The 72,089-nt window shown below is 41.3% G+C and overlaps 5 protein-coding genes, 1 long non-coding RNA gene and 2 pseudogenes across 6 annotated transcripts in view; 7 read left to right on the plus strand and 1 right to left on the minus strand.

Moving 5' to 3' along the window:
• Nucleotides 1-2,448: 2,448 nt before the first annotated feature.
• LOC141775730 (NACHT, LRR and PYD domains-containing protein 12-like) lies at nucleotides 2,449-12,592 on the minus strand. Its single transcript, XM_074649378.1, has 10 exons — nucleotides 12,370-12,592; nucleotides 12,121-12,237; nucleotides 11,638-11,754; nucleotides 8,943-9,040; nucleotides 7,474-8,762; nucleotides 6,965-7,332; nucleotides 5,589-5,765; nucleotides 5,316-5,489; nucleotides 3,451-3,627; nucleotides 2,449-2,635 (listed from the first exon to the last, which is right to left on the minus strand). Exons 1-10 carry the CDS (start codon nucleotides 12,498-12,500, stop codon nucleotides 2,449-2,451), a joined length of 2,835 nt encoding a protein of 944 aa, XP_074505479.1. The 5' UTR covers nucleotides 12,501-12,592.
• Nucleotides 12,593-32,165: 19,573 nt separating this feature from the next.
• On the plus strand, nucleotides 32,166-33,099 carry LOC141778412 (olfactory receptor 4K15-like; annotated as a pseudogene).
• A 2,462-nt stretch (nucleotides 33,100-35,561) lies between these two features.
• LOC141778418 (olfactory receptor 52N5-like) lies at nucleotides 35,562-36,512 on the plus strand. Its single transcript, XM_074652671.1, has one exon. It carries the CDS (start codon nucleotides 35,562-35,564, stop codon nucleotides 36,510-36,512), a length of 951 nt encoding a protein of 316 aa, XP_074508772.1.
• A 5,392-nt stretch (nucleotides 36,513-41,904) lies between these two features.
• LOC141775681 (olfactory receptor 52N5-like) lies at nucleotides 41,905-42,834 on the plus strand. Its single transcript, XM_074649276.1, has one exon. It carries the CDS (start codon nucleotides 41,905-41,907, stop codon nucleotides 42,832-42,834), a length of 930 nt encoding a protein of 309 aa, XP_074505377.1.
• Nucleotides 42,835-53,822: 10,988 nt separating this feature from the next.
• LOC141775194 (olfactory receptor 52D1-like) lies at nucleotides 53,823-55,361 on the plus strand. The gene is made up of 2 exons (XM_074648319.1): nucleotides 53,823-54,140; nucleotides 54,276-55,361. The coding sequence occupies exon 2, from the start codon at nucleotides 54,294-54,296 to the stop codon at nucleotides 55,224-55,226; it is 933 nt and encodes a 310-aa protein (XP_074504420.1). The 5' UTR covers nucleotides 53,823-54,140; nucleotides 54,276-54,293; the 3' UTR covers nucleotides 55,227-55,361.
• A 2,356-nt stretch (nucleotides 55,362-57,717) lies between these two features.
• On the plus strand, nucleotides 57,718-59,456 carry LOC141777863 (olfactory receptor 52N5-like). Its single transcript, XM_074652403.1, has one exon. It carries the CDS (start codon nucleotides 57,782-57,784, stop codon nucleotides 58,712-58,714), a length of 933 nt encoding a protein of 310 aa, XP_074508504.1. The 5' UTR covers nucleotides 57,718-57,781; the 3' UTR covers nucleotides 58,715-59,456.
• Nucleotides 59,457-64,322: 4,866 nt separating this feature from the next.
• Nucleotides 64,323-65,255, plus strand: LOC141778422 (olfactory receptor 52N5-like; annotated as a pseudogene).
• Nucleotides 65,256-66,263: 1,008 nt separating this feature from the next.
• LOC141775200 (uncharacterized) overlaps nucleotides 66,264-72,089 on the plus strand; it is a 7,406-nt gene continuing 1,580 nt past the window's right edge. The window contains exon 1 of the long non-coding RNA XR_012595567.1: nucleotides 66,264-66,825. This is a non-coding gene — a long non-coding RNA (uncharacterized LOC141775200). The remainder of the gene's footprint in view (nucleotides 66,826-72,089) is intronic.

Raw genomic sequence — 72,089 nt, forward strand, 5'->3', positions numbered from 1 at the left:
TCTGATTGTTAGAAGCAAATATTTATCTTCTATAATATGAGAAATGACTGGAACTGGTTTTAATCATGGATGTATAAAGAGAACTAGATACAGCGTCGGAGGCTCCCGTTCATTCCTCTGAGAGTGTCTCAGTAGAGCGTGAAGCCAAAACGGCTCCACTGCTGAGTGATAAAGTACCCGGATCATCCGGTGATCTTCGTCATCCATCGGGCCCATAGAGCAGGAGCAGTAGCGTTTCCTTTAACTCCGCCTCCTCCTCCCAGCCCTCGCTCCAGCCTCGGTCTGGGTCTCATTCACATGAACGGAGGAAGGGAAAACACTTACAACTTTTAGGACATATTGATATAAATAAGGGCTATTAGAGTGTTCATACCGGGAAGTTTCACCTAAAAAAAAAATCATCCTCTGAGTTACAGACGTCTCTTTCCCAATGTAAGTCTATGGGAAAAAGTATTTTTGGGCCCAACGGCATCACGTGACAGACAAGAAAGTTGTAGTACCGCTGTTTGGCCACTACAAAAATGGGCATCAAAGCCTGGCCCTCTTCCTGGAGGGCTCAGTTTCAAAAGCGTAACTTTATTAACTTATTTAGAAAAATGTTGAAATAAACAGCAAAACTCCATCGTTCCACAGGGTGGAGCTGCGACACAAAGCAAAGCAGAAAGATCTATTCAAATGTGTTAATCTAGAGGTTAATGATGTCATAAACTGAACTATTCTGCAGAGGCATTTTGGATTCAGAATATATGAATGAATGAATAAAAAAAAAAAGACAAAATAAGATGCAGGTCCAGGTGGTGAACCTCTGTGGATCATCAGGACACGACTGATCCTCTCAACACATCCACTTTTCTGATCCCTCACTCTGACAGAGATCACCACGGCTTCAATCTGATGAGAGAAGAAGAGAACAGAAGTCATGAATCAGTGTTTACAGAGACTCCCTTCATCAGCTGTCTGTCACTGATGCAGCACACAGTTCATTTATAAAACTATCATTAGCAGAACCAACCTCCATATCTCTGCTCACTACTCAATATCTGCAACAGTAACTGCAATTTCTGTTCTAGTAAATTCATTAGTGTGGTCGTTCCTAAAGTCTGCACCTCCTCTGGTCGTCACTCATTCCAGTTTGCGGCTCCTTGTGAGTGGAACGAGTTACAAAAGACACTAAACTCCACACCCTCATCCCGTTACTCTCTTTTAATAGCTGTTTTGGCAGACCACATCATGGTTACTAAATGAAACCATGGTTCTATGAAATAAGAGCCAGTGATTTGAGGCTTCAGTCGGACTGTTCTCAGAGCTGTGACAAAGATGAACTGATCAATGAGAGAATAAAGACTTTCTGATCAGATTTGATGGTTAGACATTTGTTTGATGGATGAAGACCGCTGTCTCTATACATGTTGTGATGCTGTCAGTGGTAATCCAGCTTTATTTCCTGGCGACGTGAACACAACAACAACATCTTCTTCACATCAACTCTAACACATGATCACAACAAGCTTCTGTCTGATCTGATTGGCTGACTGTTCTCTCTCTCTCTGTGTCACCGTTCTCCTCTCACAGCTTAACTGAGGAAACGCATCACAACAATATTGCTGGAACCAGCATGGACCGAATCCGACCCTCTACTGACCTCAGAGTCGCCAGTCTACATTGTGGACTCTTCACAAGATCAGACATCAGCTTCACTGTCGAATCCTTCAGCTTGTTTCCGCTCAGATCCAGTTCTCTCAGATTGCAGGGGTTGGACTTCAGAGCTGAGGCCAGAGAAGCACAGCCGATCTCTGACAACCTGCAGAAACTCAATCTGAATAAAGAATAAATGATGAAGATAAAAATCACTTTATAATCCAATCAGATGTGTTCAGGTTTTAAATGTGTAGCTCAACATTACTATGTCCTAATCAATGAGCTTTTCCCTAAAATGAGAAGAGTGACTTTGTCATTGTGTTATTGTGGATCATCATAATGTCAGCCTTCTACAGATATCATCCAAATGTCACCACAACATTCATACACCTATACATGTCAACACACATCAATAACATGCTGATGATCTCTGTGTTCATCTATATGTGTGTGCTGAAGGATCAATATCAATGATCAGACATTATTTGTGGAATACGTTGACAACCAGAGAAATATTTCTAATTCATGAAGTAAACTTGATGAATTTAGAACCAATATTAGTTCAGAGGATCTTCTGTATCCAGATGTGACCATTTGCCAACAATGATAAACATTAATTTACTTTAACAACTAACAGTGGACATTTTCTACACTTTCTTTAAGAAACACAAGTCTTTTGTGACTGCAGACTAAATTTAGTTCAAGAAACATGAAAATATGAAGAAAAGGACATTAACATCTATGAAGTAATGGATGTAATCAGGTTCAATTGTTAATTAAACATATAAGATCTCTAATAGTAACAGAGAGTCAGTGAACTGACCCCAGAGTCTCCAGTCTACAGTGTGGACTCTCCAGAAAACCAGACAGGAGCTTCACTCCTGAATCCTGCAGCTTGTTGAAGCTCAGCTCCAGCTCTCTCAGATGGGAGGGGTTGGACTTTAGAGCTGAGTCCAGAGAAGCACAGCTGATCTCTGACAAACTGCAGCCCCACAAACTGAATAAAGAATAAATGATGTAAGTTTAGAAGACAACGTTCCTGCTGGAAATCATTAAATGTTTAATAATGTGTTCAGAGCTGAAGAAGGTTTAGAATGTAGAAGTTTAGAAAATGTAAACTCCAAACACCTGAAGCTAACAGGATGCAGGTTAAAAACTGTAAAATACAAACAGTGAAACAGAGCTCTCATTAATATTAATGAAAACGTGCTGCTACTCGAATAAAGACGTAGTGACTTCACCTCTTAAACTCTGACAGCTCCACCAGTGGATCCATCTCTACAAACTAATGTTGAGCAGCCAAACACAAATAAAAACCACAGAAACTGAATCAAGATTCAAGTCAAGATCTCAAAGTGTCTAAAGATGTCGAATATGTCAGGATAGATTTTGGGTAAATGTGAACAAAACTCATCTATAATATATATTTCAGGAATAGTGCAATCATAAAATCAAAGCATCTTCAGTTCAAACTCTTCATAAAATGTATAGAAAATACAAATACTGAATATATTTGTTATTGTCTGATAGCTGAAATAGAGATTATTTATTTATTCTTCATATTTATGTTTTTTTATAATTTATTTTAGCATTATGAAAGTCAAGTGTTGTGATATATGAAGGTTTTAAATGTGTAGCTCAACATTTCTCTACCACAGTCAATGGACTAAACCACTAAAGAAGAAAATGGACTTTAGCATTAAGATACTCAGTGTGGATCAGTATAATATCAGCCTTATGTCTGCAGTTTAGTGTCACCACAACCTTCACATCATATTAATCTTAGTACACAAGTAAATATTGGTGTCTGACCTCAGAGTCTCCAGTTTACAGTGTGGACTCTCCAGAAAACAACAAAGCAGCTTCACTCCTGAATCCTGCAGATCGTTGTTGTCACTCAGATCCAGCTCTGTCAGATGGGAGGGGTTGGACTTCAGAGCTGAGGCCAGAGAAGCACAGCTGATCTCTGATAACCTGCAGAAACTCAATCTGAATATAGAATAAATGATTTAACTTTAGAAGACACGTTCCTGCTTGAAATCATTAAATGTTTAATAATGTGTTCAGAGCGAAAGAAGGTTTAGAACGTAGAAGTTTAGAAAATGTAAACTCCAAACACCTGAAGCTAACAGGATGCAGGTAAAAAACTGTAAAATACAAACGGTGAAACAGAGCTCTCATTAATATTAATGACAACGTGCTGCTACTTGAATAAAGACGTAGTGACTTCACCTCTTAAACTCTGACAGCTCCATCAGTGGATCCATCTATACAAACTCATGTTGACCAGCCAAACAGAAATAAAAACCACAGAAACTGAATCAAGATTCAAGTCAAGATCTCAAAGTTTCTAAAGATGTCAAATATGTTAGGATGGATTTTGGGGAAATGTGAACAAAACTCATCTATAATATATATTTTAGGAATAGTGCAGTCATAAAATCAAAGCATCTTCAGTTTAAACTCTTCAGTCAGTATAAGCATCATATAACTTCATAATATTTATAGAAAAAGTAAATACTAAATATATTTGTTATTGTCTGATAGCTGAAATAGAGATTATTTATTTATTCTTCATACTTTTTTTTATATTTTATTTTAACATGGTGAAAGTCAGGTGTTGATTCAAATTCAGACAACTTTATTGATCCCAAGAAGGGTAATCCAATTCACAGTTTACCCCACAAACACACACAGACAACATCCAGACAAACATCCAAAATGTTATGTAAATCACAGATCAGTAAAACTGACAAACAGAGGTTGGTGAAGGACAGCAGATAAGTTAATACAAATAGAATAAATACAATAAATAGCAATAAAATAGATAAAGAGAAAACAAATAAATAATAAATAGACATTGTTACATTATTTATCATGTAAGGGAACTGTCAATAAAAATCTCACATGAAATGACTACTGTCTGAGTTTAATAACCTGATAGCAGAAGGAATAAAAGAATTGGAGTAAGGGTTAGTTCTCCTCAGAGGTGCCTGATAAGGGCGGCCTGAAGGCATCAATGAAAATTCAGGAGACAGAACATGAAGAGGTTGGCTAATAATATTCTTTGCCTCCTTTACCACCTGATTCTCCCAGAGGGAACACAAGTTGATTTGGACATCTTTGACATTTGTCCATTCACGAAAACCTGCTGTACCCTCAAAGTAAGAAAATTTAAAATCAGCATGAGAAGTTGTGATATATTAAGGTTTTAAATGTGTAGCTCAACATTTCTCTGCCACAGTCAATGGACTAAACCACTGAAGAAGAAAATAGCATTAAGATACTTCTTCTTCTTCTTCTTCTTCTTCTTCTTCTTCTTCTTCTTCAGTTTAAACTCTTCATAAAATGTATAGAAAAAACAAATACTGAATATATTTGTTATTGTCTGATAACTGAAATAGAGATTATTTATATATTCTTCATATTTATGTTTTTTTATAATTTATTTTAACATGATGAAAGTCAAGTGTTGTGATAAATGAAGGTTTTAAATGTGTAGCTCAACATTTCTCTGCCACAGTCAATGGACTAAACCACTGAAGAAGAAAATGGACTGTAGCATTAAGATACTCATTGTGGATCAGTATAATATCAGCCTTATGTCTGCAGTTTAGTGTCACCACAACCTTCACATCATATTAAGCTCAGTACACAAGTAAAAAATGGTGTCTGACCTCAGAGTCTCCAGTCTACAGTGTGGACTCTCCAGAAAACCACAAAGCAGCTTTACTCCTGAATCCTTCAGCTTGTTTTCACTCAGCTCCAGCTCTCTCAGATGGGAGGGGTTGGACTTCAGAGCTGAGACCAGAGAAGCACAGCTGATCTCTGACAACCTGCAGCGGCAAAATCTGAATAAAGAATAAATTATGTAGATAAAAAATAATTTATAATCAGCTGAAAACATTTAATTTATAAAAAACTTCATTAGCTCCAGTCAGTTAACTGACCTCAGAGTCTCCAGTCTACAGTTTGGACTCTCCAGTCCAGCAGAAAGCAGCTTTACTCCTGCCTCCTTTAGGTTGAAGTTGTCCCTCAGGTCCAGCTCTCTCAGATGGGAGGGGTTGGACTTCAGAGCTGAGGCCACAACTTCACAGTGAGTTTCTGAGAATCCACAGCGAGGAAATCTGTCATGATTATATGAAAGAGGACACTTTATCAAAACGATCCCATAATTGTCACTTGTGAACACAGTGACTGCTTAAGCATGAGTTACATAATCAATTTTAATAATAATAATCATTTATCTATACAACACTTTTCAAAAACATGTTTAAAACTTGCTTTAAAGATTGAATATATACAGAGCAGCTACAAAATAGATTACATACAGTGCAATTCAGAAATAGATTAAAAATAGTTTTAACAAATAGACAAAAAAAAACAGGAAAATAAAGAATCAAATCTAATTAAAGATGCAAGCAGCGATGAACGGACCCTCGCACCTTCGGGAACATCGTCACTAATGAAGACAATCTCCCTGCTGAGTTCAATGATGCCTCCCACAAGACTCTACGACAACCGGTTCATGAGTTATGAAATGGGGCGGGGCTAACGTGTAGGGGCGGGGCCATCAGTCTATATTGGCATGTACATGACCTCAGGCCTGGACCATCATCATGGCTGAGAAATTTCGGGTAGATCAGACTATGTACACTGGAGTTACAACAACATCCTGTTTCATTTTGAATTGCACAAATCGGTCTTTAGATAGGTCGTTAGATAAAATCTCAGGATTTTATTAACTTTTCATCATTAAGGTCAAATTTCAAGTCAACCTTATTAAATCTGTAGGAGGAGTTTATTAAAGTACACGGCCTATAAAACGCTAAAAATGGGCAAAAATCGCACATTGAATTCAAAATGGTTGACCTCCTGTTGAGTTTTGGGCATACCTTCAAGAGGCTTTTTTGTGCGTCTCCACATGTTACATCTGTCTGCCAAATGTCATACATGTAGGCAAAACCTGAACGGGGGGCTCAATTTTTCCGACTTTGTAGGGGGCGCTAGTGAGCCATTTTGCAACACCTGAGCCCAAGACCCTTAAAATAATAAATTTTTCACCGCGTCTGATAAGTGTGCCAAGTTTAACAACTTTTTGAGCATGTTAAGGCCCTCAAAAATACGATTAATTTGTGCTAATAATAATAATTCCTACAGTTTCAATAGGGTCCTCGTGGCCCGACGTTGTCGGTGCTGACATAATTTATGTAATAAAAATGTGGAACACTATTTGAAGGATAATGAGAATTTTATAGGGTGTTTATTTTAATAGCTAAACTACTAATCTACACTGATCTATAAAGTTAATCACATCTGGACTTACAGAGCTTTTCTGCAGTTCCTCACAGCTGGAATCAGTCTCCCTCGTCCCTGCTCTGATGTGTTGTACTTCTTCAGGTCCAACTCATCCAGAACCTCTTCTGACATCTGCAGCATGTAGGCCAGAGCTGAGCAGTGGATCACAGAGAGTTTCTTCTCTGATCTGTTCTCTGACTTCAGGAACTCTTGGATCTCCTGATGTACCGAGTGGTCATTCATCTCCGTCAGACAGTGGAAGATGTTGATGCTTCTGTCAGGAGAGGTTTTGGTATCATCCATGTTCATCTGCTTCAGGTTGTTGATGATTTTCTGGCTGATTTCTGGACCGTCGTCTGTCCGACCCAGCAGACCTCCTAAGAGTCTCTGGTTGGACTCCAGAGAGAGGCCATGAAGGAAGCGAACAAACAGGTCCAGGTGGCCATTTTTACTTTCAAGGGAATTCTCCATGGCTCTCTTCAGGAAGTCATCCAGGCTTGAATGAACATATTTTTTCCCCAGGAAGTACTTCAGTACCTTAGTGTTCCTGTTTGTGTAACAGTGGAACATGTAGACTGCAGCCAGAAACTCCTGAATGCTCAGGTGAACAAAGCAGTAGACTGTTTTCTGGAAGATCACACACTCTCTTTTGAAGATCTCTGTACAAACTCCTGAGTACACCGAGGCCTCTATGACATCAAGACCACACCGCTCCAGGTCTTCTTGGTAGAACATGATGTCTCCTTTCTCCAGATGTTCAAACGCCAGCCTCCCCAGCTTCAGAAGAACTTCCCCGTCAGCCTCCGTCAGCTCCTGTGGACTCGTCTCACGTCCCTCACCATACTTCTGCTTCTTCCTCTTTGTCTGAACCACCAGGAAGTGTGAGTACATGTCAGTCAGGGTCTTGGGCAACTCTCCTCTCTGGTCTGTAGTCAATATGTGGTCCAGAACTGTAGCAGTGATCCAGCAGAAGACTGGGATTAGACACATGATGTGGAGGCTCCTGGATGTCTTGATGTGTGAGATGATTCTGCTGGACAGCTCTTCATCACTGACTCTCCTCCTGAAGTACTCCTCCTTCTGGGCCTCAGTGAAGCCTCGTACTTCTGTTACCCTGTCAACACATGCAAGAGGGATCTGATTGGCTGCTGCAGGTCGGGAAGTTATCCAGACGAGAGCTGAGGGAAGCAGATTCCCCTGGATGAGGTTTGTCAACAGCACGTTGACTGATGACTTCTGGGTGACATCAGACACAACTTCATTGTTGTGGAAATCCAGTGAAAGTCTGCTTTCATCCAGGCCGTCAAAGATGAGCAGAACTTTACAGACAGCGAGCGTCTCTGCTGTGACCTTCTGTAATATTGGATGGAAAACATGGAGCAGCATGAGAAGACTGTACTGCTCATCTCTGATCAAGTTCAGCTCCCTGAACGAAAGCAGAACCACCAGACTGACATCTTGGTTTTCCAAGCCCTCTGCCCAGTCCAGAGTGAACTTCTGCACTGAGAAGGTTTTTCCAGCGCCAGCGACGCCGTTCGTCAGAACGACTCTGATGTGTCCCTGTTGGTCAGGTAAGGCTTTAAAGATGTCGTGGCACTTGATTGGAGCGTCATGAAGGGTCTTCTTCTTGGAAGCTGTCTCAAGCTGCCTCACCTCCTGTTGGGTATTAACCTCTTCACTCTGTCCCTCTGTGATGTAGAGCTCAGTGTAGATCCTGTTGAGGAGGGTTCCACTTCCTGTTTCATCACTTCCTTCAGTCACACATTCACATCTCCTCCTCAGACTGATCTTATGTTCATCTACAACCTCCTGCAGACCTCTATCTGCTGAAAGAGAGAGACAAGTTTAAGACAAAACAAAGAAACGTATTATTTCAAATGCCAATATGAAAATAATCAATATAAGAACATATAAAGAAGTAAAGGTTATAAAGTCATCATCCCTTCTTGAAGTCAAAACTAACGTCAACGTGATTCATATATTTATTTTAATAGCTACAGTCTTACTTTGTACAGTGCTGGTCTGACTGGCTGTCTGAGGTCCATGTCTGGTTCTGGATCTGGTCATCAGCTCCTCCACAGAAGCATGATTCATCTTCTTCTCTCTTTGGAGACATTACGTTATTACTAAAATCATTTGTTGATTGTTGTTGAAGAATATCAAGACTTGGCCGACACTGAAGCTCAGATGGTCACAGAGAAGAGTTAAAGTGTTGGTACTGAATTCAGCATTCAGTCTGTAATGAAAATATTCCTTTATTTGAACTCTCCTGCTTTCATAAAAAAGAATTAGCTGCTTTTCCTATCTGACTGTCTTATTAAAAAATTAGTGATGTAGGGACCTGCCATTTCTGGTGGCAGACACAGTGAACTGTCTCCCAGAATCCTGGAGGTATGCTACCATTGGCCGTGGACCAAGCTCACTCTCCATTGGCCACTCTAACATTTCACACCTAGGTGTGAAATTCACACAGAACAAAACCAGAGGAATGTCCTTTGTTCCTCCTCTTTCTTCTCATCTCCTCATCTCTCCTGACCTGAGAGAGGTGAGCTGCTGCGCTCTCTTTCTACTCATCTCCTCAACCCAAGCCGAACCGCTTGAGGTGAGCCGCCGCTCTCCAGAACCTGCAAAGCAGTTCTGCTTCTGATCTATGGTCTGTTAGGAAACAGACCTAGCAACACAAGGAACCAAAAACAGAAGACGCGAGCGCCTGCATTCTCACAGTTAGCACCAAGCTAACCAATCTGCACAGCAAAGACGACCTCTTTGACTTGGAACCACAACTTTAACACATGGAATTACAAACCCTGTTCTTCCATCGGTAACGTACTGGGCTTACCTTAGCATTAGCAATCGCACATGGCTGAGCAAGACAGTTAAACTTTGATTTCTAGAATGTACCTGTATTGACTGTGGTGATTTATCTGTATTTGATTTTTGGGTAACTGGCTTTGCCACATCTGATGTGTTTAGTGTATGCTTCACATAGACAAGGTCTTGCATGCAAACTAACCATCTTTTCTAACCCACTGCACTATCTGACACACATTAAGATCACATACAGAAACTGTGAATTAGTTAAACATAAACATACAGCTTCAGATAATCTTAACCCCCACATCACCCCCCCCCCCCCCCCTCTTTGTCCTTCTTGAGCACATGTGCTCAGAAGAACAAAGAGGTCATGCTGACGGCCATCTTTGATTCCGCCATCTTTGATTCAGCCATCTTTGTAGTTTTACAGTGCTCGCCATTTTGTCTAGGCCATACAGACATCCTGAGACAAGAAGCCATCTTGTCTAGAGTCACTCTCTCTCTCTCTCTCTCTCTCTCTCTCTCTCTCTCTCTCTCTCTCTCTCTCTCTCTCTCTCTCTCTCTCACACACACACACACACATGCTTACACACTTTGTTTGGTTTGTTTAGTTTAGTTATTTAGTTAGATTAATATTGTATTTTAAACCTTTATTATCTTGTAAATAAATGTTTGTGGAATATACATGCTGGTCTCTTTAATGTTGCACAAGAGTGAATAATGCCAACCTCAACTATGTCAAGAACTCCGATATCCTTCAACCTTTACTATCTATTTTGGTTATAGTTATTAATTTAATTATTAATCAACGTTCGAAATTGATAGTTTAGCATATATAATGAGACTATATTAACGTTTTGGTCATTGGTCCCTGATTCCAGGGTGGTGCCCCGTTTATTATTAATGTTTATTGATAATCTTTACTAATATTAATAATTATATTATTATTTATTAATTAATTTGCTAATAACCAAAACCTATTACAGTAGAATCCCTACAGTGACCTGGCTGAAGTTTGTTTATTAAAGAGGAACAACGGCCATTTTTATAACATTGATATTATTGTATTATAACAAGGAACACCAATGTTACATGCTGTGTGTCTTAGATTGCTAGTCTACCTCAATATTTAGACCACTTCTAACCTCAGTTCAAACCTAACTAACTCAAACTAAACTGCCCAAAGTGACTGTGAATCAGTAAAGGACATAATCAGCTCTCTTTGTCCACTTTTAAAACATTGATATTATTCTGGAGGCTATATAACATGATGGGAAAAAAAGAACTGCAACTTGCTCTTGGCCGCGCAAATTGCACATTTCTCTCCTCTACAGTCCACAGGGAGGAAACTGACTCAGACACTTTGGCAGTAAAGTAATAAAATGCATCAGGCTTCAGTTTTTTCTCCTTCTGCTCTGTTATTCATTTAAAGGGAACCTTTGACCTTTGAGTTTATCTATGAGGGCGTATGTATCACACAAATCAGCTTTTTAACACGGTGTGTTCATGAGAATCTCTTTTGGCTTGAAGAGGTTGACTTAAAATGAGTTTTGGTCAAATGTTATCTTATTTTTATGTTTATATCAATGTGATTAAAATCGAATGTGTTCTTTTCAGACTTATACGACTAAGATTCTTCTCAACATCTGAAAGAAAAAACTATTGTCTGTTGCATAATAAAGAATAATTTAAGCCATTTTCCTGACTTGCAACTCTTTTTCATAATCAAAACATAGATGGTAGCCAGAAATTACACTTCTTCTTGCTCAATTAGTACAACATGAAGCTGCATGTTGACAAATGTAAATCTTTTAGCAGAATGTTTAGTCTCCATCCTCAATGCATCATCGTCCACCAGGTCAGCTTACAGTAAAAATAGTCTCTTACTTTGACTCTGAGGGTCCAGGTTCATCACTGAAGTCTGGAGGTCTGGGTATGGACCAGTCACTCTTCATAGACAGACAGCTTGGTACTGGAGACTCTGCTCTCGGTCTGTACTGAACTCTGCAAACACACAGATGATTGAACTCATATCACATGAATCCTTGATAAATTGTCTGATGTTAAAGCCATCTAATTAGCTCTAAATACACAAACTACTGCTACTGTCAATAATTAGGAGGTTTAAAAGTTTGTATCCGTCCTATTTGATCACATCACATCTCTTCTAGGTGACTGACAGCTGTCACAGATACTGAGAGGAAGATGGCACAAATGATTTAGCTTTGTCTGTGTCACAAGAAGTTTGTTAAATTTTAGTTGGCAAATAAACTTCAGTGAAAACTTTAATATACAAACAAAATCAACAGAAAACATTGGCGGAGATGGCTGAAAAATGAGTGATGTAAATGAGTTAGTAGCAGCTCTTACTTTGTGTCTGAGGGTCCAGGTTCCTTACTGAATTTCAGAATAGCATCTTTGGACCGGTCACTCTTCATAGACAGACAGCTGGGTACTGGAGACTCTGCTCTCGGTCTGTACTGAACTCTGCAAACATCAAGATGATTTACTTCATATCACATGAATCTCTTTTTAGGTCATTAAGGTCGCTCTAAACACACAAACTACTGCTGCTGTCGACAATAAGGAGGTCAGTTTACAGTAAAAACAGTCTCTTACTTTGACTCTGAGGGTCCAGGTTCATTACTGAAGAATGGAGGAAGATCTTTGGACCCGTCACTCTTCATAGACAGACAGCTGGAGACTAGAGGCTCTGCTCTGTCCTCCTCTTCCTCCACACAATCACTCATCTTCTGATCTGAAGTCAGTCCGAGAGGTAAAACAGGAACACTGACTGTGAGTATGTAAAGGAAACAAGTTTGTTCAAGAGTCACAGGCTGAGAAAACAGGAAGTAACACACACAGTATACAGTATAATAAAACCACCCAGCACTCCACCTGGTCAGTTCTCTTTAAATCTCTGCTTGTTTTCTTGGGTTACGGCAGGTTTAATGAGTATTATTCAGCCAGTTATGACTTTGTGTTCACAGATGAATCAAACTGTTGAGTTCATTCTAACATTTCTCTCCTCTACAGTCCACAGGGATAAAACTTACTCAGATACTTTGACGGTGAAATAATAAAATGTTGGATTAACACTCACCCTGCTTCAGTCTTCAGTCTTCCTCCTTCTGCTCTGGTGACTCAAAATGTTTTGAAATTTTACACTTTAAGAGTCAGGCTTCCCTTCCTGTTCATGTACCTGGATCAAATGATCAGTGTGGCTCCTTCCCTCTCCATCTATAATAACACAATATAACACTTCAATATCAGGACGCACAGAAAAATCATCACAGTAGTCTAGAGCGTCTGCAGCATTAAAATCAGGTCTGACTGAAATATAGCCTTAAACAAAATCTCAACAGCTTGATGTATTCGGAGAAGCATGGCTCGTAAATATTTTGATTCCCAAGTCTCTAGGACCTTGGGAAAGGCAGGTGCCCATTAGTCCCTTTTTTTTAAAGTCCTGATATTGTCTATAAACACGTATGTATGTGTGTGTGTGTGTGTGTGTGTGTGTGAGTGTGGTCCACTCGTGGAAAAATATAAGTGATAAAGGTGTTATTTAAAACTCATTACAAATTCATAAACAGCTGCTTTATGATATTACATCAAAATTATATTTATTCAAACATCACATTTGTTAAGATTAATTAAAATAAGGTAACCTACAGAAACATATTCTCAACAAGGACCTGAGATGAACAAATTAATATATTATTCAGCTGTAAGATTTTCATTAGACTGCATATGAGAGTGAGAAGCACTGAAGTGTAAAATCATTCAGCCTGCACCTTCTTCCCATTTCAAGATTTTGAATACAGTCTGCTCATGGCTGTACTCCACCATTGGTGACAACTGAGTCTTTTGAAATGCAGCATTCCTGAGATACAATAAGATCTGTACCACTGATGAAAGTGCCCATTGCACACTATTCAGTGGAAAATCTCATTATATGCTTTACAGTAATTAGATATTTTTATCTGAATTGAATCACACTCAAACTTTGCCTTTTTTGCCCAAAATTGACTTTTTTTCTCAAAAAAGATATCAAAGTGCATGAAAGATCAGAACCCTTTCCTGTTGTGTGCTGTAAAGCTAAAAAGAATTGATTGAAAAGTCTGGGGGAAATCCATTAAAGAGCTTTCACAGAGTAATTTATTGGGCTTCCATGTTATATTTCACTATTGTTAGGCAGGAGATTAATGCCGGGATGATTTGAGGTCCGTGTTAAATAAAGGTGGTTGTCCAGATTTGTTATCAGAAGACAGAAAAGAATAAAGATATGAAAGGCAGGATTCAAACTTGATTGGTGTTTATGTTACAGCCGTGACAGTGGACAAAGGTTTGTAAATTATATAAGCCTAAACATTCCATCCATTAGAACATCAAGTGTTAGTTTTTAAGCTATACAATCATTTTTATGGTATGTGGAAGAGGTCTATGCAAAATGCAAATCTCAAACTGGACAGCCTATACGAATCCAAAGTGCATAAATTATTGTTTGTTTAAAGATCTGTTCTGAGAGGGACCTAAGGGAAGTCAGATACAAATGCAGTGGACCTGAACAGACCAAAATAGAAAGGGAACACCAACACAGGCTGTAGCATGATGCTTCATCAATTAACAAGCAGCTGCAGTTAATAAACATTGCCACAGTATACTAAAGTAGTATGCTCTCTCCCCTGTTCCTGGAACAGAGTCAGGGTGGAAGAAAAAGGGAAGCTGACCAGACCAGTCACATCATGTATTGCAATAGTTGTTTATTGCTATATTAATACTCTGGATATCAAAATTAGCACCATTAAAGGAAACGCTAGTGCGCTTGTTCTATGGACCCTATGACATGATAATTTTATATTTGGAAGACTAACTTTTTTTTGCTTCATGCACCACTGAGCAGCGTTCACAGGAATGAAAGAGAGCCCGCCTCCAACGCTGTAGCCACTTCTCTTTTGTTGGATTTATTATGTACAAAAGTGCTTACAATGACCTGAAATAACCTGCTTATAAGGGAAGCTGAAAACTGTTGTATTGTTTCATGATTGCTCAATAACTGTCTCTCAATTATTAGCTTCTAAGGGCATAACTCAGGGTGAAGGAATGAAGGACTTGGGGCTGTTCAGTTGTTGTTGCACTGTTTTGTTCCTTGAGGAGGTGATTCGGTGACTGTAGATTTCTATATAGTCACATTGTAATAATCTTCGGCAGCATTTGGAGAGGCTTTGAACTACTCAAGGGCGAGGACAGGGGGGAGGCACACGGGACTGCATGTTCTGTTCTTTTCACAAGGTCACGGGAGGATGGAGTCAGAAGAAGAAACAAAAAAGAAGATATGCAGCAAAAACATCACGTGCCATAAGCTCATGAATATTGATTTGTGTAAAGCTTAAATACGCTGGATCAGGGATAGCTCGGGGTTCAGACTTCGCGAACTGACCGATGCATTGTATGTTGTCAGGGACACGTTGATTGGATCCAGAATTCTGTAAACTCTTTTATTTTACTTATGCAACATTAATTGTTCGGAATAAATTGTATTATTATGCTTTAACCCGTCTGTTTGGAAAATCTCTTTGTCACACAAGATTAGCCAGCACGTAACTGGGCCTTGACCTCTCGGAGGTAGAAGGCCAGTTCCTTCACTTTATACATCCATGCTTTCAACAGTTCAGGAGCAGTGTTTCTGTGGCGTGTGCTTTGTAACTTTGAAGACCTTTTTACATGCACAAAAAACTATATAACACACTAAAGGAAAGGAGATGGCACAAAAGGTCCTCTTTAAATCAGCGATCAAGGTAAATGCCTTTTAAATGATTTTTTTAGTCATGCTTAGATACAATAATGCTATTCTTAACCATAGTCCATAATGAGTTACTCTGAGTGCAATGTCACCTCTCTGGACATGGAGCTCTGTGGAGCTCTGCCCTCATGACTTTTTCATGTGTCTTTTGTTGTAACTCTGTAATGGTTCCAACTTGAAATGTAGCAAAGTACAATACTTGAGATAAAAAAATACTTAAGAAAGAAAAAATACTATTATGATTACTATTATTTTTTTTTAAATACAAGTGCACAAAAATAAAACTTTGTTACAGTAACAAGCGTAAATCTAATTTGTTAGTTCCACCCCTGCTTTTAAGTTCAAAACTCCTACCACAAATTAACACAACCATTACAGAAAAAGGTTAGTGAACTCACACTAGATATGTGAATGTTTAACAAGTAGTCAGGCTTTTGATGGTTAGTATAGTTAGTATGGATTACTCTAGGAATTACTCCCATCCATGTTGTTTGCACATACATCATCGTCTTAGTAAACATTTCCATTTCATTTCCACTCAATTTGGACATAGGCATATGTATTTGGAAAAAATAAATTCACAGAGTTATATTTTTGAATGAATGAACAGGTGGAACAGAGACAGACACATCGTTATTAAGAATCTCATTTGGCCCAGCGACAACACAAACATCCAAAGAATAACTGTGTACTTTTCAGTGTGGCACATGAGCCATATCTGACCATCATGAATCCCAAAGTGTGAACAAGCACAAATGCAGCATTCCCTGCCTGTTGTCTTCAGTTTCAGCCTGATGAACACATGAAGCTGTCACCCTTCACCGAAGGGCAGGTAGGTATGTTGGGCCTCCTCCTGTCTCTCAGTGTGGCTCTGTGACATGGAGCAACACTGCCCCCTTCTGGACGAAGGTAATCACAAATACACTGGGATGAAATCACTACTACTTGTGATTATTATGGGCATGTCATAAGCTCATCATAAAATACAGTGACTGCAATTTGGTTTACATTGTGATCATTGGCCCTGTTTTGGTTTCAGATATGAATTGGCAGCCTATCACACAGGTCATACCTATGTAGCAACAGTGCATGTAAATAAGTGAGTGAATGAGGGTTAAATATACTACTATCCATCTATCCATCCATTATCTGTAACCACTTATCCTATTCAGGGTCGTGGAGGGGGTGGGGTTGGGGGGTGGGGGTGGGGGTGGGGGGGGGGGGGTCTGGAGCCGATCCCAGCTGATATTGGGCGAAGGCGGGGTTCACCCTGGACAGGTTGCCAGACTATCACAGGGCTGACACAGACAACCATTCACGCTCACATTCACACCTAGGGGACATTTAGAGTCAACAATGAACCTGCATGTCTTTGGACTGTGGGAGGAAACCGGAGAACCCGGAGAAACACAGGGAGAACATGCAAACTCCACACAGAAGGGTGCTAACCACCGCACCACCTTGCAGCCTAAATATACTAATACTACTACTATTTAATTTGCAAGTGTTAACTCTATATATTATGTATTTACCCAGATTATGTTTTTATTTTATATTATGTCAACGATTGGTTTGTCAAAACTTAAGTGTGATGACGTTTTTTACGGTTATATACAGGCAATTCACAGCACTTGGTTAAAGTTAGAGACAGACAGTCCTCTTAGCTAAATATTGAAAAAGTGTGACACCATACATTTACTTTTTCAATATTTAACCAAAGGTTTTTAACCATCAAAGGTCTCACGAAAATCCATCTTGTCAGGCTCAAAGCAATGTGTTAGTGTCGGGCTCACCAGACAACAGACCAATCAGCATCTTGTGAGGAGCTACTGGCAGCTACGGGCGTGGCTTAGGTGTGTGAGACCTGAGATCCGGTGAACCCATAGTGTGAGATGACACAGAGAGGCGACTGTTCATTCTAAATAACAATGGCGGCTCCTGAAGATGTTAGTGTAAATGCTGCAATAGCATCAGTTCTATCAGAACTGGAGAGTACTTCCTCATTGAAAGAAGAGCAAAGAACGACACTGAACATGTATAGTACGACGATGTTTTCACCTTCAGTTACTTTCGCTTTCATTAGTTCGATTGACAGATGATTCATCCAATCACCTGCCAAGTAAACTCGGAAAAAAAAGTTTCGAAATTTGTGTTTGTAGATCCCCTTTAAGAGGATCAGTGCAAGGTCTGCCATGCAGGACCTGTCGTAAAGTGGCTAGTTGTCACTTTTATTTTCCTCCTTGAGTCTTTGTGGGCAATTCCCTGACCCAGAGGTCAGAGTTCTCTGTGAAAGGTGTAAAATTGAAGTCACCACATTCACTACATTATAGTAATTCTAGAAGGCATGATCTATCTTCATGTGCATTATTTAGAGCACTGAAAATACTTTTCCTTAATTTCTGTTACACTGTCACTATCTTGTTTCTGTGACTATTCTCAGTAATTGCACCTGCCATGCTCTTTATGTAGAACCATAGGATTACACTGTGGAATGCCTCAGTGGTGATGGCTCAGCTTTTCCACAGCACTGAAAAGGCTGAGGAGTTGCAAAGGGAACAGTGGATGTGCCAACACCAAAGTCTTTGCAGGAAAGAGCAGGCTGGACACAGTGTCCGAAATAACACCTGTGAAGTGCCAAATGCGGGTAGGTTTTTTGTTTAGCCAGTAAATCTCGGAAGACTATCCACCACACTGGCGGATTAACGTTTGTACCAAAATAGTCACATCATAAAAAACTTCAAGCCTGATTACACTGAGAATTAGTTAACACAATCTAACCAGTGAGCAGCCGACGTTAGCATTTACAGTGAGTGAGCTGACGAAGAGTCAAAACTCTGCAACAGCTGAAATCATGTTACTAATATTAACCACTTATTTACTCATACTTACTCCTCTTCATCCTCTTTGGGTAATGAGGCTGCAATGAGATCTTAAGCACATTTTGTCCGTGGTAACATGCTGCGTTTCTCGCCATGACAGGAGCATCTTGTCCAACTTAGGACGCACCAGCTAGCAGGGCCGGTTTTGGGGCCCATATGTAAAATCTTTTTACACATAAAAAAATATTTAAATGTATCTTAGCTGCATTGTTAACACCAAAACCAAAATTAAATCAATGAAAATGTACTGAAACAACTGTATATGTGACACCAAAAGGCAATTTATTATTTTGGCCTTTAAAAAATATGCTTGGCCGGTCTATTTTTTCATCAACCAGTCCCCTTTGGCCAGTGAGTCAAAAAGTTAATTTCAGATACTGATTGATGTCCATTACGAAAGGCAAACTTAATGTAGAAAGAAAGGGCTGGCAGTAGCAACGCTGTCGGTGTAGACACTGCACACGTGCGAGTTGAAACAGTTCAGCAAGGTAGCTGTTGCATGCTGCACCCACTGCCAGTGTGGCCCAGCCACCCTACGAAAGGAGCTCATTTCGACTCTGGCCTGGTGTTCCCGCCTCATTAAACGCACTGGTCTACTTTACATCACTTCCCAACAAACTTTACAGAGAACAAAACTGAATATCCTCTGGTCTAACGCTAGCGTTATGTTCACCACTGACGTTAGTTAGCTAACATTATCAGCCTAAAAACAAGACGGTCATTCCACTGTTCCGTTCCACTGCACAGTCATGGATGTATAAAGAGAACATGCGCAGTGCGTTTGAGATCAGAGCCTCGCATCCATTTGGTCGATAAGTCAGGAGGACGGCCTCTGACCAGCGCTGAGTGGTCCGCGTCAAAGGTGAGTTACGTTTGAGTATCTGCCTATAGGCAGGCAGAAGCAGAACTGAGACGTGATCACATTCGCTGAAGGGAGGGCGAGGGAGGGTCTTGTATCCTTCATGGAAAGGAATGTAAACATGGTCGAGTGTGTTACCTCAACGCGTAGCACAGCTGATGCTTTGATGGTATTTCGGCAGGACTTTCCTCAGTTTGGCGTTGTTCAAATCCACAAGGAAAGCATCCTCCGGCTATGAGGTCTGGGTCCCGTCGATAACTCCATAAAGCTCGTCCAGTGCTTGGGTGGTGTCGGCGTGTGGTGGAATGTACACCGCAGAGAGAACGACCGATTGTAAACTCCCTCTGGAGATAACAAGGACGGCCAAGTCCGGGATCGAGCCAAGTCTCTGTGAAAAACACAACGCCACACTTCTTAATATCCCGTTGAAAAGTCATCCTGCTCCTGAGTTCATCCAGTTCATTATCCAGTGACTGGACATAAGGATACTCGGCAGAGGAGGCCAGTTTTCCCGTTTCCTCAGCTGGACTATAGGACCCTGGCCCGGGACCCCATAGGGCTATATCTGAGAGAAGTTGTCATTTTGTGTGTGTGTAAATCTGTTAATATTGAAGTCCCTGAAGTTTCAAATAACCTGAAGAGGGATTTAGTGTCTGATAATATAGCTTGTATATTTCCGACTCATGTTCCCATGAATACTATGTTCACTACATGATGGTAGTGCTTTATTAGTATAATCGTCCTTTGTCTGCCTCTGGCCGAGCACAGCAATACTGCTATCGGCAGCATCTCTCATGTAGTAACCAGTAACAGGAGTAACGGAGACCTCCTCCTCTTCTCCTCTACTCATGGCTGAAGAATAACCAGCAGCAATGATCTTTGATATTTGATAAACTGACACTAGAGTATGATGTTGCTTTGGACACTGGCCCCTTGTTGCTGTCTGTTGCCTCTCTGTCTGTCAATTACAGCACCGTTGTCCTCTGTTATTTTGCTGGCATTCAGTTAACAACCTCCCAGTGCGATGTGGACAAATTATACCAATTTCTTCTTGACGGGGACCAGGGCATGCTGAAGCTGAAATGCATTAGCTGGAAAGAGACAGTTTAATCTAATATCTGTTTCTCTGGCAGTGGTGATGCAGTGAGCAAATAATATCGGCAGAGTAATGGACCGCAAAAAAACATTACAATTACACTGCGTCTCTGATAAAAGGAGTTAACTGGAGATCAGAGAAGTGGACATAAATTGAAGAGTAATCCCTTTGCAGGGTGTCATGCTCAACCCTGAAGAGAGACACAATATATTATCATTCTAACACTGTCATTATTTATAGCTTCATATTATTTGATGCTGATAGCAACATCAGAGAGAGAGAGATAGCTGCAGATTGGTTTCATCAGATAGCATTCATCCCAGAGACCCCCACACTCCACAAACTCGCTTGCTGAAGAATAACGGCCACCGGTGTCACCGGGAAAATAGGAAGCATCGGGGTTATTAAGATGGTAAGTGTTGATATGAGACAAGAAATCTGTCAGGATCTGTCATTATGTGTCTGTGTGTGTGTTTGCTTTGTATCACTGCACTTGAAGATTTTTTTCTATTAGGATGATATATAACATCTGGTTGTCTACACTCCTTTTCATGGAGACAGGATGGATACTTGTGCTTTAATATCTAAACAATCTATTACACAGATGGGTTGTGACACACCATAATGAACATCTCTATGAGGGGCAATGCAAGCCATATTTTATTCTAGGCCTCTCACATATATCCCTTTCATTTTCCTTTCACATACATATATTTTTTACTTTCAAATCAATTTATTTTCAATTTCATACTATGATACTAATAATAACACTAATATTAGTAATAATAATGATGATGTGGCTCTACCGGTTTGGCGTGGAGAGGAGGTTGTGTTGCTCTGGCTCTATCCGTTTGGCGACGCCTGGAAGCTGCTTGACATCCTCCTGGATCCATCTTGTCACTTATGTTCACATTACCTGTAATAATTTTTTTCATGGATTGTCTATGTTGTATTTTCATCATGTTGTTACTCTGTACACACGACATCTATTGCACGTCTGTCCATCCTGGAAGGGGGATCCCTCCTCTGTTGCTCTTCCTGACGTTTCTTCCATTTTATCTCCCTGTTCAAATGTTTTTTTTTGTTAAGTTTTTCCTTATCCGATGAGAGGGTCATACTGTAAAGGACAGAGGGTGTCGTATCCTGTACAGATTGTAAAGCCCCCCGAGTGAAATTTGTGATTTTGGGCTAAACAAATAAAATTGACTTGACTTGACTAAGAATATTATGTACCGGACCGTTGTGGTGAAGAGCCGGAATGTAAAGCTCTCGATTTACCTGTCCATCTACATTCTGACCCTCACCTATGGTCATGAGCTTTGGGTAGTCACTGAAAGAATGAGATTGTTAATTGATTAAATTCTCACAGATGATAAACTGGAAAAATCTAATATTTGACTTAAATGGTTGACAAAATAGTTTCAGATTAATTTTCTTTCTGTCAACTAATCATTTAATCGACTACTACTACTACTACTACTACTATTATTACTGATAATAATAATAATAATAATAATAATAATAATAATAAAACAGCACAAAATGTATGGAGAAAAAAGAGACAAATACCATGAATAATCAGTAACATAAATTAGGAGACAAGCAGAGTTCCTGGTTACAGAGAACTATAATGTATAAACACGACAGCAGCTGATGGAAAAACCCAATTTTCTGCCCAACTTTTTGGAAATTTGCTCAAAACTGGAAACAAACTAAGATGAAAAAGTTGCTTCATCATGAAACTGAGCTGACAGTTCAGTCATGTGACCAGCAGGTGGAGCCAAAGTCAAATCAAATGTTCCTCTTTATCTGTCAAATAACTGATGATCAGTGGTGGGAAGAAAATAGTACATTTTACTCAAGTACTGCACGTTCTGAAGTACTTAAGTATTTAACTTGAGTATCTCCATTTGATGCTACTTTATACCTCTACTCCACTATTATATGTTTACACGACTAGATTTAACTGCCAGCTTTAGTTGCTTTTTAGATTAATACTATACATAAAATACACATGAAAAGTTTATATATAACATTGTATATTATATTTAAATGCAAATAAATACAATTAGTTGTAATCATTCCTCCTCTCCAAAGAAGGCCTCTTATACTACAACGGTTTTGGAAGATGAGCACTTGATTAAATGTTCCTTTCAATAAGTAATTATTAGGAAATTACGGATTTGCATGCAAAGGATTATCATATCTTCCCTCTTGGGTTTGATCAGAACCCACAAAAAGTTCTGGCTAAAGAATTCATCAACCATCAACCATCAGATCAGATCATCAGCGACCTTTTTTAAAAACATTTGCCAAACAGACAAAAAGATGGATATAAAACTAATTCAAGCGTTGTCTTTTGGTTTCACACGAGACATGAACAGCGGTCTCCTGGGTGAAAGTCTGGTGTTTTTTTTATCCACCCATCCACCCCGACCTCCTTCCTATGTGGCGTTTGTCACTGTTTATACTTTCCGGTTCACAATTACTGAACACAAATACTAACACGATTAAATATGCATTGATTTAGTGGGATATATACGAATTACAGTGCATTATTTTGGTAGGTATACTGTAGCTACGAATGGTGCATGAGAACAGTCTGTTTCCAGATGTCTATATTAGGAAGCAGGATTTGGGGTTAGCGAGGTAACTTCAGGTTTAAACTCTTCAGGGTTTTCAGTCCTACAACGGTGGTTCACTTCTTACCGGGGTAGATCGCCATGGTAACTTATGCTGAACACCTAACTTGCACAGGAGCAGGTTATGTTCCAGATAAGAGATCAACTACTGACCAATCAAAGCTCGGTGCGCAGATCGTAAAATAATATCACACAAAGACCAATTAGTTATAGTCATAATCCAGGCGGCTAAAAACAACATAGTTTAAACTGACAAATGCAGGAAGGACAGCTGGCTGGATGAAGCCTGCTTACCGCTTTGAATTCTGTTCTCATTAGGGCTGTCAAAGTTAACGTGATAATAACTTGTTTACTAAATTCACTTTTTTAGGTTATAGGGGGCTCACTTTGAAAACGAGAGTGAAGATGCTGGTATCTTATGAAACTAGAACATTTTATGAATCCATTGGTACCAACCATGTCATACTAGCTTCTCATGAAGGAGGATAAATAATGCTCCAAAGTTGCACTACATTTTGGCGCAGAAAAAATAGCATGACCTCTGACCTCAAGATATGTGAATGTAAATGGGTTCTATGGGTACCCACGAGTCTCCCCTTTACAGACATGCCCACTTTATGATAATCACATGCAGTTTGGGGCAAGTCATAATCAAGTCAGCACACTGACACACTGACAGCTGTTGTTGCCTGTTGGGCTGCAGTTTGCCATGTTATGATTTGAGCCTATTTTGTATGCTAAATGCAGTACCTGTGAGGGTTTCTGGACAATATTTGTCATTGTTTTGTGTTGTTAAGTGATTTCCAATAATACATATATACATACATTTGCATAAAGCAGCATCTTTGTTCACTCCCATGTTGATAAGAGTATTAAATACTTGACAAATCTCCCTTTAAGGTACATTTTGAACAGATAAAAAAAGTGATTAATCACAATTAAATATTTTAATTGATTGACAGCCTTTGTTCTTATATTTATTTTTGATTTGCTCCCAAGTCCGTTTCACACCGCCAGAGTCGGGGACACGGCTGAAAGAAGGTTCAATAGTCGTACACGCCACGTGATCCCCAACAGGAATAATTAAGTAACTTCTCTTCTTCTATTATAAGCATCATATTAATATAACGGAATACAAAAAGTAATTATAGTCAGATCTACTCGTGCTCTAGATGGGGTAGTAATATTATAAGTCTGTTAATTTATTCATTCACACAGTCAGCGATTTTTTTCTTTTGCCAGCTTTCCTTCCTGCATTTGGCAGCTTATACTGTGTTACTTTTAGTCTGGATTATGTGTTTAACTTCTTGGTATGTGTCTAATATTATAGTTTATAAAATGTGCCGCTCTGCTGACGGTAGACTTGTCCATGTTTGTGATTGGTCATATGCTGTAAACATGGAGAAACCCAGGGTTGATTTACCGAGTTGATAGCCAGCGTTGTAGGACCGCTTAGTGCAGGGGTCAGCAACCTTTACTATCAAAAGAGCCATTTTAGGCAAATAAAAAAAAAATAATCTGTCTGGAGCCGCAAAACATTTGAGCATTGTGATGAAGGTAACACAGTTTATAGTCTAAGTATATAAGTCTAATGCAGTGAGGGCCCAAGTGCAAATGTACTACGGAGTATTAGGGCCACATTGAGGGAAAAAACATCTGAGATTTCCAGAATAAGTCATAACTTTACGAGAAAAAAAGAAAATAACACGTAAAATTACTACTTTATAATATTATGACTTAATTCTCATAATATTATGATTTTATTCTCGAAATCTCAGATTTATTTTTTTTCCTCAATGTGGCCCTAATATTCCGTCGTACCGTCGTACCATACACCTACAACAATGATAAATAAAATTGAAAATGTAAACAAAAAAAAAAATCCACAGGGAGCAACCGGAGAGGGGCTTAAAAGCCGCATGTGGCTCCGGAGCAGCAGGTCGCTGACCCCTGGCTTAGCGGGATCTCGTTTGTGAGGGTTAGATAAGCCAGATAACGAGAAGATACTCTGGGTATGTTGTACTCTCTTCATAGTACAGGCCTCAGATGTCACATCTGCTGAGGGAAATGATGCTGATGACACACAGAGAGGATGCAGAGTAATTATTGGGTTTCTGTGTACAACCACCAAAACAGAAACCAGAAGATTTAGTGGCCGTTTAGATAAAAAAACAAAAAGCGCTGTGTTTCTGCTGTTAACAACAGTTTCCACAACTTCCTGTTTGACAACTCTGCTGAGTAAAAACTACTTCTCCCTCAAATCTGGATCACGATGAGCTGATGTGAAAACAGCTGTCCTGGGTTTTTTAAGTGATTGAGATGCGTCGGTAAATGCCCTGCCTCGGCACCTTCTCTGGTCATTTGTATCAAAACTTTACGGACTTGAAGATCTCTAACTTTTCTTGCTTTTGTTGAAAATGTTTCTTGATGATTTCTCTTAATATTTAAATGACTCTGTGGGACTTTTACTATTCAATAAATCACTCTTATCACCGCAAACTGCCCTGAAAATGTTTGTGTTTGGAGGGATAGGATTGTATGTGAGTAGGGATGAGCTCACATTGAAGAATGGAAGGACCTTCTCTGAAATTATCTCCTGACTAAAAGTGAGTGTAGTCCAAGCGTTGTGCCTTTTTCTTTGAGAACTTTTGTTCTTTAAATAAATATATGTATTTTTTTAAACGTGTATGACTAGGTTTGAACTAGTTTCTGTTTTTGGACTTCAAAGACTTAAATTAGGCTTTTCAAACATGCAGAGGAGGATTAATTAGGATTGAGGTTTAATTAACCTGTATTTGTAGTTTGCAAGAATATAATTACCAAATGCTGGTGTGATATCCATGTAGCTGTGTCACTATAGGATTTTTTGCTTAACTTCTGAGACCTTTAGAAATGTGATTTTGAGGTTTTCAGTGTAACTACAGTATAGTAGGTGTTAGTTAAGGGCTTTGCTTAAAAAATATACTTGTGAAATGTAGAGTGAAACTTTAGCACAGACCCCGCAGGAGCTCAACGAGTTTGTTTGTGGTTACAAACTCAAAAGTTTGTTTAAACTGTTGCATGTTGGGAGCTCAGGGGACTACACTGCCCCCTAATGGTCTACCAGTTTCATCACTGTGTGTTCCAGTTGCCACAGCAGCCAGTAAGGAGTGTTAATGTCTCTGAAACAAATGCGATCATTAATGAGGTCCACTGTGAGCTGCTTCCTTACAAAACACTTATCAACAGTTTCTGATGGTAATTAGCCCTCTGGGAGCAAAGAGAGAGGCCCGGTAATAGATGTTTATCGGAGCTCAGAGGATAACACTGATTACAGGCACTAATGAAAGCTCCTGGGATCTACAGGGTCTTCTGGTTTCCACCATCCTCAAAGATATGATCCTACATTACATCAAACAGTAAAAAGGAGCTCCAAACAGGTCAGTGTGATAAAAAAAACACTAAAACACGGTGCTAAAACACCTAAAAAATAACAATGACAACCCTAACAAGTCAATGTTTAGCAGGTATAATCAAAGAGTATAGAGAAAAGAGACGAAACTCTGGTGATTTTTTGACAATGGCCATAAGACGGTGCTGCGGTAGCGCTGCCGCCATTTTGGACTGAAAAGGCCAATGAGTCTGTGACCATGGATGTATAAAGAGACGTCTGTAAATCAGAGGATCATTTTTTTTTTAGGTAAATCAACTTCCCAGTAGGAACACTTAAATAGCCCTCATTTAAATCATTATGTCCTAAAAGTAGTAAAATGAACTAATAGCTGAATCCAGAGTTATTTTCCTCGGCATAACGAACGTGCATCAGACCCACGGGACTGCACCGCCCTGCACGCTCATATGACATATCTGGTTCTGCCGGCTTCCTGCTAGCTGTACTGTATGCGGCTGGAATAATGGATATATTGGCTGTAATTCATCACTTTTATTATCTTCTAATACACCCATGGGCTGTATGCTGTAAGCCTGTACCGTGGTGGATGTATTACCGTCTCTGTTCCCAAACAACCGGCTATCGGCCAGTAGCTAGTAGCATGACATCAGCAGAATTTAATGGAGTTGTAGGCTATTTACTCTTAGCAGGGCAAAAGCACAGTACACAACCTCTTCTACATCCATGGTCCGTGGTCTATTGGACTCCGTTTTGGATCCTTGACATGAAAAAGTTTGAGATGCTTTATGTGAATCTGTGTGCTGGATTTTTCTAATTTCCATTTATGTCCATCGCTCACTTTATGCTCCTCTGGGAAGCAGCCGAGCAAAAGTTTAATACAAAAATAAGTAAATAGTTATAATAGTATGCATATTTATAATAATTGTATTGTTCAACACAGGACATTTCATTATAGACATTAAAATTATGACAGTAGAATAGAAATAGTTTTGTTTTACTTTTGTGTTACACTTTGTAGGTTTTACTGGCGTCACTTTCAGTCCAAAATGGCGGAGGCGTAGCTCTGCTGTAGGGCGCTGACGTCGCAATGGAACAAACAATTGACTTTCACTTCTTAGCAATATATGTTCTTTGGTATAATGTTCATGTCTATGTTAACCATTTTAGTTTAGCGTATTAGCATGCTTACCTTAGCTAATTATCAGTTAACACAAATTCCAGCTGAGGCTGATGAATCTGGTCTTTAGTTCTGCAGGTATTTGGTCATAAACCAATGTATTGGACACATTAAAATGTTGAGCGGATGATGGCGCTGGATGAAAAGTCAAAGGATCACCAAAGTTGCCAACAATTCATCCTGAGGGCAACCTGATTGATGAACCACATTTCATCACAATCCATCCAATAGTTGACCATAATATGTAGGTAATAAGAAGAATTGCATCAATTTGGGAGATCCATTTGTTTTTCTGTCTGACACAGAGTCCGGTGATATCAGATAGCTTATCAATCTTAGACTGGAAGCAGTTGGAACTGATAGGTGGATTCTCCTCTTTTGATGGAGCTAGGCTAGCAGTTTCCTCCTGCTTCCGGTCTTTGTGCTAAGCTAGGCTAAACACGTCCTGGACCTGTCTCTGTGCTGGACACACATAGATGAGAAAACAAGAGGAGTTTGTGGAAAATATGCCCTTGATATGGTATAAGACATATAGAGAGTGAAATACCAAAAATAAATCGGTGGATGAATATCACTATCACGCGCCAGAAACACTCCTGTAGGAGATAATGAGACAGACCGAGTGAAGAGTAAAGACATAAGGCTGGTCTGCAGGCTGGTGTCCCCCCTGTCCGTCGCCCCCTGAACGCCTCACTGCAGCTTTTAATTCTATTAACCTGCAGGTCACCGAGACACCTGGGAGCTACGAGGCCTCCAGGACACCCATTACAGCCCAACAATAATCAATCATTGTCCAATATGAACGTACTTCCCGGGGATTCTGGGCTGGATGAAAGGATGTTCAGTTCAGACTGGGGTCACTTCCTGTGATCAAACTGACAACAGAATTTAGTGGAAGGGAGACAATCTGCAGCTGCTCAGTAAGCAGTGATGGGAGGTCGTTTTTTGTAACCACATTTTTTTCAAGCAAATGTAAATTTAAAGGAACAGTGTGTAGCATTTTGCAACCCGTTGTCACTCCCAACTCGTCAAATACTGCTGTTTGGTCAGTGCCCCTCGGCATCGAAAACCGACGCACGGAGGCACCCTTTAGCAACACTATGGGACGAACCGGACTTTCAGCTAACTCCAATGTAAACCCACCTGGGACATTATCCGACAGTCAGAGAAAGTGAGGCAGTATTAATAGCGTGAGAGTCAAGCGTTTTGCTATGGACAGAATTCCTTCATTTGTTAACACAAGGCTTTTATTCTGAAATATGTGCCGGACAGTGTTGCAGAACAGGCAGTGACTTGGAGAGCTCCATGAATATATATATATATATATATTAATTGTGGATTATTACTATTATTTACAAATTACCACACGTTTCTTAACCTTTTACTGTCTAAAAAAAATATAAATTATATTTATAATAAATTAAATGACCATTATGAAAGGTAAACTCTATGTAGAAAGAAAGAAAGCAGAATAAACACAGCAGACACGCAGCTGACACGCAGCTGACACGCAGCTGACAAGCAGCTGACAAGCAGCTGACAACTGACAAGCAGCTGACAAGCAGCTGACAAGCAGCTGGTGTGAAAACCCGACCCGTGAATCACGCAACCGCCACGCAACACAGCCGCCACACGCAGCCGCCCGCCGCCATGCGCCGCAGCCGCCACGCGCTCCTGACGTTCCCAGTGTGGATGAGGCGTAAACCTAACTTATTTTGAAAAAAACTTTGCTGGTCCCTTACTGACCCCCCAACACTCCCTGTACTCCATAATTTGTGTTTGCACGCTCTCACCTCCAAGTTTCCATTAAATGTAGTGAACACAGAAGACTATACCTAGCCCTACGTTTCCTATGTGCCAGTTAGTCTGTGCTAATTTCATTAAACACACCTTTAATTAGGAATACAAACATAAAACTGGATAAAAGTAACTACTATTTTGACACACGGTGCCTCTAAAGGATGGAGCCACAAGATTAGCTAATAATGCAGGACCTATCCAGTTGATGTTGTACTTTAGTGGTGAAAATGTCCTAATAAATGTACAATTAATCATATCACCAAAACCAATTGACCTGATTCAACCCATGGGGGTCTGGGGCGCTGGGGCAGTTGCCCTCTTTGCCTTTTTTGCCCCGCTGGCAATACAGCCTTGCCTGGGTGCCCTGTGGTACAAATGGTAAATATAGTATTAAATATGGTTAAAAAAAAACACATATTATACAGACATAGTTGGAGAACAAGCATATAAAAAAAGATTTAATCCATCTGTCCTTGAGTCACAGATTGTGCAAAATGTTTTCCTATACACCTGGTGAAAGGCGGGGGAATGAGACTTATGATTATTAAAACATAAACCAAATGTTACGGGTATAGGAAAAAGCCTCATATAAATATAATTCAAAGTATTGTGTTATTCCGTGATTTTATAAATCATTAAACTGAGGTTTAAAAGTCACAATATAAAGTTTGAAACTGTTTATGTTGTTTGAATGCCTAAAATCCCCCGGGGGCGACCAAAGCTGTATGAGCTAACTGGTGATTTCATGTTATTTGTGTGAGTCTGAGCAGAGAAACTTTCCTCCACAGAGAAGCTTGTTGATTGAGTTCAACAGGTGTTGTGGTGGGAGGTCGGGGTTGGCTGAAGCTTCCCTGCAGAGTTCCTTCAGGTACTAATTAACACATTGTCACTGTAACAACAGCAAACAAACATTGGTGGTGAAACAGTGAGGTCATATTTACATTACGTTACTCAACAGGGAAGCCTCATGGCTCAGACCACACTAAAGGAGCAATCATTTCACAACATCTTTTTGTGTGTTTTTGACCTCCAAACTGAGTCAGTTTTGATTCATGTGAGGTCAACTTTTATTTCATATCCCGTAGCCAAAAATCTTACATCACTTAAACACATCATGTGCAAAACTTGAATCATTCTCTCTGCCAGATCATAACAGTGCTTAACCTCGAGGTAACCTCACCTACAGTCCTCTGACTGACTAATTTCCCTGAGGCTCAGTCTCTGCACTGGTCATTCAAGAAGGACACTGTCTCAGACAAATGTTTGTAGCAACCATTCACCCATCACCACATACATCAAGTACTCCAATAAACTGCAGCACTTGCACTAATCAACGACAATAACTCTGTTACGGTTCCAGCAAAGTATCCATCACTTCTCCAAAGTTGCATAGAAACAAATGAACAGATGAATGGAAGCTTACAAAATTAGAACATTCTCCCCCTAGATGGCCAAACGGAGATAGTTCTGGGATTGGGCAAATAGGGACATCAGGTCCATGAATGTGGTCCAGTCCACTCATAATCCAGCAGCATGTGAAAAAGTCTTTTGTCAACAATGTTAACTCAGGGACCAAATATCCAGGGTTGGTCACAAGTCTTTGGGGCAAGTAAAATACTTTCTGGGTTTTTGGGCCCAAGAGAGTCAGATATTGGCAGAAGAACAACAACTCCGCACAGGTACCCACAAGACCAAGCAGCCTGGCAACTTCAGAAACAAGCCATCTGGACCAGAAGAGATTGGAATCAGAAGGACTGGGATCAGAAAAATGTGATGCTGGAGAATCACAGGACTCAGGAGATGCAAAAAAGGCCAGAGAGTAGACTTTAGCAGAGACCTTTGACAAACGGGCTCAGGCAGAGTCTGAGAAACAAGCTCAGGAGACAAAATCTCAACCTCGGTTGGAAAAGAGCTGTGCTTTGGGCCGAGTGCAGGTTCCAGACACCGAACTACAAGAGGAAACCTCTTTTTCCCAAAAGAATCAGGTATCTGCAGAAAAACAACCAACCCCAAGACCAAGTAGCCTAACTTAGGTTTGGGGGTGCCGACTTGGGTCTTAGGAGCTCCTGAGTCAGAACACACTTCTGTAAGCAGTCTGGATTTGACTATGAAGCAGACACCCTGTTTCAGCAGACCCCAGCAGAGTGGAGGGGTGTACCTCCCTCGCTGATCCTGGACTTAGCTGTTGGACTTCAGGAACTTAGAATCAGTCATAGTCGCATCTCTTAAAGGAGCCACAGCTGTCAGTGTTGGTTTGGCGATGCCACACATGACAGAGCTAATGACACTGGTCATCACTATAGACTATGGTAAGAGCCACAAGCAGGCCACAAGTGTTGCAGGTTAAAGTTGTCATGGTGACACTAGAAGGCATTGCTGGAAGAAGTTTAAGACGGTGAATGCTTTTTCAAGCGCAGCAGAAGGGAAGAGTTTAGGGCTCAATCCCTTCTGATTGATGAATACGTCTATCAAGCTTTTCTCAGGTCACCAAGGAGTAGCCTTGATTTATGTCAGAAGAAAGACATACGGACATACTGTTGAATCAGGTATACTGTACAATTATTACTTCTGATAGTAACATTTTGGTTTGAACCTGGGGGAACATAACTTACACTTTCTTCTAAAAAATGACAGAGGTTGTGGTCTTCTGGCAGAGGGTTGGCTGTTGGGTATTTTACATTTGCAGAAACTGGTATCTTGTATCTTGTGTTGAAAGATCGTATGACTTATGTGACAAATCACATTCCTCTTCTGACTTTTGTTTCAGGTTGATGGGAAACTAAACCTCCAACAGCTTTACCCTCCAACTGGAGGGGTTAAAGGTCACAGAAGTTTCAGTGTACCTTCCCTTTCTGTTTTTCTTTTTCTCCTACTTAATTATTATGTTAACTAATGTTGGCATTATAGTCCTGGGTTTCATTGACAAGAATCTTCACCAGCCCATGTATCTCCTTTTTTGCAACCTGCCAGTTAATGACATCCTTGGGAATTCTATCATGGTGCCCCGTTTGCTTTCAGATATCTTGCAGACATCAGTTATTATGTGTTAACGTGTGGTCTAAGTTTTCACCACACACATGTTCGGCACCACTTCCCACACAGTGCTCATGATTGTGGCCTTTGACAGATATGTGGCCCTCTGTAATCCCCTGCGGTATGCAACCATAATGACTAACAAAATGGTGATCAAGCTGATTGTCTCTGCCTGGGGAGTGGCCTTTGTTTTGGTCGGGATTCTGCTCGGTCTGACTATACGACTTCCCTCAGTACTCAGACTACAGAAAACTTGCTGCCATTTTGTTTCATATTGTCCCCAGCAGCCTCGACCCCATTATTTATGGGGTTTTTCCATCATTATGGAAAAACCTTGGGGCATGAGAAAGGAACCACTGTGCAAGCTTTGTGGGGGGCACGGGCACCATGGCGCACATCCTGTCAGGGTGTAAAACAGCACTCCCCCAAGGAAGGTACAGATGGTGCCATGACAAGGTGCTCATGGAACTCGCTAACACGTTGGAGCAGGAGAGACACAAGAAACGCCATATACAGGGGACACCAACACCATCAAATCAAGTTCGTGAGGGAGGTAGAAAAGCCATCAACCACAGCAAGAACATCAAACAACCTGAAAACCTGGACCAGGAATGGAATTGGGCATTCGACAACCACCGATATAAGGTTTCATGGACGATCTCACTGTGATAACCACAACCCATGTGGAGGCGAGATGGGTGTTAACAGTGCTTGACCATATGGCAACATAGGCTAGGATAAAGTACAAGCCAGGAGAAATCCAGGAGCATGGTGATCGCAAAAGGCATAGTAACAAACAGATTCAAGCAGACGGAGGAATGGCTGAGAAGGATAAAAAAATCAGGACTTCTGGAGAAATTCAAAACATGGCTCTACCAATACAGACTTTTTGTTGTGTTTGACTTTGACTTGCCCCAAACTGCATGTGATTATCATAAAGTGGGCATGTCTGTAAAGGGGAGACTCGTGGGTACCCATAGAACCCATTTTCATTCACATATCTGGAGGTCAGAGGTCAAGGGACCACTTTGAAAATGGCCATGGCAGTCAAAATTCAGCGTTATTTTGCCTCTGTCATGAACTAGTATAACATGGTTTGCTACCAGTGGATTCCTTAGGCTTTCTAGTTTCATATGATACCAGTATCTTCACTCTAACTTTAAAACCCGCTACAACCTCTGAAAGATCGGCGGCACATTGGTTGTATATAAATATATTTCTTCTTCTTCCTATATATAGTTTTATTCTTGATACGGTGGAGGTCCACTGTCTAAGCCTCTCCCGTCACATCCGTTTCACTTCTGTTATCTCTTATGTTATTTGTTTAGATGCAAAATGAAAGTAAAAATAAGATACACACATTTTTTCGAGCAACCCCAAAAAAAATAAAGATATTTCCCCTCACAAATTAGTGGTATTTTCTTTTTAATTTATAAGGGACATGTAATGTTTTATACTTCTGCTGAATATAATCCAATCAATCTCATTTCCATATATGTATTTTGTATATACAGTTCCCTTTGTTAACACCTTATTTTGAAAACCGGACGTACAGTAATCCCACGTGTCTACTTCCTCTAACTTCTCCAAGGTGGTCTCTAGCTCTCCCGTCAGCTCCGTTCTCTTTATACATCCATGGTCAGCTCCATCTGGGCCGTTTGAATGCATTTAACATAAATGTCAGTATATGGGTGCTCTACAGTTGTAGCGTCGGCCCATTTGACCACGGAGATGAGAGCGGCGGCCGGTTTGACAGCACGTTACTGCAATAGTTAGCATGCAGCTTTAGCCGTGATGTCTAGCTCTGCTTTTCCTGCAATGTGTGAAACCCAAAGTGTTTCCATCCTTTACTGTATGTGTAGTGTTTACCATGTTGGATTTAACATGTGAGGTTGCAGGTCGTATCCACGCAGACCCTCTGCCATTTTCTACTTTCTTGTTTCGTCTCGCTGCGGTTTGTTTTGGTTGACGGATACGGAACGGATATGACGTCACGTTACTCAGACTAAAACAATAAAAGTGGTAACTTCCTTCTACCTCCACATAGACTCAAATGAAGCAATACATTGATTTTGGAATTCAAAAATCTATTTAAAAAAAAAGATTGGTTGAAAATTGTTGACCGATCAGCACTACATGATACTAGTGTGTCAAAAACATACACAAGCAAACAATAAAATATTTGGTGATATATACATAATACCTGTTGCCCGCTCTTCATGCCAATACCTTAAATTAACTGACAAGAGATACACATGCTGGTTGCTGAGTACCAGTGGTTGCCAAGCAACAGTTGACCTGTCTGACTGATGCAGCGAATAAAAGTGTCTGCAGTTTCACTGCTGGTCTGAGGTGGAGGTCTGTGTTAGCACCCTGCCCTCAGCAGCTGCCTCATTCTGTGTTTCAGCTATGTTTATCTAAATGTAACTTGGCTGTGTGTTTACAGCATATTGTGAGACGCATGTATCCTTCATTTACTGCAGCAGCTTATAGAAGAGTTCTCACTTAAGTGGAGGATAACGTGTTCAGAAAGAAATCTAATCAAAACTTTCCACTCACTTATCGTCAAGTGATTTTAAAGGGGGCAGGTTCACCCAAATTATAGATAGTTATAGATTTATTTGCCATATTTTATATGTGTCTACCTTCACTCTTATACATTAGAGGTGAATGGAAGATAGTTTGTGTTGCTTGCTGCATTGAAAAATGACATTTAAAAAATTCAACATCAATGTATGTCTGTCCTGGGAGAGGGATCCCTCCTCTGTTGCTCTTCCTGAGGTTTAATTTTTCTCCTTTTTAAATTGTTTTTTAGGACATTTTGAATGCCATTTTATGTAATACAGGTGAATCAAACTTTAATCAATTAGGCTGAAATGAAAAAAACAAAGGCACACTGAATTAATATGTTGGATACATCTCTAAAAAATTCAGTTCAGAGTGACAAAATGTGTCAAATTACAGCATGTCATTGTTATTGAGAGGTGGACATATTTAGATTCACTGTGACTACTTTATTAAGGTGTTTTTAAAGAGTCACAGTTGTTTTTCTGTAACTATAACTCTAAATACAACTGTGGCAAACACAGTTATCTATACAAAAGACGTTATTGCTATGTGACAGATGAAATATGGAAAACAGCACTTTTGGTGGGGATATTCTAATCCTAGAGGGGTTAAAGGTCACATCCCAGTCCTTTATTCCTGCTTTCATCCTCCTCCTCCTCATCTACATCTTCATCATGGTGTCCAACATCGGCCTGGTGGTCCTGATCTTGAGGAGCAGGAGCCTCCACCAGCCCATGTACCTGCTCTTCTGCAACATGAGTATTAATGATGTTTTCGGGGCCACGATAATTATACCTCACGTACTCAGAGATCTTTTAATATCAGACTCGGTCCGGTACATTCATTACATCGACTGTGCCATTCAGGCCTTCTGTGTCCACCTTCATGCGAGTGCTTCTCACACCGTGCTCATGATCATGGCCTTCGATCGCTATGTGGCCATCTGCGACCCCCTGCGATACGCCACCATCGTGACCAACAGGATGGTGGTGGAGCTGTCGGTGGCGGCGTGGGGAACAGCCTTCGTGCTGGTGGTGATCCTCGTGGGCCTCAGCGTCCACCTGTCGCGCTGCAGGTCAGTTATATTCAACCTGTTCTGCGACAACGCCTCCCTGTTCAAGCTGTCCTGCGAAAGCGTCCTCGTCAATAACATCTACGGCCTCGGCTACACGGTGGTCCTGCTGGGCTCATCCATCGGCAGCGTAACTCTCACCTACCTGAAGATTGCCACAGTGTGTGTGCGCAGTAAGAGCAAGGTGTTGAACAGCAAAGCGCTGCAGACCTGTGCCACTCACCTGGTTGTCTACATCATCCTTCTGGTGTCTGGCTTCGTCATTGTAATCCTGCACCGTTTCCCTCAGCTGGCAGACCACAGGAAGGTGGCGGCCGTTATGGGACATGTTGTCTTGCCGGCCCTGAACGCCGTCATCTACGGCCTGCAAATCAAAGAGGTCCGGCAGACGATTAGGGCTTTGTTCCATAACAATAAAGTAGCTTTAATGGGTGTAAAATGATACAATGTGATGAGAAGGCCGAGCAAAAACAGAGGTACCTTTGCACAGGATGCTTATAGAATATAATGCAAAAACTTTTAGTGTACTTATTTCTACATGGATCATGTTGAAATGATTCCATTGTACTGTTCAGCAGGGTAGAGGAATAACCATAACACAGTGGTGGGCTGCTGGCTTTTCATTTTCTGGAAAGAAATTAAGCTTTAATGAACTACATTGTTCCAAAATTCTGCCTATTTTGTTATTGATCAATGCGTAAGAACTGTAAAAAACGATTATATCCAACAACATTACATCATTAGAGTTATGTGACATTCACACTATCAAAGTTTTTGAAGCACTCCACATTTCTCTGGTTGTAAATTTCAGATTTAAAAGTATAATTTGTGATACAAATTGTTGAATGACTTCATATTTGTTCATATTTTGAGACTTACACTAGAAATATCAATTGTACCATACACACTATGTTTAACAGTGAAGTACAGCTGCAAATATATTTTTAAATAAATACATAAAAACAATAATATTGTAAACCATGATTGGTATTTGTGGTCAAATGGTGAAGCCATTTTGTTAAACAAGACTCTATTATGTTAAAGGTCCCATATTATAAAAAAATGATATTTTCATGTTTTTTTTATTATAAAACAGGCTTAGGTGCTATATAAATACTGTGAAAGTATTGAAACGCTCAATCCACAGGGAAATACACACAGCCCATATTCAGAAACTCTACATTTGAAACAAGCTGTCTGGATTTCTGTCCATTTGTGATGTCACAAATATACAATATTTAGACCCTTTACACAGATTTAAACGTAAACATTGTGTCCCAGTTTATTCCTGCTGGCAGTGTATGTAAATGTCATCAGTCACAAGTATGAGCCTGAAAATGAGCATGATATGGGAACTTTATGTCCAGCGGTACATGTCCACGAGGTCCGGCGAGGACACTAAGGGACGAGCTTCTCCACTCAACTGGGCGTTCAACATGACGTGGAATGCACGTGATTGGTCCCCGGTTTTCTTCGTTTCAAACAGGAAACAACATGGCGGCCTGCTCATAAACTTTCTTTTATTCCGTCTAAACATACCACCAAAATCTACTTCTGAAAATATTTTAAGCGAAAAATACGCGATGCTACTGCTGAATCTTGTTTCATTTTAGAACTAGATCGCATAGTTTAACAAGTTGGTCCAAGTTTCTTGCCTTGAGCCGGACAAGTCATGCTGGACAGGCTCATTTGCATAAAGGACTGTTCCCGACTTTTCATTTTGAAAGAGCAACGGCCAATGAGGAAACTGTTTACACTCGGTCGACCAATCATGTACCTTCATCACTCAGTCAGTCACTCGCTGACAGACTTTTGCGTTAGTAGGGCCCTCTGCGGTCCAGCCAAAATATCACGTCTCAATTGATATAAATATGTAAAAATGTCTCACACACATTGACTTTTTCTTATCAAATTAGACACTTAATCAGGAATAATTAAGAAAAACACAGGTGTTACTAATGGCTCTGTTCTATTCAAGTAAACTACAACAGTGTGACATTTTTTTATGAGTCTTTTCCAGTTAGAAAAAAAATTATTGAAATATCGCAGAAAATGTTTCCCTCTTGTCTCAGGTGTAACAGTAGTTGTGTTATTGAAAACAGAAGCAGACTGAGTGAATATATGATGAGGTACATGAAGCATGAAGAGGTGAAAACACAAGATGTGTCTGGAGCGATGTGGAGACTGTAACCTTTCTCACATTAATATATGAAACTCACATATGAAACACAAATGTCACATTTTCATCATCATTACATAAGTGTTCAATGCCCTTGCACAAGCTCCTCCAGCATTTAGGCAACAAAACAACTTGGTTAGGTTTATAGTCACAAAGATAACACATTTTTTTTGAACGACTCTTTTTAGTGTCCGGTATGTGCCGGGTCAGCATGCCCACTGTACCGAGTGCTCATGAATCCTACTTTTCCCATTTGCTGTTATCATAGGGTACTGCTCACGCTGCCTGCTACAGTGGTGCAGTCCAGCCCAGTCACACAGCAGTCTGTGAATAGTCCCGAAATTTAACGCATTGATTAGTGTACAAAGACACTTTTTTTTCGTGATGTCAGCACAAAATAATATGTAGAATATGTAATCCATGCAACTGTAAACCAGGAAGTATAGAAGGAAGGAGGCCGGGGTGGATGGGTGGGTCAAAAAATAGAGGACTTTCACTCAGGAGAAGGTGTTCATGTTCCGTGTGAAACCACAAGTCAACATTGATTTATTTGTCACCTAACTTTTATACTTAAGTAACAGCACTTCCGGAGTTATTTAAAACAAAAACACAATCGTTTCCTAAAGCTATCTAAGTATTTTTTGTCACGTAACTTCTATACTTAAGTAACAGCCTTTCCGGAGTTATTAAACCCAAACCACAATCGCTTCCTAAGGCTTTGTAAATATTTATTGTCACATAACTTCCGTACTTAAGTTACGCCACTTCCGGTGTTATTTAAACCCATACTGCAATCTTTTCCTAAACCTAACTAAGTAGTTTTGTTGGTTAAGCCTAACCAAGTCGATCTTTTCCTAAAGTTAATTAAAGCTGGGCATACACTGTACGATTTGAGAAATGTTGTTGTGTAACTCATACTCATAATGTACGAGTAGATCGTTTGCGATGTAAAGCCAAAGCTCACGATTTATGTGCTCAAACTGTACGGTCTGTTCGTCAGCCACGACCTGAGTGATCAAACTGTACGTGGAAAATCGGAAAAGAAACAACCAAAAAAACTGAGGGCCGTTCTGGCTGTTGACAGTTGTTGATAAAGATTGGTTTGAAAGCTCCGAGACAGGTAAAGTTTGTTTGCTAGCAGAGGTCTGTACTAGTCACAATGCTAAAAATGCAGAAACGTGCAGCCTTGATCATCTGTGCCATCCTGTCTGCTGAAACGTCTAAAAAAAAGGCGCTGGCGTATATGGACTTGCAGGTGGCGAAGAAGACGTGGACAGTATGGCTTGTCCATTTTGCAGAGAGTATTGGAGGTAAATTAGCTACGTTTTACTATATCAGTTGTAGCCTACATTGTTATCTTGATAGCTACGCTTTGATTACTGTAAAAAGAAGAGAAAAAAGGCACTGACGTTGGGGAATCAGCTCGTGGCTCGTGGCTCTGCTTCAACTGTGCGTGAGCCATGTCAGAAATTAATCCGACTGTCCTTTGGAAGGAGTTAATCGGTCCTCGGTCCCCGGTCCCCTCTGTACACAAGGACGCCCGACAAAGCTGAAATTTGATACGACTCTAAAATTAGTCATGCGGCTCAAAATTCGGCCCAGAAACGGGCTAAAATCATACAGTCTATGCCCAGCTTAAGTAGTTTTTGCGCGTGGCGGCTGCGTCTCTTCTTGAGATTCGAGGTCTCGCCTATTTTTACCACAAGCCACGCGCGGTTCACAGCAACAAAAGAAGGTAAAAGTGATCTTTTGACCATATATTGACATCATACCAGGAACATCTCTTGAGTTTCAATGTTTGTATCTGTAGAGTATGTCACGGACATGAAAAAAAAGAACGATTTATTTTTAAATCAACACTTCCACATGCTTTCATTGCAAAATAAAAGCCCTCAAGCATTTTTTCTGTTGACAGAATTTCTTAATTTTTTTACACAAGGCCTTTATTCTGAAATATTTGCAGGACAGTGTTGTAGAACACGCAGTGACTTGCAGAGATCCATGAATGAATAAGGTACGGGGTTTTAATTGTGGAATATTACTATAATTCTTAAGCTTTTGCTGTATAAAATAAAATATAAATGACATTTTGTGATGAATAATGAAATGGCCATTATGAAAGGCAAACTCTATGTAGAAAGAAAGGGCTGGCAGCAGCAGCCCAGCAGCGGCAGATACTCTGCCGGTGTGGATGCCACACGCGAGAGACACATAGCAGTTCAGCGAGGCAGCCATCGCACACTGCTCATGCGGGCAGTCTGGCCCAAGCGTAGGCCTAATGAAGTCGATCTTTTCCTAAGCCTAACTAATTTTTTTTTTTTTTAAAGTTATTTTTTTGGGGGCATTTTCCATTTTTATTGACAGGACAGTGGATAGAGTCTTGAAAGGGGGGAGAGAGAGAGTGGATGCGGAAAGGGCCACAGGCCGGATTCGAACCCGGGCCGCCGCGGTCAGGACCAAGCCTTAATACATGGACGCCCGCTCTACCAACTGAGCTAACCCAGGCGCCCCTAACTAATTATGTTGTTGCCTAAGCCTAACTATGTGGATCTATTCCTAAACCTAATTTAGTAGTTTTATTTTGAAAATACTGGAGCGGAAATTGACACAGAAAATACATCGTTGAATGTCGTGCTGAGTGTCACGAAAAAATTGAGAAATTTTTGTCCATGTAAACGATTAAATTCCAGACAGCATGAAACATAGTGTTGTTCATGAAAGATTGAAAGGTTTGTTTCCAGGCAACTGTTGTCAGAGTTCAGTGACACCAAAAACCCTGGAGCCCAATGCATGGCAATCATTCAGCTTATAAACGTTGTCAGCCCTCCTCGGGTCAGAGTGGAGGAGGTTCATGTCAACACAGGTGAGCATGAGACACACATTCCTACACAGTCTCGAAATTATGCTGTTTGTTTATTGAATAATGCCAATCATGTTTTTATGGTCTGATTATCTCTTCTTTAAACCATCTTACATACGTTTATCTTTTCGATTATTACGGCAGTCTTTGTACTTAAGCAAAAATCTGTTGATATGAGATTCTATAATGAGTTGATTTTAATTTGCTGCCTTGTGTGAAACACTTACAAAATAAAGATGATTAATATGTTTAACACTTGAAATTAAATCTTGAAAACATGAAAAGTATTTTACAAAATTAATATCATGGCATACTGTTTAACACAATGAAAACATATTTGTCAAATGAGTCATTATTTAACACAAATGCCCCCCAAAAATGATGTTTCATTTAATGAAATGATTCTGCTCCGCAGTAGGCACTTACTTTCAAAGGCAGTATTCTTATAGTATGTCTTGTTTGAATAATTTGATCACATCATTTAACCAAGTTTTAGATTTCAAAGGCAATCACGCACATTGTTGATATGTTTCATCTCTGACCACAGAGAAATATTTTAATATGCTCAATTTGCGCAAAGTATTTTCCACTATTTCTATTTCTTGCATTGAACGGCTGCTGCTGCTGCTGAGCTGTTTGAGAAGCCGGTTCTTCAACTGTTTGTGTAGATCAATAAACAGTGTCTATATAATCTTCAAAACATTGTCATTTTTAGAAACAGGGTTATATTTTTGATATTAAATGCCACTTATATATTTTTCTCTCTCCCATCCTCACTAGGCTTAAATTAATCCTATGGAGAACCACACTTTAAATACAGATGTTCTGCTCCTGGAGGGGTTAAAGGTCACCCCCCAGTCCTCTGTTCCAGCCTTCATCCTCCTCCTCCTCATCTACATCTTCATCATGGTGTCCAACATCGGCCTGGTGGTCCTGATCTTAACGGAGAGGAGCCTTCATGAGCCTATGTACCTGCTCTTCTGCAACATGAGTATTAATGATGCGTTCGGGGCGACGACCATCATCCCTCGCTTGTTAAGTGACATTTTTATTCCGATCACAGACCGGTACATTCATTACATCGTCTGTGCCGTTCAGGCTTTTTGTGCTCACTTTAATGCGAGCGCCACTCACACTGTGCTCATGATTATGGCCTTCGATCGCTACGTAGCCATCTGTAACCCGCTGCGATACGCCACCATCATGACCAACAGGATGGTGGTGAAGCTATCTGTGTCGGCCTGGGGGGTATCTTTATTGATGGTGGTGATCCTTGTGGGCCTCAGCGTCCGCCTGTCGCGCTGCAGGTGGGCTATAGTTAACCCGTTCTGCGACAACGCCTCCTTGTTCAAGCTGTCCTGTGAAAGTGTCCTCATCAATAATATCTACGGTCTCGGCTACACGGTGGTCCTGCTGGGTTCCTCCATCGGCAGCGTAACTCTCACCTACCTGAAGATCGCCATAGTGTGTTTGAGCAGTAAGAACAAGGCGCTGAACAGCCGGGCACTGCAGACCTGCGCCACCCACCTGGCTATGTATGTCATCATGTTTGTGTCAGGCTGCATCATCATCATCCTCCATCGTTTCCCTCACTTATCAGACCACAGGAAGCTAGCGTCCATCTTGTTCCACGTGGTTCCTCCTGCCATGAATGCCATTATCTACGGACTGCAAATCAAAGCCATCAGACAGAAAATTTTCATAATGTTTACCAGGAATACATGAGGTGAAATAGGTTCACTGAAAAGGTTCAACACTTACAGCAAATAGTAGGGGACTCAGACAATCTCCTTGCCTGGCTCCTCTTTTAAGGCAAAAGAAGTCAGTCCATTAACTCTAATCCGTGATTTGGGGTTTTTGTAGACCATTTTTTAATCAATCTATAAAAGTTGAGTGAAATCCAAATATTTTCAATGTATGATACAGGAAGCTCTATTTTACTCAGTCACATGCCTTTTGTGTGTCTAAACTGAGCATCATGGTAGACCTGGGACTGTTTTTGTGCATGATATAATATTCAATGTTCTCCTAATATTATTAGTACCTTGTCTTCCAGGAATAAAACCTGTTTGATCCAGTGTAATTAATTTGGCTATTAATTTCTTCATTCTCTGTGCCAATATGCTTGTCCATATTTTTAAATCATTACACAGTAGGCAAACGGGTCTGTACCCCTCACAAGAGTCTTTGCCCTCGTTATACAAGACCGAAATAATGGCTTCTGACCAGGCTTTAGGGCAGGGGTCTCTAAGCAACCTGCAGCTCCGGAGCCTCTTTAGTCCCTCTCCAGTGGCTCCCTGTGGATTTTTAAAAACGGAAATAAATAACTGTTTTTTGTTTACATTTTCATTTATCATTGTTGTAGGTTTATGGTACGACGGTACGACGGAGTATTAGGGCCATATTGAGGAAAAAATTAAATCTGAGATTTCAAGAATAAAGTCATAGGTTTACAAGAAAAAAGTCTTAATATTATGAGAATAAAGTTAAAGGTTTACGTGAAAAAAAAGTTGTAATATTATGAGAATAAAGTCATAATATTATGAAGTAGTAATTTTGACGTGTTATTTTTTTTTTTTCTCGTAAAATTATGACTTTATTCTCGTAATAATTTAACTTTTTTTCTCGGAAAGTTATGACTTTATTCTCTTAATATTACGACTTTTTTTCTCATGAAGTTATGACTATTCTCGTTATGTTACGACTTTTTTCTCGTAATATTATGACTTTATTCTGGAAATCTCAGATTTTTTTCCCCTCAATGTGGCCCTAATACTCTGTTGTTCATTTGCATTTGGGCCCTCACTGCATTAGATTTATATACTATATACTTAGACTATAAACTGTGTTACCTTCATCACAACGCTTAAATCTTTTGCGGCTCCAGACGGATTTATTTTATTTTTTTTGCCTAAAATGATTCTTTTGATAGTAAAGGTTGCTGACCCCTGGTTTAGGTGGATCTGCTGATTTCAGAGCATAGTTAAACATTTCATATAGTATTGGACTAATCTCTTTTGCAAAACATTTATAATACTCCCCCGGCAACCCCTCCGTGCCAGGAGATTTATTGTTTTTAAGAGTTTTTATATTATCAGATATTTCCTGTAATGAAATTGGCTGTATCATTTCAGATGCCTCTTCTGTTGATAATGATGGTAATTGTAATTTATTAAAGAATTCCTGCTTTCTGTTTTCTAAATAATTAGACTCTGAGTCGTTAGATAGATTTTTTTAAATATTCTGCTACTGCTACTGCTATCTCTGATGGCTTTACCATAATTTGTTTGGAAACAGGATGCTCTGTTGCCTCTCTCATAGTATCTTTGGTTTGTGAAACATAGCACTCCCTCTGCTTTATGTTTAAACTTCATCTAATTGATTGACAGCAATTTTTTGATGTTCTTTTGTGTTCCAATTCCAATTCTCTGATTTTACCTTCCAATACTCTTTGCTCTAATAAAAATCTTTTTTCCAACCTAGATGTTATTTCTGTTATTTTCCCTCTCATGACTGCTCCCCCCCTCCCACAGAGTCGATGGTGAAACCTCACCATTGTCATTTTTTTGAAAATACTCCTTTAAATGTTGTTTTAATTCCTTTACCACCTTCTCATCTGATAGAATTGACACATTAAGTCTCCAGTATTTAAAGAAAGGTTCATTATCCAGAGCTACAGTTAGTGTGACAGGGGCATGGTCACTAACAGCCTGGACACACCAGGAACGTCATGAGCGCGTGGCGGCTGCGTGGCGTGGTGGCTGCGTGATTCACGCGTCGGGTTGTCACACCAGCTGCATTTCAGCTGCGTGTCAGCTGCGTGTCTACGGCATTTCTGCTGCTGCAGCTGCTGATGTCAGCCCTTTCTTTCTAAATAGAGTTTGCCTTTTAATGGCCACTTCATTTCATTATAAATATAATTTATATTTATTTTAGACCGAAAAAGGTTAAGAAATGTGTGGTAATTTGTAAATAATAGTAATAATCCACAATCAAAACTTCATACCATATTCATTCATGGAGCTCTCCAAGTCACTGCATGTTCTAGACATACACTGTCCGGTACATATTTCAGAATAAAAGCCTTGTGTTAACAAATTAAGGAATTCTGTCCACAAAAAGAAACGCTTGAGGGCTTTTATCTTTAAATGAAAGCAGGAAGTGTTGATTTAAAAATATGTCTTTACTTTTTGTTTCATCTCCGTGACATATTCTACAGATAGACATCGAAACTGTAGTAATGTAGCTGATATGACTTTCACTGTCTGTTGCTGCTGTTAGACGTGTGTCACACGCGGGCAGTGTGGCTGCTCTAACCTGTTAACACAGACGGCAAAATAAAAAACAACCGGTAACGCAGCCGCCACAAGCTCCTGACGTTCCTGGTGTGTCCGGGCTGTTATAGTTATGTTTTCTATGCTACAATTCAACACTTTGTGTATATGCTGTTGTGACACACAAAACAAATCTATTCTTGAATAACTGCCATGTGGACTTGAGTAAAAAGTAAAATCCTTTTCTCTAGAATTATTATTTCTCCAAGGATCAGTAAGACCTAATTCTTTAATAACATTATTTAATACTCTAGATTTTTTATTGTGATTGGGCCCTGCTTTGGTGGCAATCTATCTAATTTTCCATTCTGAACGGTATTGAAATCCCCACCCATCAATATCATCCCTTTTCCATTACTGGTAATCAAATTAGCTACATTTTTAAAGAATGTCACATTTTAGTAGAGCGATAGTCATAGTATCTCCGATGGAGCCAACAACCATTACGTATTTTCCCATGTTATCTTTAATCACCTTCTCTTCACAGAATGGTATAGATTTATCAATTAATGTGGCAATGCTCCTTTTCTTGCCATATGAAGCATGACATACTTGGTTTACCCATATCCCTATTCAGGTTTTTATATTCACTCTCAATCAAATGTGTTTCTTGAATTAAAGCAATTGAGCATTGTAGTTTCTTCAGTTGGTTCAATATCTTTTTTCTTTTGATGGGATGATTTAACCCATGAACATTATAAGATACAAGATTTAACCAATTCATATTAGTTTAAGATGAGACCCCTCAGTTGTGCACCTCCTATAAACCAAAACTACACAAAACTTTGCACAGAGTAAACGGATAACAATGAAAATCTCCATCAGAACTATTATACAATTACACAAGAACCTGACTCCCAAAAGTCCCATACCACAGAGGTGTGGCAAATTCTCTCTGGGGAAATAGCACTATGTGCACCTGCAACTTCCTGGTTGTACAATATACTGTAGAGTTGCTACTTACTCAAACTGAGACACGATTTTGCTCAATAAAACCAATATTTCTATTAATTTGCATAGGTAGCATAATACCTTTTAACCAGCTCCATTTATAATCAACAATTATTTTACGCAGATACTCTGATGTCCCCTTATGTTTCAGGAACCCCATTTTTATATGTTTATTTATTCAAGTCTTTTCTTTGGCCGTTACCATAATCATGTTCATGAGTTCACTGGACGAGGGCTTGTAAGTCCGACTCTGTGATGCGTGGCTGCCTCCTCTTTTCCTTCTGTCCTGTCACCGTGGTCCAGGCGCCTTGCTCCATTACCCTCTGTAGTTTGTCCATCTCATCCTTCCCCAAGTCCTTCAGCATGGCCTCCGTTAGTGAAGTGAAAGTCTTAGCCCCCGATTCCAAAAACACCTTCAGCTGTGCGGGGTATGGCGACTGTGCCTTCACATTCTTCTGCTTTCGTTTTTTTATGACGTCCCGTACCTGTTTCTTCTTTTTCAGGATCTCATTTGTGTAGCCTTGATTGAAGTAGACGGTTCTTCCTTCATAGGTGATCTTTTGCTTCCATGCTTGCTGTATTACACGGCCTTTCACCCGGTAGTCAAGGAACCTGACGACGATTGCGCACGGCGGGGCAGTTTTTCTCTTTCGGTTTTGCAACCAGTGAGTGGTGCGCTCTCTCAATACGGATGTCCATGTCCTCTGTAAAGTGCATCGATGAATGAATAAATTTTGTCACAAATCCTATGCTTTCATTTTTCTCAGAGCCCTCTGGGATGCCATGTATCCGTATATTATCGCGTCTTCATCTCGATTCCAAATCGTCGCACTTGGCCGTCAACTTTGCCTCTTGGTGAAATAGAAAGGCGACCGACCTTTCCAGCCACCAAGTCCTGTCTTCCGCATCTCCCATTCTTTCTTCCATCTCTATTGTTGGTTGTTCCAAGGAAGCTGTTCTTTACACAAGTTCCTTCATGTTTGTCTCTCGTCTTGCCAGGGCTTTTTAGTTTTCAGTAACCGCTTCTGTATGCTCTTGCCGCAGCCTGCGTTACTCCGTCAATATTACCGAATCTTATTCATCACTGACAAACATCTTCCCTCTGCGTCATCCCCACCGTTGTGTCAGTAGATCCATCATTTGTATTGTCCTTCTTGTTCAGCCTCCCTTTTTGACGAATTGGGAGTGACAACGTGCTGTCAGTGTAAACATCAAATCTGGAATATGATCAAATCTAAGATTAGACAACAAAGATTGACTGAAATAAAAACATTCAAGTTAATTGGCCGTGTAGAGATGAAGGCCTCAGGGCTGCGAGGGCCTATACGGCACCAAGATGGCCAGAAACACTCCTGATTGGAGAACCAGATGGCTCAGTCATCTTATAAGAAGTATCTGGCAGTCCAGCTCTGGTCTGGCTGGAGGGGGTTCACGTCATTAAAGGTAAACCTGACACACAGTCTCACAGTTGTTTTCCACTGTTCACTGAGGACTGAGTGACGTTTTGCTGAGAAAGAAAAATCTAAAATGTAAATCTTGATTAACTAGATTAACTGTAATTTGTCAAAGGTTTTACTGCCATAATTAATATTTTAAAGTACACAATTGAAGAATGATTAATACATTAGAATAAATTGAGTATAAAAGATACAAAATACAAAAAATGAACCATGAATCTGTGCGGTGTATCACTGCAAAAATATATTTAATATAATTAAATGAGTATATATTTTTTCTGTTTGACAATATAACTTTCAAAGCCGGTTAGGAAATTAGTGAAATCCTCAGACTGACCTTTGAGTGTTTTTTGCTTTTTGCTTTCATTGAAACAGGCACAGCATCCTAATCTGCATCCACAACCAACTGTAGTTGTTTTTAAATATTTTAAAGGTCAAGTGTAGTGAAATGTTGTACTGGGACCAGAATACTGCAGAAAACACTCTGATTTTAAGATATACTGTTACGCTTTTATAACAGTGCTTGTTGAAGGTGTGCAACTATTGTATTCTTTTTTTTTACATGGGCATTGGGTTTATTGGGGACGCAGATAGGAGCCGGTCTAGTTATTAGAAAATATTAAAGATAATTATCAATATTAATATAAATTATCAATTATGTTAATTATAACAGGGCACCAAATTATATTGGTACATAAGCTCAAAAGACATTCAAATGGCTATCAAAAGTAAATAACAATTATCAAAATAATTATGAATTATATTGAATAATATGATTTAATTTATATTAAATCATCCTCGGGACCCCCTCTTTGAAACAAAGAGAAGTTTTCAAGTTTCAAGTTTATTTGTCATATGCATTTAAAAGTACAGTGTACAGTGAAATGCAATGAAATGCATTTTACCCTGGCTCTCTCTCAGCCCTTAAAATAAATAGTACAGTTGATAAATACTACAATAAATAAGACAATACCTGAGAATAAAATTATAAAACAACCTAAAACATCCATAAAACAATCCACAGCTCTGCATTCATTTAGTGCTACTGTTCAGTAGTCTGACCGCCTGCCTGAGGGTAAAAACTGTCTCTGAGGCGAGAGGTCCAAGCTCTGATGCTCTGTAGGCGCTTCCCTGAAGGGAGATATGAGAAAAGTGTATATGCTGGATGACTTGTGTCCTGCATGATACAAAGTGCTTTCTTCCTGCAGCGAGTGGTGTAAATGTCCTGTAACTGTGGTAACGGTGATCCAATAATTTTTGATGCTGTTTTTACTGTCCTCATCAGGAGTGTGTGGTCATGTGATGTAATGTTGCCAAACCATACCAGTATGCATCCACTTAAGATGCTTTCTATTGTGGACCGGTAGAAGTTGATGAGGGTTTTGGTGGACATACCATGTTTCTTTAAACACCTCAAAAAGTACAGTCTCTGTTGTGCCATCTTTGTGACACAGCTGATGTGCAGGGACCAGGAGAGGGAGTCAGAAATATGGATGCCTAGGAACTTGAAGCTGTTGACAATTTCGACAGGAGTGTTATTTATATCAACAGCTGATTGAACAGTTTTAATTCTCCTGAAGTCAATTATAAGCTCCTTAGTTTTCTCAGATTGTTGTTGTGACACCACATGGTCAGGTTCCTCACTTCGTCCCTATATGCCATCTCGTTGTTATTTGTAATGAGCCCTATCACTGTTGTATCATCTGCAAATTTCACAACGCTGTTTGTATGATGTATAGCCACACAGTCATATGTGTACAGACTATACAGTAAGGGACTGAGACAGCAACCTTGTGGAGCACCGGTATTCAGAACTGTGGTAGATGAGTATCTGTTTCCTACTCTTACTGTCTGAGGTCGGCCTGTCAGAAAATCTTGTATCCACCTGCAGATGGAATTACAGAGGCCGAGGTCTGTCAGCTTGGATACAAGAAGAGATGGTATGATTGTATTAAAAGCACTGCTGTAATCAACAAAACAGCATTCTGACATATGTGTTTTTTCCCTCCAGATGTTTTAGCACAGTGTATAAAGCCAGTGATACGGCATCATCCACAGCTCTGTTAGACCGATATGCAAACTGTAATGGGTCAATATTGGCAGATATGTTGTTATTTATGTATGCTTTAACCAGTTGCTCGAAACACTTCATTATCACTGATGTTAAGGCTACAGGTCTAAAATCATTCAGACAAGATGCAGGGGATTTCTTGGGCACAGGCACAATTATGGATTTCTTAAAACATGTTGGAACCACACAGAGAGACAGTAACAGGTTAAAAATGTCTGTAAAAACAAAAGAAAGCTGACTGCAGCAGGACTTGAGGACCCGAGGTGTAATGCCATCTGGGCCGGCAGCTTTGCCTGCTTTTACACATTTAAAAACTCTGCACACGTCAGCCTCTGTCACCTGATGTGTTGTCCTGCTGAGTTTGTGTGTATCCGCAGCGAGAATACGTCCCTGTGCTGGTGGCTCCACGACATGCTCAAAGCGGGCATAGAAAGTGTTCAGCTGGTCAGGGAATGAAGCGGTGGTGTTAGTGAGGCCACCTGGCTTGGTTTTATAGCCTGTTACGGCTTTCAGGCCATGTCATAAGCGCCTCGAGTCCCCGTCGTTACAATGTTGTTCAAGTTTGTCCTGGTGTTGTTTTTTGGCTGACTTGATGGCCTTCCTAAGCTCGTACCTGGCTTCCTTATAACGCTCCTCATCCCCCGCTTCGAAGACGGCGGACCTTTCTTTTAGTCTCAGGCGGACGTCGCTGTTAATCCATGGTTTCTGGTTTGGATAGGAGTGGATGGTAAGAGTGGGAATACAGGTGTCCACACAGAATTTAACATAGTCAGTAACTGTATCAGCATACTCACTCAGGTTAGTAGGATCTCTGAAAACTGACCAGTCAGTGGATTCAAAACAACCCTGGAGTTTGAGCTCTTCCTCTGCTGACCAGCACTGGACTGACCTCAGGGTGGGTTTCTCCCTCTTTGCCTCCTGCTTGTAAACAGGTAGCAAGAGCACGGAAGAATGGTCTGATTTCCCAAAGTGCCAAGTTTCAGAAAAGCAGAACACACTGCAGTTCCTCATGTCCCGCTGGGCGCTGATACGGCAGTGGAGCTCGTCTATCTTGTTGCCAATGGATTGCATATTGGCTAGCAAAATGCTCGGGATGGGAAGCCGAGTAGGCCGCCGCCGTAGTCTCACCAGTAGCCCGCCACGTCTTCCTCGTTTCCGCCTGTGCCGGCGCTTGTAGCCGGTGTACCAGGATACCTCCGATTTAACAATGTCTTTCAGTACCGCGGGCGGTGTGCAGAAGTTTGGAACATTTTGTCTGATGTCCAGTAGAGTCTGACGGTCATAAATGACTGCGGAAGATATAGATTGTGCTAAGAAACTAATAACTAGAGCTAAAATAAAGAGAAGAGTGAGAGAGGCTCGTAGCGTGTCGCCATCAGTCGGCGCCATATCTGAAAATGATAGCACATTAATGTAGTTTCATAGATAAGTCTCATTAAGTATACTAAACTATCAATTTGGAACTTTGATTAATAATTAAATTAATAACTATAACCAAAAATCACTACATCAATAGATAGTAAAGGTTGAAGGATATTGGAGTTCGTGACACAGCAGCGGTTGGCATTATTCACTCTTGTACAATATTAAACAGACCAGCATGTATATTCCACAATCATTTATTTACGAGATAATAAAGGTTTAAAACACAATATTAATCTAACTAAATAACTAAACTAAACTAAACAAACCAAACACAGTGTTTGAGCATGTGTGTGTGTGTGTGTGTGTGTGTGAGAGAGAGAGAGAGAGAGAGAGAGAGAGAGAGAGAGAGAGAGAGAGAGAGAGAGAGAGAGAGAGAGAGAGAGAGAGAGAGAGAGAGAGAGAACAAAGACAAGATGGCTGGCTACTTGTCTCAAGATGTTTGCATGGCCTACAAACAATATGGCAAGCACTGTAAATCTACAAAGATGGCTGGATCAAAGATGGCCGCCAACATGTTACCCTATGGCCTCTTTGTTCTTCGGAGCACATGTGCTCAGGCAGGACAAATGGGGGTCTGATGTGGGGGTTGAGATTATCTGAATATGCATGTTTATGTTTCAAAGTAATTCACAGTTTACTGTATGTTTGTGATCTTAATTTTTGTCGGATAATGCAGTAGCTTAGAAAAGATGGTTAGATTGCATGCAAGACCTTGTGTATGTGAAGCATAAACTAAACACATCAGATGTGGCGAAGCCAGCAACCCAAATATCTTAACTACAAATAATATCACCCTATCAAACTCAATGAATAACATTAAACATATCAATACAGGTACATTCCAAAAAGTTGAACAGTCTTGCTCAGCCATGTGCAATTGCTAATGCTAAGGTAAGCCCAGTACGTTACCAATCCACTGAAGAAAGGGTTGCAATTCCATGTGTTGAAGTTGTGGTTCCAAGTCAAAGATGTTGTCTTTGCTGTGTGAGATCCAGTTGTGCAGTTTGGAGGGAAACTGGTCTAGTCCTGTTTCTGCTGCTTGGTGCTAACTTCCTTACGGTTGTTGCTTGAAGTTAGCTGGTGTAGCACACAGCTCCTATCACTATAATTATACTGGACTAGAATCAGAAGATACCAAACTCGAACAGGAGGCAGAAAAAGTTATTTGCAATATCAAATGACCACAATAGACAAAAAGCTATGCACTGGTACCTTGTATTTTTAGAAAATAACAAACAAAATAAATTGAATACCCATGAGTTCAGTTTACAGATTAATTGCACAAAGATGCTTCAGTTTCAACTCGGCAACGAAATATTTCTTTTGTCACACTCAGGGTTTGAACCACTGAGTTGTTACCGACTATTTTTTTCTGACTGGGTGCACCCTAATATCAATAACTCAAAATCTCAATTCTCAATATTTCGATCCAACATTCAATGAGTAACAATATTATACAATAACCCGGTTCAATATTATCACTTCTCAATTTGTTTCAACCTTACAATTATTCAATATTAACTGTTCCACTAATAAACATCGTTACCAAGGCATCACAATACACCATAATATGAATATTCAGTCCATTCAGTTTAACCAGTGTGATGGTTGACACTCAGTCCTTTCACCGGGACAGGGAATGTGTTGCAGGGAGCATGAAGAGGGTAAATGTTTTCCAAGTCAAGTAAAAAAAAAAGGGGTTAAGTCAGAGTCTGGGGTTTGAGGTTGTGCACGGGATGCTGGACGTTGAGTGTAAAGAGTGGTGTAGCCTTGTACAGTTTGTGATGTTTACCCAACCGCCGTGGCAGAAGAGGGGTAAGGTTGACAGTTCTTGGCTCTGGGATCTTCAATCCAGGGATCTAGAGGTCTCGTCTGGCCATCAACTTTGAATCACTCCACAAAAACAATTCGGGAGTTTCTCTGTGTCGCTCAGCAGCTTTCAGTGAGCAAGGCCTCTCTCACACACACATCTATGAGCGTTCAGCAGCAGGTCCTCTCCCGACAGTGTCCCTCTAGCGTTTGAGTAGCGTATACTGTCTAGCCTGCCTGGGGTGCGGTAAATCTGCGCTCTGATTGGCTAAGACACCTCCGTGTGTTAACTCTTTGTGACCTGGGTTACACTGGTCAAAAGGCAGGCTCCCGCGTCTTCTGCCTTAGAAGAAAGTTCCTTGTGTTTCTATGTCTGTTTTCTAACAGGCCATAGATCAGAGCAGAGCTTAGGTGAGGAGAGCAGCAGCTCACCTCCTGCAGGTCAGCAGGGGTTGAGAAGGAGAAGAAGCCCAGGGGAGAGAGACAGAACAAAGGACATCCTTTGCTTTTATCCTGGCTGAATTTCACAAGTATCTGTGAATGAGTCATCATGCTACAGTAGCCAATGGTTACTGAGCTAAGTCCATGGGTCAAGGATCATGTGACTGATTCATGTGGTCTCATGCCACCATCTTGATGGTGGGTCCCAACAGGTTCGTAAGTGAATCAGTGATAAGGCACTTTTAACTAGTTATGGAACAGTCTCGATGTAATACTGATGCCTCTATATGACCTACATGAGTAAATGAGTTCATCAAAGTTATTCTTAATGCCCGTCATCTGTGCCACCGGGTCGGATTCCACGGAGAATCAGACAAAAACATGCAGAATCCCAAACTGCATGCATCATCCAGAACCGGCTTCACTGCTGCCTTTGACCTGCAGTCAGAGCTCCGGCGGGAGGTGGAGAGCTCCGCGCTCGGCATCTCTTTGACTTGTCAAAACTGAGTTACTAAACATATTTAGAAGATACTTCATATTCATGTAATTTTGTTGTTTCTTTGTTGCTTTATTTTTCAAAGCTGCAATTGTTCACCAGCTTATTAATTAGTAACACCATCACATATTATGATAACTGTTGCAGTGTTGGCTGAATTCTCTGTCTATGATCCTCTGCAGGATCATCCCCCCTGCAGCATGGACAACAAAACTTTCAACATGGACATTCTGCACCTCGAGGGGTTAAAGGTCAACCCCAGGTCCTCTGTTCCTGCCTTCATCCTCCTCCTCCTTATCTACATCTTCATCATGGTGTCCAACATCGGCCTGGCGGTCCTGATCTTCATGGAGAGGAGCCTCCACCAGCCTATGTACCTGCTCTTCTGCAACATGAGTATTAATGATGTGTTCGGGGCGACGACCATCATCCCTCGCTTGTTAAGTGACATTTTTATTCCGATCACAGAGCGGTACATTCATTATTATGAGTGTGTCATTCAGGCTTTTTGTGCTCACTATCATTTAGGCATCTCTTACACTGTGCTCATGGCTATGACCTTCGATCGCTACATAGCCATCTGTAACCCGCTGCGATACGCCACCATCATGACCAACAGGATGGTGGTGAAGCTGTCGGTGCTGGCCTGGGGGGTAGCTTTATTGTTGGTGGGGATTCTTGTGGGCCTCAGCGTCCGCCTGTCACGCTGCAGGTGGGCTATAGTCAACCCGTTCTGCGACAACGCCTCCTTGTTCAAGCTGTCCTGTGAAAGCGTTCTCATCAATAACATCTACGGTCTCGGCTACACGGTGGTCGTTCTGGGTGCCTCCATCGGCAGCGTAATTCTCACCTACTTGAAGATCGCCATAGTGTGTTTTAATAGTAAGACCAAGGCGTCGAACAGCCGGGCGCTGCAGACCTGTGCCAGCCACCTGGTTGTGTATGTCATCATGTTTATGTCAGTCAGCATCATGGTCACCTTCCATCGTTTCCCTCACTTATCAGAACACAGGAAGCTAGCTTCCATCTTGTTACACGTGGTTCCTCCAGCCATGAATCCTATTATCTACGGACTGCAAATCAAAGCCATCAGACAAAAAATTTTCATAAGTAAAATGACCAGGAAAACATGAGGTGAAATGACTCAATACTGAAAAGGTAAATAATTGTTAATAAAATTGTTGCACTTACTGAAATGTTCAGTTGTGCAAGTAAAAATCATATTCTCTCTCTGTTTCATGATCTTGGTTTGGGTTAAAATAAGTACATTTATTGTGTATCTTAAGTACGTAGCATATGTGATGTAAGTAAACTTACGTACCTAAGTAAGTTAAAATAAGTCGTTGACTTTTGGTTTCGTACTGGACACCAACAGTGGTCTCCTGGGTGAGTTCTGTTGATTTTTTAAACCTGATGTCCTTTTTTGCTCCCGCTTTAACAACGGCCAGGTAGAGTTTGATACGTAGGGCCGCTGACCAAGCTGCCGTATTTGACAACTTGGGAGTGACAACGTGCTGTCCGTGTAAACATCAAATCTGGAATATGATCAAATCTAAGATTAGACAACAAAAGTTGAGAGAAGTTGAACAAAGTTGACTGAAATAAACACATCCAAGTTAATTGGCCATGTAGAGATGAAGACCTCCAGGGCTGCGAGGGCCTATACGGCACCAAGATGGCCAGAAACCCTCCTGATTGGAGAACCAGGCGGCTCAGTCATCTTATAAGAAGTGTCTGGCAGTTCACCTCTGGTCTGGCTGGAGGAGGTTCATGTCAATAGAGGTAAACCTGACACACACAGGGTCTCACAGTTGTTTTTCACTGTTCACTGAAGACTGATTGATGTTTTGTTGAGAAAGAAAACACTAAAATGTAAATCTTGATGAACTAGATTAACTGTAATTTGTCAAAGGTTTTACTGCCATAATTCATGTATTAAAGGACACAAATGAAAAATGATTAATGCATTAAAATAAATTGTGTATAAAAGATACAAGATACATAAAATGAAACATGAATCTGTGCGGTGTATCACTGCAAAAATATATTTATATATTTAATATGATTAAATTAATATGTATTTTGTTCTGTTTGACAATATAACTTGTGCTTGTGCTGTGCACGTTTCCAAGCCGTTTAAGAAATGAGTGAAATCCTCAAACTGACCTTTGAGTGTTTTTTGTGTTTTTTACTTTCATTGAAACAGGCACAGCATCCTGATCTGCATCCACAACCAACTGTAGTTTTCCTTCAATATTTTAAAGGTCAAGTGTAGGGAAATGTTTCTCTGGAACCAGAATATTGCAGAAAACACTCTGGTTTTAAGATATACTGTTAGACTGTCATAACAGTGCTTGTTGAAGGCATACAAATATGTATTCTTTTTTTTTTGTTTACATGAGCATCTGGATAAAGAGTGAGTCAGTGATAAGGCACTTTTAACTAGTTATGAAACAGTCTCAATGTAATACTGATGCCTCTATATGACTTACATGAGTAAATGAGACCATCATAGTTATCTTTAATGCCTGTCATCGGTGCCACTGGATCGGAGCAGCAGTAGCTCAGTCCATAGGGATTTAGCTTGGGAAACGGAGGGTTGCCGGTTCAAGTCCCCGCATGGACCAAGTACTGAGTGTGAACTGGTCGCTGGAGAAGTACCAGCTAGCCTCTTGGGCACTTGAGCAAGGCACCAAACCCCCAACTGCTCGGGGGTCGTGTCAGGGGCAGGCCCCTTGCTGTAACATCTCTCTCATTAAAGCATGTATATATGTATCCTGTTTGTTATATACAGGACACATGCACAGACATTTTTTTTTTTTAATAAAGTGCCTTTCTTTCTTTCTACTTTGTAGGATGAGCAGCACAGCTGATTATGTGGGTAGCGCACAAGTAAAATTTGCCAAAATTCTCTGCCAATGGTAAACAGTGTATTCTCCTGTTGGTGCTGACTCTTGTTTTGAGATGTTTGGTGGATTGGATGATTGAACTCTCCATCAGTAACAAGGAACAAAAAAGACATTTTGGCAATTTTACACTTCACTCATTTAATACATCGTCAGGAGCCTCAGTAGCAGATGGAAGATCCATATGCAGCCACAACAGCCTGGCACCTCCTCCTCATGCTGGTCACCAACCTGGTCACACGTTGCTGTGGGATGGAAGTCCATTCCTCAACCAGGATGCAACTTGATTTTTGCAGAACACCAGCTTCAACTTGCCCTATCGCACGGGCCTTATCCAGATTAAACCAACGTGGCATGCAGATGCTTGTAGCAGACACCAAATGATCCCTTTAGTAGGGTGCAGCACCCAGCAGGCCCCATGAACACCAGGCACCTGATTGGCAGCACCTGGAGCTCAAAACAAGAGTCAATACCAACAATACACTATTTACCATTGGCAGAGCATTTCGGCAAATGTTATTTGGGTGCTACCCACATAATCAGCTGTGGTGCTCATCCCACAAATGCATGATCCTTACAAGTTGGACATCATTGTGAAGGTAAATAAACAGGCTTTTCCAATGATGTAAAATACAATGCCAATTTGCATTGTAACAACAGAGAAATAATCCACCAAACACAAGTTTACAAACTTTTTTTCCCGAGTTTTTTATTATGATAACTGTTGCAGTGTTGGCTGAATTCTCTGTCTATGATCCTCTGCAGGATCATCCCCCTGCAGTATGAACAACAAAACTTTCAACATGGATATTCTGCACCTGGAGGGGTTAAAAGTCAACCCCCAGTCCTCTATTCCAGCCTTCATCCTCCTCCTCCTCATCTACATCTTCATCATGGTGTCCAACATCGGCCTGGCGGTCCTGATCTTCATGGAGAGGAGCCTCCACCAGCCTATGTACCTGCTCTTCTGCAACATGAGTATTAATGATGTGTTCGGGGCGACGACCATCATCCCTCGCTTGTTAAGTGACATTTTTATTCCGATCACAGAGCGGTACATTCATTATTATGAGTGTGTCATTCAGGCTTTTTGTGCTCACTTTCATTTAGGCATCTCTCACACTGTGCTCATGGCTATGACCTTCGATCGCTACGTAGCCATCTGCAACCCACTGCGATACGCCACCATCATGACCAGCAGGATGGTGGTGAAGCTATCTGTGTCGGCCTGGGGGGTAGCTTTATTGATGGTGTTGATCCTCGTGGGCCTCAGCGTCCGCCTGTCACGCTGCAGGTGGGCTATAGTTAACCCGTTCTGCGACAACGCCTCCTTATTCAAGCTGTCCTGTGAAAGTGTCCTCATCAACAACATCTACGGCCTCGGCTACACGGTGGTCCTGCTGGGTTCCTCCATCGGCAGCGTAACTCTCACCTACCTGAAGATCGCCATAGTGTGTTTGAATAGTAAGACCAAGGCGTCGAACAGCCGGGCGCTGCAGACCTGCGCCACCCACCTGGTTGTGTATGTCATCATGTTTGTGTCAGGCTGCATCATGGTCATCCTCCATCGTTTCCCTCACTTATCAGAACACAGGAAGCTAGCGTCCATCTTGTTACACGTGGTTCCTGCCGCCATGAACCCGGTTATTTACGGACTGCAAATCAAAGCCATCAGACAAAAAATTTTCATGCGGAAAATTCAGTTGTGCAAGTAAAAATCATATTCTCGCTCTGTCTAGCTGTCATGCTGAAATCGTACTTTTCAAATGTATTCCGCTTATCTATACAGTCGGATTCGAACAAAAATGAATTAAAAAAAATATAAGATTTAGCTGTGTCGGGCGTAGTTATGGCTGTGAATTAGGCACACGTCTTTCTTGTGAGCTCCTGGTGATAGTCGATTAAATTCCTGTTCACTTTCCTTTAAGAGTACGGACACAAAAAACAATTGTCTGTAATAACTCTGCAGTTTACATAATTATTAATATGCCTTCAAAAAAGGCAAAGAACAGGACCAAAATACATTCTTTCCTGGTCAAAGAGGACGACGGGTTGGATACTATCAGCCTTGATAGCTCAACAGGTGATGCTAGCCCTAAGGCTATCCTCCAGGCTGAAGTGGCGGTCAGGGAAACGGCTTTTAACTTGGATATTAGTCAGAAGCTCAAGTCCTGAATGCAATCCAAGATGTTAAGAGAGATGTACGAGACTTTTCTGGTCCCATGGATGAGGCAGAGAAGCGTATTAGCAACACTGAGCATACAGTTAACACAGAGAAGGACGAGACTGAAGCGCTGGTTAAACAAGTGGCTCTCCTGACATACAACCCTAACCCTAACCCCAGCCTAAGGGGTCTAGGTCTAACCTTAGGCTGGTTAACCTGCCTGAATAAGTTGAAAAGTATGACGCAATTGCTTTCCATGAGAAGTGGCTGCCTGAAGCGCTGGGACCTGCAACATTCCCTGCACCACCTGTCATCGAAATAGCACACAGGCTCCTCGGACGGGCACGGTCCAATCGAACCTCCTCACCCAGAGTCTTCATTATGAAGTTTCTGAATTTCAAAGATAAAGTCTGAGTAATCTAAGATAAAATCTAAGATTAGACAACAAAAGTTGAGAGAAGTTGAATAAAGTTGACTGAAATAAACACATCCAAGTTAATTGGCCGTGCAGAGATGAAGGTCCTTAGGGCTGTGAGGGCCTATATGGCACCGAGATGGCCAGAAACCCTCCTGATTGGAGAACCAGGCAGCTCAGTCATCTTATAAGAAGTGTCTGGCAGTCCACCTCTGGTCTGGCTGGAGGAGGTTCACGTCAATACAGGTAAACCTGACACACACAGTCTCACAGTTGTTTTCCACTGTTCACTGAAGACTGATTGATGTTTTGTTGAGAAAGAAAACACTCAAATGTAAATCTTGATGAACTAGATTAACTGTAATTGTTCAAAGGTTTTACTGCCATAATTCATGTATTAAAGGAAACAAATGAAAAATGATTAATGCATTGGAATAAATAATGTATAAAAGATACAAAATGCACAAAATGAAACATGAATCTGTGCGGTGTATCACTGCAAAAACATGTTTATATATTTGATATAATTAAATTCATATATATATTTTTTTTCTGTTTGACAATGTAACTTGTGCTTGTGCTGTGCACGTTTCCAAGCCGTTTAGGAAATGAGTGAAATTCTCAGACTGACCTTTGAGTTTTTTTTGTTTTTTTTACTTTCATTGAAACAGGCACAGCATCCTGATCTGCATCCACAACCAACTGTAGTTTTCCTTCAATATTTTAAAGGTCAAGTGTAGTGAAATGTTGTACTGGGATCAGAATACTGCAGAAAACACTCTGATTTTAAGATATACTGTTAGGCTTTCATAACAGTGCTTGTTGAAGGCGTACACATATTGTATTCTTTTTTTTTCATGAGCATTGGGATTGTTGGGGACGCAGATAGGAGCTGGTCTAGTTATTAGAAAATAAATAATATTAATTAAATTAATCAAATTAATATTAATAAATTATCAATATACGTTAACAATAACAGGGCACCAAATAACATTTGTACATAAGCTCAAAAGATATTCAAATGGCTATCAAAAATAAATAACAATTATCAAAATAATTATGAATTATATTGAATAATGTGATTTAATTTATATTAAATCATCCTCGGGGCACCACTCTTTGAAACATAGAGAAAATGATAGCACATTAATGAAGTCTCATAGATAAGTCTCATTAAGTATACTAAACTGTCAATTTGGAGCTTTGATTAATAATTAAATTAATAACTATAATCAAAAATCACGATATCAATAGATGGTAAAGGTTGAAGGATATTGGAGTTCTTGACATAGCAGCGGTTGGCATTATTCACTCTTGCACAATATTAAACAGACCAGCATGTATGATCCACAAACATTTATTTACAAGATAATAAAGGTTTAAAACACAATATTAATCTAAGATGTTTGCATGGCCTACAAACAATATGGTGAGCACTGTAAAACCACAAAGATGGCTGGATTAAAGATGCCCGCCAACATGATACCCTATGGCCTCTTTGTTCTTTGGAGCACATGTGCTCAGGAAGGACAGAGAGGGGGGTGATGTGGGGGTTGAGATTATTTGAATGTGCATGTTTATGTTTCAAATTAATTCACAGTTTATGTATGTGATCTTAATGTGTGTCAGATAATGCAGTGGGTTAGAAAAGATGGTTAGTTTGCATGCAAGATGTTGTCTATGTGAAGCATAAACTAAACACATCAGATGTGGCGAAGCCAGTTACCCAAATATCTTATCTACAAAAAATATCACAACAATCAAACCCAATGAATAACATTAAACATATCAATACAGGTACATTCCAGAAATCAAAGTTTAACAGTCTTGCTCAGCCATGTGCAATTGCTAATGCTAATGTAAGCCCATTACGTTACCAATCCATGGAGGAAAAGGTTGCAATTCCATGTGTTGAAGTTGTGGTTCCAAGTCAAAGATGTTGTCTTTGCTGTGTGAAATCCAGTTCAGTCAGGACCACTTTAGTCAAAAACACTTATTACATTTGCAGTAATATATACATTATATTTGGCGGTATGGCTCTGCTCTGGGATCTCCCTGCCCATCCACGCGCATGCGTGGATCCACGAGCCTACGTGGTAGCATGAGGCAAGGAGAGCACTCCTCCTTGCCCTTCCATGTGCAGACATGGAAAGCCAAAGGCAGGGAGAGCAGCAGCAAAGACCCCCAAAACAACCATACCAGGCAATCCTCCCTGGCCTTCCATGCACTTACATGGAAGAGCCACAGGAGGAGCTAGCTGAGCACCCAGTGAAACCCGTGCAGATTCAAACGACATACAGTGATGCCATCTGCATCTACACAGGTTGCGCCCCTCCACGCGCATACGTGGAAAGCATTAGGCAAGGAGAGCACTCCTCCTTGCCCTTCCATGTGCATACATGGAAAGCCAAAGGCAGGAGCGCAGCAGCAAAACCCCAAAAATTACCACACCAGTAAAACCTCCCTGGCCTTCCATGCGCTTACATGGAAGAGCCACAGGAGGAGCTAGCTGAGCACCCAGTGAAAACCCATACACTGGTTAAACCAATGCCACTTTCCAGAAGTGACACAGAACACTAATATTACCCCTCCTGCCATTATTATATTATATTATACTACACTACAATACAATTATTGACCAAGAATTGGTTTACACACATAAGATGCATAAAACAATTACAGTTTAATATACATGTATGTTATAAACTCAAAATATACTTACTAGAAAATGGACATTTATATTATATGGATATAAATAGATTACCTTGTAATATATAGTCATTCTGAACAGCCTTTACTGGCGTAAAATACAGTATATCACAGATCACATGGTTAAGATCATATCTGCCTGTTTTACAATCTTTGACCACCAGGTGGTTTCGTGCACATGATGCATCCAGATATTAACCCTTTTCCGAACCAATATGCTGGAAAGCTTTGATGCTTCATGAAGCTTCAGCTCGCCTGCATCTACACAGGTTGCACCCTTCCACGTGCATACGTGGTTCCACGCGCATACGTGGAAAGCATAAGGCAAGGAGAGCACACCTCATTGCCCTTCCATGTGCATACATGGAAAGCTAAAAGCAGGGAGCGCAGGGAGCCCCAAAAATGACCACTCCAAGAAAACCTCCCTGGCCTTCCATGCGCCTACATGGAAGAGCCAGCAGGAGGGGCCAGCAGTACGACTTAATGGAAAGCTAATTAGACTAAAACATATACAGTGAAGCCTTTTGACTCTTCACAGGTTGCAGGCTGAGGCATATGGCTAGAAAGTTAAATGAGAGAGTTAAGCAGATATGCCGTAACATTTACTATATATAGCCAGCAAGTTACTGAGCACTCATAGCTTTTGAGCTTCGAGGATGTCTTGAGCCTCCGGCCGGAGATAACGCTCATAAGCGGTTGATGACCATCGGCCCCAAGCCTCGAGTGTGGAGACAAGAGCTGTTAATGCTGCTGTTGTTTCTGCTCCTATGCGGAGAGAATGCGCAGTGCAGCGTTCTGGTGGCAGTCCGCATGATTGGCAGAGGAGGCGAAGATGTGAATCAACCAAGCTTGGGACATGGGCTTCCCCTCCTCTGTGACAAAGAATGACTCTCATTGGCTGTCTTGAGGTCGGCATCTCAGATAGTGGATCATTGAAGACGGGATTAGACTCAGAGATTAAAACAGATGTTCCTTCCTATCTCCATCAGTCTTGAGTGTTTTTTAAAAATATGGTGAAATACTGAGTGTTAATGGTTACGTCAGCTATAGTGAGATCATGTGAAGGATCGAAAATTTGGTGCGTGTAGTGAACTCGCCACCTTTAAGAAACCTGAAAATGCTGTGAGGAAAACAGTTTCTAATAACAGGTCTGTGTAAGCACCAAAGCACCCTTTATGAAGGATGGCTGCAAGGATTTGGCTTCTCAGATTGTGTGAAATTGCAGCAGCAGGTGGAAATAATGGACCCTGGTGGAGATTTGGACTGCAATTCCCAGAAATCTCCGCGGGACTGTGACGTCATCAAAGCTCGATGGAATGACGTCATCGATCTGCGGCGCGCGTAGAGGTGACGGCCCTTCCGTGTTTGAAAGAAGCCGGCTTGCTGGAGATGCCGACACGGACTCAAAGCTTGGATCTGGAGTCATATTGGCGAGTGACGACTGGATGCTGGATAGAGCTGTCATGACAGGGTTGTCCTCCTGCTCCAGGGAGCCGGCTGCCGGGGCTGTAGCTCGGGCCGCTGGAGCTCGGACTGCTGGGCTTGGACCGGGCCTCGGACCGGGGCTCAGACCGGGGCTTGGACCGCTGGATCTCGTGCTCTTTTGGAAGGCGGCTCAGCGGCCGTAGCTTGGACTGCAGCGGAGTTTCGGGCACTTTCTTTCCTTTTCTCAGCGGCTTTCTTGGGAGCGCAGGATTTGAGAAGATCTGCTGGTGGAGTTTTGCCATGGACGCTTTCCAAAAACATTTCAAAAAGCTCTTCATGAGAAGACCCGACTGGAGCCGGGATGTGGTTTTCAACCAGGACTTGTAGGAGCCTGGACACTGGAGCCTTGACTTGTCAAAACTGAGTTACTAAACATATTTACAAGATACTAGATCATGTAATTTCATTGTTTCTTTGTTGCTTTATTTTTCAAAGTTATACTTCTTCACCAGCTTATGAATTAGTAACACCATCACATATTATGATAATTGTTGCACTGTTGGCTGAATTCTCTGTCTATGATCCTCTGCAGGATCATCCCCCCTGCAGCATGGATAACAAAACTTTCAACATGGACATTCTGCACCTGGAGGGGTTAAAGGTCAGCCCCCAAGCCTCTGTTCCAGCCTTCATCCTCCTCCTCCTTATCTACATCTTCATCATGGTGTCCAACATCGGCCTGGCGGTCCTGATCTTCATGGAGAGGAGCCTCCACCAGCCTATGTACCTGCTCTTCTGCAACATGAGTATTAATGATGTGTTCGGGGCGACAACCATCATCCCTCGCTTGTTAAGTGACATTTTTATTCCGATCACAGAGCGGTACATTCATTATTATGATTGTGTCATTCAGGCTTTTTGTGCTCACTATCATTTAGGCCTCACTTACACTGTGCTCATGATTATGACCTTCGATCGCTACGTAGCCATCTGCAACCCGCTGCAATACGCCACCATCATGACCAACAGGATGGTGGTAAAGCTGTCGGTGCTGGCCTAGGGGGTAGCTTTATTGATGGTGTTGATCCTCGTTGGCCTCAGCGTCCGCCTGTCACGCTGCAGGTGGGCTATACTCAACCCGTTCTGCGACAACGCCTCCTTGTTCAAGCTGTCCTGTGAAAGCGTTCTCATCAACAACATCTACGGCCTCGGCTACACGGTGGTCCTGAAGGTCTCCTCCATCGGCAGCGTAACTCTCACCTACCTGAAGATCGCCGTAGTGTGTTTGAATAGTAAGACCAAGGCGTCGAGCAGCCGGGCGCTGCAGACCTGTGCCAGCCATCTGGTTGTGTATGTCATCATGTTTATGTCAGGCAGCATCATGGTCATCCTCCATCGTTTCCCTCACTTATCGGAACACAGGAAGCTAGCGTCCATCTTGTTACACGTGGTTCCTCCAGCCATGAACCCTATTATCTATGGACTGCAAATCAAAGCCATCAGACAAAAAATTTTCATAAAGAAAGTTACCAGGAATACATGAGGTGAAATGACTCAATACTGAAAAGGTAAATAATTGTTAATAGAATTGTTGCACTTACTGAAATGTTAAGTTGTGTAAGTAAAAATCATTTTCTCTCTCTGTATAGCTGTCATGCTGAAATCTTACTTTTCAAATGTATTCCGCTTATCTATTCAGTTGGATTCGAACAAACCTGAATTAAATAAAATATTTGATTTAGCTATGTCGGGTGTAGTTATGGCTTTGAAGTAGGCACATGTCTTTCTTGTGAGCTCCTGGCGATAGTCGATTCAATTCCTGTTCACTATCCTTTAAGAGTACTGACACAAATACCAATTGTCTGTAATAACTCTGCAGTGTACATAATCGTTAATATGCCGTCAACAAAGGCAAAGAACAAAAATAAATTATTTCCTGGTCAAAGAGGATGATGGGTTGGATGCTAGCAGCCTTGATAGCTCAACAGGTATTGCTATAGCCTTAAAAGGTCCCATATTATGCTAATTTTCAGGTTTATACTTGTATTTTGTTTACATGCTGTAATGTTAAAAAAAACGATATTTTCCTCATACTGTCAGCCTAAATATGCCTGTATTTACCCTCTGTCTTAAACGCTCTGTTTAAGCGCATTTTGATGGAATTGCGTTGCTAGGCAACAGCTTGGGTCCATGTGTACTTCCTGTCAGCTGATGACATTCACATACACTTCAACCAGGAATAAACTGGGAAAAATTTAGAATTTTTACATTTAAATCTGTGTAAAGGTTCTAAATATTGTATATTTGTGACATCACAAATGGACAGAAATCCTGACAGCTTGTTTCAAATACAGAGTTTCTGAATACGGGCTGTGTGTATTTCCCTGTTGTTTGAGCTGTTCGATACTTTTACAGTAGTTATATAGGACTTAAGTCTGCTTTATAATACACAAACATGAAAATCTCACTTTTTTATAATATGGGAGCTTTAAGGCTATCCTCCAGGCTGAAGTGGCGGTCAGGGAAACGGCCCTCAGCTTGGATATGTTGGATTTATTATGTACAAAAGTGCTTACAATGACCTGCAATAACCTGATTGTTGGATTTGTTGTGCCTGAAGTGTTTGCCAGGACAGGGAGGATGCACATTCTGTTCTTTTTGCAAGGTCAAGGAGAGAAAGGAGTCAGAAGGAGAAACAAAGAAGAAGATATGCAGCAAAAACATCACGTGCCATAACTCATGAATATTAATATTGTGTAAACCATAAAACGCTGGATCAGGGATAGCTCGGGATTCAGACTTCACGAACTGACCCATGCACTGTATGTTGTCAGGGACACGTAGACTGGATCCAGAATTCTGTAAACTCTTTTATTTTACTTGTGCAACATTAATTGTTCGGAATAAATTGTATTATTATGCTTTAACCCGTCTGTTTGGAAAATCTCTTTGTCATACAAGATTAACCAGCACGTAACTGGGCCTTGACCTCTCGGAGGTAGAAAGCCAGTTCCTTCAATTGGTGACCCCGACGTGATCTTCGGCATTGAGAAGCGTGTCCAAGGGACGGACAGACCGGCGAGAGAGAGAAAGGGATCCCTGAAATCTTAAAGGTGAGCAGAACCTGTTGTATCGAACTCTGCATATTGGCTTACTCTAAATTATCTCTCTTGTCGTGCTGAATCTCCTTTGTAGTGATGAATGTTGCAGGAGTAAAGACCTTTTAGTGAAAACTAAGGGGAGGAAGCTGCCCTTTTGACTAAAAGGAGGAAAGCTGCCCTTTTGGTGGAAACTAGGGGGAGGAAGCTGCCCTTTTGGTAAAGACTAGAAGGAGGAAAGCTGCCCTTTTACTGAAAACTAGGGGGAGGAAGCTGCCCTTTTGGTAAAGACTAAAAGGAGGAAAGCTGCCCTTTTGGTACATTAATAACTAGTATTCAGAGGAAAATTAAAACTTACTGTTGATACTGGGCCAACATCGCTGGAACATCAAAGTGTCCAGTAGAAGCTTATGTTGGTAGGATCACAGCGAGGGGCATAGCGACCCATTTACTCTGAATCTAGTTACTGTCATAAACTGAATAAACCTGTGTGAAATAGTACTGGACAGAATGGACGGAGAATTTGACAAAGACTGTGAGGAACGGGGTGGCTGTGGGCCTCCCCGTTTATCATTTGGACAGCAATGGGTTAAAGTCAGGACCAATGTAATCTGTACATTTGATCCCAAGACTAGAAATAAAGAGACTCAAGACCTAGATGAGTGGTATAACATGACAGTGAAGGAAGGGCATTTTCCAGCCACGGGAAGTGAAGCCAAATTCATGCCAGTGATGAGAGCATTAATACAGGTGGTTCATAGAAAGCTGCTGCAAGCAGGACAAGACAAAGAAAAGGGACATATGTTTGTAAGAAGGAAATTGAGGAAGAAAGAAGACGAGTTGGCAAGTAAATTGGTAAAATATAATGTGATACAGATGGCTGCACTATCAGCCTTAGGCAGCCAGACGAAAGCCACCCACGCAGAAACCGCTGAAGCAAAACCACTAGTGAAGCCCTCACCCAGTCCTAGCGCACCCCCACCACCAAACCCACATACTAGCCCGCCGCCACATGACATGTCCCTCCATCAGCAGTACCCACCTGGCCCACATCCCGACCCCCCCTCCTTATCCTCCTCCTACCCCTAGTCCGGTACCAACCCCACAGGACAGTGATTATACAAACGAAGTTATGGCACCATTGTTTCAAGTGTTAGGTGGTACTTTGGAACTAGAAGAGGAAATAGAAAAAGAACGAGGAGCAGGTTCAGCCTCAGAGACGGGTAGTATGTCTGATGTAGCCAGAGAAATAGACAGGCTAAGGGAAGAACTGAGAGATCAGGCTGAACAGTACAGGTTAGGACAAGCCATGTTACCACCAGATTTGCGTAATGGAGGCGTAAGAAGGAGAGCTCAATCTACCCCTAAACCCCACACAGAGAGATCCCGTGCAGAGTATCAGGATGTCCACACTAGTGGAGAGGTAGATGAGGACACTGATGACGAGGCTAGTAGAGCAGTAGAGGAGGGTGATGATGATGAAGATGAAAACATTCCTATCACTATAGAGGGAACCATGAGAACGCACTCCAAAGGAGGGATACATAGGAGACGGGAGGGTGGGGACGAAGAGGCGAGACCATATACACCCCCCAAAACTAGGTCACGTAAAGTTTATGGAAAGTACGAAGACGAAGGTGACAAACAGAGGAGTCAGTGTGTTGGCATGTTTCCCATTGTGGCCAAAAGCAACGGTAGAGACGAGTATCAGCCGTTCACTTTAGGTGACATTCAAGCACTGAGTGAGCTCCTACCAGGAATTCAAGAGGGAGGGGGAGTGTGGCTCACGAGCCTGTATAACAAGACCCGAGGGAAGACTTTAGCTATGGGTGATCTCAGGGCTATTTTGGGTTTCTCGGTTTCGGACTGGGCACTGAAAGAATTAGAAGCAGCGGCCGGAACAGTCCAGGTGTCAGATAGAAGCCCCCTTAACCCCTACGCTACCTCCTTCGGTAATGCTATTAGACAAAAGTATCCCATACCAGCGGGTAAGCTCCACAACTTGGTGTTTAAGATTAAGAACGGGGAGAGCGGACGCACGTTCATAGAAAGAGCAAAGACAGAGTGGGCGGGGGCTACGGGGGTGAACCCAGATAAAGAATCACAGCAGCCTCTGTTCAGAATAGCTCTGTTAAAACATGCTCCGAAAGGAGTTAAGAGAAAGATGCAAGAGAATCCAGATATGGCAGGGGCAAAATCATCAAGATGGGAAACACATTTCTGCCATCATCAGGATGCAGAAACTATGGAGGAGGAAGAGGAAAATGAGTCATTAAAAGAGATGGTAGCTCAGTTGACTAAATTACAGTTGGCAGATGCACGGACTCGTGCAACAGATAAGAAAAAGGGAGGGAAAGAGAAAGATACCCAGATGGCTCAAATTGTAACACCAGCTCCAGCCCCGCCACAGAATCCTTATCCACTGCAGGGCCCGCCACAGGCTATATATCAACCCCAGTATCATGTTCCTTACCAAGCTGCCCCATATCAGCAGCCCCCTTATCATGGAGGCCGGAATAGAGGCAGAGGGAGAGGAGGAGGCCGGGGGAGGGGGTATGCCCAACCAAGAGGAGGCAGTTGTTACATCTGCGAAAGCCCGGATCACTGGGTACGTGACTGTCCTCAGAAACAACAACAGCAGATGAGAGGGCCTCCACAGCAGTCATATCAGCCAACAATACAGACTCCACCAAACCAACAGCTAGCTCCAATGCAGGCATACAGCGGGTACTATGCGCAGGGACCTCCACCTGGTCCATATACACCAGGAATGTTCCCATAGGGGTGCCCGACGGAGATGGAGGGACAGGGGCTGGCAGAGCCCTGTCTCCAGTTGACAGTGAACGGAAAACGAAGATGGTTCATGGTGGATACGGGAGCACGTTACTCCACCTTAGCTGAACCTATGTGTTCCCTTTCCTCTCACTATGTTTCCGTTTTGGGATTTTCCGGCACTGAACAAAGACTGCCTTTTACTGTTCCCCTTCCTGTCCGGCTTGGGAGACAGGTGATGGAGCACCCCTTTTTGTATGCACCTGATTGTCCACGTGATCTCCTGGGAAGAGATGTTTTGGCAGCACTGGGGGCTTCTGTACATTGTTCACCAGAAGCTGTGATAGTGAGTTTCCCCGGAGGAGAAGAAATGGTGTGCTCCTCCCCCTCCAGTGCTGATCGCATGTGCATGTTGAGTCCTGATACCTCACCTGATGCCCCACCACCCTGTGTGGACATATATTGGGCCCTGCTAGCCGACAGAAACCCTCTGATTGACTTTTACAACATGTGGCAACCATGGATTAGGGCTCTACACCCTTACCTCCCTGTTCCCGATCCTCCCCACTGCACTCTGAATTATGACAGAAATAATGATCTTACGTATCAAGATGAGTTCCAACAAAATCTGTTAGATACAACCTGGGGGATAGGAGTAAGAGATGTTTATATAGCACCAGCAGGAGTAGCAGCCGCAGTAAAACTAACCCCAGCACAAGAACAATGGTATCGCATGTCAGAAGAAGCTGTTCCCCATGTGTCCCTAGCCATAGCTCCAAAACATCAAGCTAAAGACTTAGGCCCCATGGTTAAAGCAGCAGTCGCTCTGACAGACTGGGTTCCCACTTCCCTTTTGGGGGTTTCAATCTCACCATCCTCTAACATATATAGACTCTCCTTTTACAATGCAGTGTCAGGTATTTGCAAACATGAGTTACTAACACGCCACCACGGTAGGGAGATGTTAGATGGTGAAGGAGCCACTTCCATGTTGGCAGCTCTCCCTTCCTCACTGTGGTCTACGGGCCCCTTTGATGTTGGCAGGTGCAGCATGGAACCGGTAACTTTCGAGATGAATACTTACTGCCCTATCTGGAGACCTCAGTATAAGCATAAAGTGGAAGCAGCCCAGGGTATCTCCCCTACGATTGAAGGACTGATAAAGGCAGGGGTATTAAGAAAATCTTACTCTCAGTGGAACACTCCCATTTTGCCAGTAATCAAACCCTCCGGCTCATACAGAATGGCTCATGATTTAAGAGCCATCAATGAGCTGGTTTTGACTCCTGTTACACCAGTACCGAACCCCCACTCTGCTCTCTCGATGCTCACCCCAGCCCATACATCTTTCACATGTATAGATTTGGCTAACGCCTTCTTTTGCCTGCCCTTAGCAGATCATTTACAGGACATTTTCTCATTTACATATGAAGGCCAAAGGCTGACATATAATGTGTTACCACAGGGGTTTATACTCTCCCCCTCTATTTTTAACGAAACTTTGAGAACTCACTTAGCCGGCTTTGAACTCCCTGAGGGATGTTTTATTGTACAATATGTAGATGACTTGTTAGTGGCCGCACCCTCGGCTGAGGTATGCCTGTCACTAACTCATGCATTGTTATTGAGGTTACATAACTACGGTTACAAAGTCTCGAAGGAAAAACTTCAGTGTTGTCGCGCACAAGTTTCGTTCCTAGGTAGAATGGTGTCAGCAAAGGGCACCACAATGTCTCCAGCTCATCATGACTCAATACTCCACCATCCGAAACCACAGACAGTAAAAGAGATGTTATCATTCTTAGGGCTGACTGGGTATTCAAGACAATACATCCCTAACTATGCAGGCGACACTCAGTTACTCAGACAAATGGTAACCATGGCTGGAATGAGAAATCTCACCGCTGAGCTAGAATGGTCTACAGAGGCCGAGGAGGTGTTTATCCACCTCAAGCAGGAAATGGCAGAGGCCGCAGCACTCGCTCTCCCAGATTACTCTCAACCATTCCATCTGGATGTCTCAGAGCAGCTTAGTACAGCCCATGGTGTCTTATATCAGAAACACAGAGGAGATAGGAACGTATTGTACTATTGTAGCATTTTGCTAGACACACAAGAACAGAGAGCCAGCCCCTGTGTCAGATATGCAGCTGCTCTGGCAAAAATTGTAGACAAAGTAGGTCATATAGTCATGCACCATCCTCTACAGATTCTGACCTCTCACAGCACTGTAACATATGTCACATCCTCCTGTTTCACTCTCACCCCCCTCAGACAGACCAAGATCTTACAAGTACTCTCGAAACCACACATCTCCTTTGTACATGAGGGCTGTAATATGGCTGACAATATGACTGATGGCGAGAAGCACTTCTGTGCAGAAAAATCGCTGCCCTTTGTAAAACTAAGGCTAGACTTAGAAAACTCCCCTTTAACGGAAACTGACCTTAGCTTATTTACAGATGGTTGCTGTTTCCGTCATCCCACCGAAGGGTTAAAAGCAGGTT

The sequence above is a fragment of the Sebastes fasciatus genome, chromosome 1, assembly GCF_043250625.1.
Source record: "Sebastes fasciatus isolate fSebFas1 chromosome 1, fSebFas1.pri, whole genome shotgun sequence".
Classification (NCBI taxonomy): domain Eukaryota; kingdom Metazoa; phylum Chordata; class Actinopteri; order Perciformes; family Sebastidae; genus Sebastes; species Sebastes fasciatus.

Bases quoted from the DNA above. Each gene is read 5' to 3' on its own strand.
- LOC141775730 (XM_074649378.1), bottom strand. From the start codon at position 12,500: ATGAGTGATTGTGTGGAGGAAGAGGAGGACAGAGCAGAGCCTCTAGTC. The intron at 8,763-8,942 runs GTAAGACTGTAG...TCTCTCTTTCAG, and splicing joins TCAGACCAGCACTGTACAAA to CAGATAGAGGTCTGCAGGAG. The intron at 5,490-5,588 runs GTCAGTTAACTG...TTCTTTATTCAG, and splicing joins TGTAGACTGGAGACTCTGAG to ATTTTGCCGCTGCAGGTTGT.
- LOC141778418 (XM_074652671.1), top strand. From the start codon at position 35,562: ATGGAAAACAGCACTTTTGGTGGGGATATTCTAATCCTAGAGGGGTTA.
- LOC141775681 (XM_074649276.1), top strand. From the start codon at position 41,905: ATGGAGAACCACACTTTAAATACAGATGTTCTGCTCCTGGAGGGGTTA.
- LOC141775194 (XM_074648319.1), top strand. From the start codon at position 54,294: ATGGACAACAAAACTTTCAACATGGACATTCTGCACCTCGAGGGGTTA.
- LOC141777863 (XM_074652403.1), top strand. From the start codon at position 57,782: ATGAACAACAAAACTTTCAACATGGATATTCTGCACCTGGAGGGGTTA.